Here is a 72,089-nt window from a genome sequence, read left to right as displayed (position 1 = left end):
TCCACTGCTCCGCTCCCTCCACTGGCTCCCGATACCGGCACGCATTCAGTTCAAGACATTGACACTCACCTACCGCTGTCTCGACCACACTGCACCAAGCTACCTTCAGTCACTCGTCTCTCCATACATCCCCTCCAGACCACTGCGTTCATCCAGTGCCAGAAGACTAACTCTACCTCCTCTCCACTCCACTCTCCTTCCTCCAGAGCCCGCTCCTTCTCATCCCTGGTCCCTAAATGGTGGAACAACCTGCCCACCGAAGTCAAAACAGCAGAGTCCTTGACCTCATTCTGGCGCTTACTCAAGACACATCTTTTCCGACAGTACTTGTAATATTAGTCCTCTATCCCTGCTAGATAGCACTTCACAGTTTTTATTATGCTTCTTGCGTTCTTGATTGTTTTCCTCCTTGCTCCCTTTCCCGTAGCCCTTGACTGTGACCCTACATCTTGACAGCACTTAGCTTTCACCGTCCAGGATGTAGGACCTCACTTACTGTACTTGTGTAAATTATAAATTTGGAATTTGTAAAATGTATTATTTTTAATTGCTGTTTTAGCTAAATTGAATTTGTAATGATTGATGCCTTGTACTTGTACTGTATTTTTGCACTTTGTTTGCACTTATGTTGTAAGTCACCCTGGATAAGGGCGTCTGCCAAGAAATAAAAATAATAATAATAATAACTGAACCTTTTCACCCTGGGACAGAGGAGACTACATGGGGACTTGATCCAAGTCTTCAAAATCATGAAAGGCATCGACCACATCAAACCAGAGGAGCTTTTCCAGATCAGCAGGGACACACACACCCGGGGACACAAATGGAAATTGGGCTTCAAGGCATTCAAAACTGAAAACAGGAGACACTTCTTCACACAGAGAGTAGTCACAATCTGGAATAAACTCCCCAGCGATGTGGTAGAAGCTCAACGTTTGGGAACATTTAAAAATAGACTGGATAGGATCCTTGGATCACTTAGATATTAATGGACACCAAACGAGCATGATGGGTTGAATGGCCTCCTCTCGTTTGTAAACTTTCTTATGTTCTTAATGATTAAGGATAGGCAGGGCCACCTATAATCTAGTGTCTAGTAATGCGTGTCAATTTCAGATTAAACAGTTAAACAGGAATGAGAAGATATTTCTTGGCGTGGACAGATTTTATTTCTAAAATTGTCAAACAAAACTGTTTAATGCAGCACTCATTTATATTTAAGAAAATACTAAATAATATTACACATTCTAAAGTTTATGACTCAGAGAATAACATTTCTAATTGATTTCTCAAATGTCATGAATAATAAACTCCAAACTGTTAAACTTATCTGAACTTCGTCGCAGAGAGGCAGGCGCAGGTTCTAAAGTTCTTTACTTAGTAAAGTTCTTTAAAGAATTCTTCGTACGGCTCAATCTCCTTCTCCCAGTTAAACTCTTCTGTTGCCGGCAAATACAGTGAGGGAAAAAAGTATTTGATCCCCTGCTGATTTTGTACATTTGCCAACTGACAAAGAAATTATCAGTCTATAATTTTAATGGTAGGTGTATTTTAACAGTGAGAGAGGATCCACATTTGTTGTGCCCATTAATCCAGTTATGGATTTGCCAAGTTTTAAGGAGAACGTCTTGTCAAACACGTCAACATTAGGCAGCTCGGAAACTAAAAGATAAGGATTACACACAGTAACCAACTTTTGGAACAACTCATTCATCCCCTATGTGGCAAACATGGTCAAGATCTTCTTCTGCCCATGAAAAACATGAATTTGATTTAATATCACTGCAACTAAACTGTTGGCCACACATTGTCTACAACTATTTTCTAAAAATAAAAACTCAAAAATATCAAAAATATGTATTTTTTTCCATATGGCAACCATCACAGTAAATTGCCTTTTTGTTTGATAAATATTGACCCAATTCTTTTACACTTTCTACATACACAAGTTTCCTATTAACAGATACAATTTATATAGAGTGTGGAGTAGTCATTTTAGGGGGTTTCCAGACCAGTGCTGGGCACTCGCAGTCCTGGAGGGCCTGTATCCGTCCTGGCTTCTGTTCCAACTGTTACCTAAATTACTGAATTAGACCAATGATTGGTAATAACTGGTCCACCAAAGACATTCAGGGCGAAATGTGAACAAAAGCCAGGAGGGACACAGGCCCTGATGGACCAGCAGTGCCCACACCTCGTCTGCACTTTTGACCACAGCGTCACAAGTTCAGTCCCAGGTGTGAGGCATGCTGCTACTCTACATTTTTCCAGTAAAAACCCAACTGTATCAAATCAGTAACTGTATAAAAAACAATGTGGTATATTGTACAGATTGTAAGTAACCCTGGATGAGGCTATCTGCTAACAAAAAAAAAAATCAAATTACTAAAAATCAAACAATTTTAAATATAATGAACTATTACAATAGTTTAAAACACTTTACTAGTAGTGTCATACACATTAATAATTATAATTATATATAATTGTTTTTTTAGTTATAGTTTGCGATTAACCAATGTACTACCAATAAGTAACTGCTTTACACAGTATTTATATCATTGTTTAATATTGTTTTAATAAATGGTTAAATGATTACATGTTAGAGTTTGAAACTAAAATTACAAGAAAAAGTTGTGCTGTGGGTGTCCTTGTTTTGCACAGGAATTTCAATTTAAACATCTTGGGATCACAAAAAATAAATATATATATATACACTCACCCAAAGGATTATTAGGAACACCTGTTCAATTTCTCATTAATGCAATTATCTAACCAACCAATCACATGGCAGTTGCTTCAATGCATTTAGGGGTGTGGTCCTGGTCAAGACAATCTCCTGAACTCCATACTGAATGTCTGAATGGGAAAGAAAGGTGATTTAAGCAATTTTGAGCGTGGCATGGGTGTTGGTGCCAGACGGGCCGGTCTGAGTATTTCACAATCTGCTCAGTTAAATGGGATTTTCACGCACAACCATTTCTAGGGTTTACAAAGAATGGTGTGAAAAGGGAAAAACATCCAGTATGCGGCAGTCCTGTGGGCGAAAATGCCTTGTTGATGCTAGAGGTCAGAGGAGAATGGGCCAACTGATTCAAGCTGATAGAAGAGCAACTTTGACTGAAATAACCACTCGTTACAACCGAGGTATGCAGCAAAGCATTTGTGAAGCCACAACACGTACAACCTTGAGGCGGATGGGCTACAACAGCAGAAGACCCCACCGGGTACCACTCATCTCCACTACAAATAGGAAAAAGAGGCTACAATTTGCACAAGCTCACCAAAATTGGACGGTTGAAGACTGGAAAAATGTTGCCTGGTCTGATGAGTCTCGATTTCTGTTGAGACATTCAGATGGTAGAGTCAGAATTTGGCGTAAACAGAATGAGAACATGGATCCATCATGCCTTGTTACCACTGTGCAGGCTGGTGGTGGTGGTGTAATGGTGTGGAGGATGTTTTCTTGGCACACTTTAGGCCCCTTAGTGCCAATTGGGCATCGTTTAAATGCCACGGCCTACCTGAGCATTGTTTCTGACCATGTCCATCCCTTTATGACCACCATGTACCCATCCTCTGATGGCTACTTCCAGCAGGATAATGCACCATGTCACAAAGGGCGAATCATTTCAAATTGGTTTCTTGAACATGACAATGAGTTCACTGTACTAAACTGGCCCCCACAGTCACCAGATCTCAACCCAATAGAGCATCTTTGGGATGTGGTGGAACGGGAGCTTCGTGCCCTGGATGTGCATCCCACAAATCTCCATCAACTGCAAGATGCTATCCTACCAATATGGGCCAACATTTCTAAAGAATGCTTTCAGCACCTTGTTGAATCAATGCCACGTAGAATTAAGGCAGTTCTGAAGGCGAAAGGGGGTCAAACACAGTATTAGTATGGTGTTCCTAATAATCCTTTAGGTGAGTGTATATATATATATATATATATATATATATATATATATTAATAATAATTTTTTGGAGCGTTCCCAAGATGTTCAATCAGGATAACTTCGATTAATCGGGTCTATTAATCAACTAATGAATTGACGATCAATATTTTCTCAATTTAATTTTTATTCCTTCATTATGACTGGCAATGATACGGTTAACACTATAAAGCGCCGATAGCTCTTTCAACGCTGTGGCATAATGGATGGCAAACAATCACAAATGTAGTATTTAAATAGAATATTGACATCAAACATTAAAACGATTGGTATAAATAACAAAGCGCTTTTCTATAATTGAACACGTCACTGCACAGTCAAAACAGTAAGACAAGTGTTTATTTACTGCGTAATCACTGAGTGTTCACTCAATCTGACTACAGTTGTAAGAAGACACTTGCTATGCTAATGTTATGCAATACGTCTGTTTTTCACGCACATGAAGGATTGTAGACTGTAGGTGGGGTAAAGATTGCGACTTGAACTTGATTTGCGTTTATGCAGCTAACGCTGTAGGCGTGTTTTACACTAGATTGTTTCTTAAATATATGTGTATTAAGATACACAGAGTAATTCAAATGAAATCGTTCATCCCTGCGCTTCTATAGTGTTACATTATAAAGGCGAGTCACGCAAGAGATCACAAGAGTACAGTACAATATCTGCGCACAAACTGCAGGGTTACAGCCGCTAATAGGAAAACTACAGTCTAGCTTTGGATTCAGAAGGAAATATTGAAGACAAAGTAAAGGTAAACACATTGGTTTTCTGTTTCATTTGAAATAAATGCTTTTCTTAAAAGGGCAGTGTGCGCAGTTCACAGTATCATTTGCGAGCAAACACCATTTGGGGGAAGGAGAATCCTCTGCCGTGTTTCGGCTCAACAGTATTTATTTTTGGATTATAATTATTTAACATAACTCTCAAACGTTAAGACCCCATGTCAAACTGAATAATTATTGCTAAAATCACACGCATTGGGCGGGCGATAAATAATCTGTGTGCCCCCCACTGTCACGCATTTTCGATAAAAATTTCTATGATTAAAAGAAAAAAATAAGAATAATATACATTTCGATTTTATTTTTCTTACCATTGCGTTGAGCATTGTTATAGGCTACTGTAATATCAATGACTAGTATTTACTACAGTATAACCCTGCAGCACAACCACTTAAAGACCATGAAACTTATTTTAATAAATGCCCGATTAATCGACCGATTAATCAAAAAATGGCTATCGATTAACCGATCTTTTTTTTTTCATGGTGCTGCAGTAACGTGGTATTCCCATATCCCTAACAAACACAAATCCAGTTTCACATATTTACATGGGAAAGTAGCTCTCAAATCGGGAAATAGGCTACACATATTGTGATGAAGCCGCTTTGCCTCTCATCCCTTAAGCAGGAAATGTCCGTGCATACTATTATTGCTATTGTTTTCATTTGTCATTTGTTTTACTGTTGTTTTTGATTTGTTTGATTGTTCAATCTAATGAAAGTGTTCGTTAGCATTATACATAACTATGATAGCGGTATGGCATTTACATAATCAATACTTATCTGGTTTGGTTACGTGCGAGAGGGGTTTTCCTGCCCGGAAACCATAGGAGGATCACGTCTTAAACAGCATTTTCTTTTCTTGCAGCGTTGAATCTGGTAGGGCATTTGTTTGGTTTGTTTTTCTTTACTGGTATGTGTAATTTCTTTTGTTTGTTAATGTTTCCTCTTGGTTATTTCTTTATCATTTTGTTGCGGTGAAGGGCTTCTAGTGTCCTTTGATACGAGGGCAATTTGCATCTCGCGCGAGGACTATTTCCTGTTTAAATGCCTTGCTCCACTTCCATATGTGTGTGTGTGTGTGTGGGGGGGGGGGGTATCGTGTTGATGTGTGTTTTATATAATATAATCGTACCCAACTCTCATTAATGGGAATAATTATGCTAGTTTTATGTATGTAGGTTGTAATTCTACAGTTTAACCCGGTGTATTTGATATAATGTGGGTTATTTATTTATTGCCTTGTTGTTAATAGCAACTGGGTTCTCCTTACTATGGATTGATTGGTTTAATCCAAAGCTATAAAGGTGTGGTTATTACTTTAGACTGATCACTAGGGGGTGGATTTGAGCTCACAAGCAAATTGGATATGTTTTTCTATGTGTATGGGTGACTTGATTGATATACATGGATTACAAATACAATTTGTGTTTTTTGTTTTCATTAGCTTTTAGCCATGTTTTGTTTTGTTGTGAACTGAACTTGCCACCTAATTACACCTGGGCTGCTCGTCCCGATTATTATAGGGGATAACTTCCTCATATATATATATATATATATATATATATATATATCTATATATATCTATATATCTATATATCTATATATCACACTCACACTCTTTGATTTAGTGATAACATTCTTACCAAAAAAACTTTCCCATGCAAATATGTGAAACTGGATCAGTGTTTGGCAAGGATATAGTAATATAGTACCAGGTAGCCTACATACATACAGTACTGTGCAAAAGTTTTAGGCAACTGTGAAAAAATGCTGTAAAGTAAGAATGCTTTTGTGGCAGGTGGGACCCTTTAAATGAGTGTGCTGACCGGTCCCCTGATCCATGAGCCGGGTTTGAATGCCTCTAGCGCTTAATGCGCATGACCTTGTTTAAACACTAAGGTAGCCAGGTGGGGTGCAGATGCGCAGAGAGAACTGCATGGAGAGACGTGGCAGGAGACATTATATAATCTGCACATCTAAACAAAGGTAGCAAAGGCGAAAACAGTGTTTTATGTGTTTGTGTTTTTATCTTTTATATCTTTAATTAATTCGTCTATTGTATACATTTGCAGGACGGAGTCGGAGCGTGTTAATGGCCAGTGTTGAGACGGTAAAACCTCCTTTTTGGATGATTGAATGGGAGTGTTTAGGTGGTTGTCACTGTATATGAGGGGATATTGATTACAGTGGTTTTCGAAGTGTTGCACTCACTGTTTCTCCCATATAACGTGTTTTACTGTTTTAATCTATTTTATCGATGGAATCGTTATTTGCACATTAACTTTACATACACACATGAGCGCTGGATACTAGCGGTACTGTAGACCCGTGTTGTATTGAGAGTAAAGTTGTGATCTGTCTCAGTAACGGGTCGGACGGAGCCGCACTAATCAGTTTTAAAGTCACAGTTCATTGTCTGTATGGTCGTAGCTGTGTCTAACAGCTGAGCTGGGACAGCTGTCTTTGGGGAAGCATTACTTGGTGTGTTTTTAGTTTAGATTTTTAGTTTTTTTTTTTTTTAAGGTTTTGGTGTTTTTTGTCAGTAGTTCTTTGGTAACACGGTTCGTGGTTTGATTCACTTGTTTTCAATATTATTATTGTTAGTTTTAATTTTGCACTATGGTAGCTGTTCTTCCTCAGCTTCAGTTTTGAAGAGACGTTTAAGTAATAACGGGAAAGTTCAACTTTTACTGACCAGGCTAAACTGGAGTATTAACTGGTTTTTATTTGTATGGTTTTAGTCTTGTCTTTGTAGTTTGTTTAAATAAGTATTTGTGTATAGGTACCATTTTACAGTGCGCCTACTCCTGGTTTATTCTTTTAATTGAAGTATACTTGTTGTGGGGAATCTTGGTTATTAATCTGAAACGAGAGGTCCCTCTCTTGCCACACTTTCAAAAATAGACATGTTAATAGATTATATTTATCAATTAACTAAATGCAAAGTGAGTGAACAGATGAAAAATAAAATCAATATTTGTTGTGACTACCCTTTGCCTTCAAAACAGCATCAATTCACGGTCAAGTGAGTTCTGACTTATAACACAGTTCGTTGCTCAGACCTGTTGTATGAGTCGGTTTTCAGCGTAGATCGTAATTGTGTTACTGTCTTAAGTCATGCTCAATTCTAAAAGTTGTAACCATAAGTTAGGCTATATTTAAACCCATATTCTATACAGTACATACAAGAAAAATCTATGGAAGAAAAAAAAAGATCTCATTCAGGCATCTCTATTTTATCATATGCAAATAAATGGACAATTTATCTTTATGATGTTTTGAATGACTTTGATATGGCAGATGGTAAGGTTGGGGCACTGTGGCACCAGAGACCTGGGCTCGATCCTCACTGTGAATAGAACCTCAAATTATAACGCAACGTGACATATTCACACAGATGTGCTTGGCTGCCCGCTGCTATATTGGATCTTATCGTTATGTACTAGCACTATCATATTGTAGTCACTCTCCGTAAGAGGCCGTGGCCATTTGGTGTTGTGGTAAGCCTACTGCAATGTGGCGTGGGAGACCCTCACATTATCTTGCCATATCCATACAGATATGTTTGGCTGCTGGTAGCTGTGTTGGTTTTATATGTATGTATGTACTGAACTGTTTAGTGTTGTGGTAAGGTTGCTGCACTTGCCATAGCATGACCATAGTCCTAAAGTATGTTAAATATGCCATATCCCTACACATATGCTTGGCCCCCTACATTGCTGCTTGCAGCTATATTTATTATTATGACCAACACCCCCACCCCCATTAGGACACTGTCCTCCACATGCAAAATACAGGCTACATGTCTGTCCAGCTCAGTATTGTGTACCTCTTGTGCTAGTTTGTGCTCTGGGCGTATTGGGGCCTCAGTTGATGAGAATCAATACTCCAGACTGTTCACATCAGGAAGGAGCAGTTCTGTTGGTTCCATGGTAAAAGGATCACCCCAATCTGAAGCTGAACTTTCATCACTGTAATCATTGTGGGAAGGAAAGAATGCACCCAGCATTATCTGGCCAAGGGAGGCATAAACAGATGATGGGTGAATGGTTTTGAGGCCGGCCTTATAATTGGTTGAAAGTCCTGAAGGAGCGCTATCAGTTACAATGTGCATCCAAGTCAAGTGAAACACGTCCTTGAGGGGAAAGAGCGTCACAGGTCTCAGAATTGGATTCCTCCATATCGTACATGTCAGCGCGTAGATTGGTGACCGGAGAGAAATCAGGAGGAGGGTCGCTGAAGCAGATGGCCTAGAGCAGGGGTTCCCAAAGTGCAGCCCGGGGGCCAAATGCGGCACTCGAGGATGTTTGGTGCCAACCTTCAACCACCCCTTTTCTGAACCTTTACTATATTTTTACAATTCATGAACATTTTCTGTTACAAATTGTAAATAATAAAACAACAATTAAAGTTCATAAATGTTCCCTTACAGAGATACAAATAAAAAGGTTTGATTTGGGAAATATTTTTCTACTGTGGCCCCCCCATCCCATGCAACCTCCAGAAATTTGCCCTCCATCACCAGACATTGGGAACCCCTGGCCTAGAGGCTCTCTTCTGGGTGGTATTGCCATTGTTTCCTGTCACTTCAGACTGCAAAGTAGCACCTGGAGCAGTTAGCACAGATCTCAGGAAGGTGCTTCCTTGGGGTTCAGTGGGGTAAGACGATAAGGCAGTGTGTGAGTCTTCTGTTCTTCCTGAAGTGTCTTCTTGAATCCTTTTTGTGGAGATGATGTATGAAAGTAAAGGTCCATCTAAAAAGCATAACAAAATGCAAAATGCAAAATGTTCAAGGAAATTCCAAAAGTCAAAGTTTACAAAGCTCAAGTAGATACAGTTTTGTAAATGAGCATCAAATCGTTAAAAACAGAGCTTTTACATTTGCTAGGTATAAAGACGAAGCACTTTTATTATTGGTTAATAAACAGTCTACAGCTTGTGAGGGACTTGGTCAGTAAAGCCCTCCAATCAGAGAGCAGATCGAGGAGGAACATTTCCTCTATGCTATTGCCACCAAAAAAAGCAAAAGTTACATTTTAGAATTAAAAAAAAAAGTCTGGTAAATGAATGTAATAATGGAACGTATACCGCAGACTGACTCTGCATCCGTAAGACACAATAACACGGACACTGGATAGAGAAAAGCCCTTCTGTTCAACTGAAACCTATTCCATTTCAGGGATAACTAACAAAATAACATTTTAAATGCAGTAACATTTTAAATAGCTGATCTTCCATTTGTTAAAATACTTCAGCTAAAGCTGTTAAGTTGTAAAAGTATATTCCAGGTGAAAACTCCCACCAAAGCTTGTGTTATACCCATGCTTGATATTATAATAACCAATCATCCTGCACACATACCAAATCTACGGATGCTTCCTCACACACACGGTCACTGAAGTCTCACTCTACTCTTTCAGTGGTGTACTCTTACACTTCAGAACATTGTTTTCTGTAAAGTTAAAGCTTGATCATAGCTACTGGTCTGCTTTCAGTGTGTTAAATATCATCTTATTCTTCTCTTCCAACAGAGTGGCAACCGCTGCATGTAGTCTATAGTATGTCCATGTTGCTGATGTCTTGACAGCATAGGCCTTCATATTCAAACATCTGTCCTCATCTACCCAACGTTAGCATGAGGGTCATTAGTGGTGAGTTGCACTGTTTAATGAAGGGCAAATTACCATCAAAAGAGCACTGGGTACTCAAAGAGAATGTCGATTTGTGATTCCAGATCTATACATACAAACACCAATGTGTGTGTGTGTGTATGTGTGTGTGAGAATGTACTGTATGTTCAGGTTTTGTCAACACTGATAACGGTGTGGAAAGACTGCTTTTGACTTGGCTTTTTAAATTAGAAATAATATCCAAACTTTGAAGATGTTTTGTTAATTTAGTTTGAACATCTTTTCCATGAATTTAGTTACAGTGCCTATATTCAAAGTTTACACTTTTTTTCAAACTCTTCACCTTTTGTTGCCTGGAATTAAAATGCAGGAAAAGATTCAACCATGAGCACCAAGAAGCTCTCAAAACAACTCTGGGACAAAGGTGTTGAAAGGCACAGATCAGGGATTGGCTATAAAAAAAATATGAAAGGCCTTAAACATGTCTCAAAAGCACAGGCAAGATGATTATTAAGAAGCGGAAGGTGTACGGCATCACCAAGACCCTGCCCAAATCAGGCCGTCCCTCCAACCTGGATGACTGAGCAATAAGGACTGATCAGAGAGCCTTTCAAGAGGCCAATGGCATCTTTCCAAGACTGGTCAAAGTGTGCATGTGACAGCATTATAACAAGCACTGTGGCCTATAGTACTCATGAAAGTCCACCTTCCACCATCATCCCTTTGTAAGAATAAAAAACACTAAGGAGATTGTGTAACCATTTGGCTAAACTAAAATGGAACTTTGTGGCCTAAATGTAAAGCGTTATGTTAGGCGCAAACCCAATACTGTGTATTTGGTGAATATTAACACAAAATTGTGTTGTGTTCAATGTAACACATTGTGTGTTTGTTCAAGAACATTAGTTCGAAGAGTGTACCTGCGTATGGTCTCGACTGGATGTTTCTCATCGGCAGGGACTGGGGTGATTGTGAGGACAGAAGGCAAAATAAAGGGAGCAAAGCACAGAAAAGTCTTTGAGGAAAAGCTGCTGCTCTCTGCAAGGAAGCTGAAACTGGGATGGGCATTCAGCTTTCAGCATGACAATCAGGGTTCTAAATTAACACCCGCCAACCCGCCAAATGCGGGTTAAAATTCATTTTGGCGGGTGTTAATAAAAACTTACTAGCCAGTTTGGCCGGTGATGCATGAGGCATTACATGCATGATACAAAAGTCTCTGTTCTCGGTCATTTATCCTCCTGGCAGTACTTCCTACATTTCCCATGAACACTGTGCCGTAATGCTACGTGATGACGTTTCATACGCCCCTTGGCTGCGCGCAGTTTGCAGTGAAACCAGCACGAGAAACCATGGAAACGAACGGAGCGTCCACCAGAAAACACAAGGAAGAATAAGAGCGAACGGAGCCAGAGCAGGGAGCATAGACTGAAAGAGGAGGGAGTTAGCTAGTAAAGTAAAGTAAAAATTTAAGATTAAACTAAATGCGGCGGTGGTTGGGACAGACTTCTGGGGGCGAGAAGAGGAACGAGCCACGGGATGAAGACAGAGAAATGAGGAAAAGAAAATGTAATGCCAAATGGCTGACGGGTCGTGAATGGCTTGTGTTTGATCATGAGTAAGTGAATTAACGTTACTATTTACATGTTTTAGAAACAGTGCATTTAATACGATTCAGGGTGCTTCCATAGAAACAGATGAAACTTTACGTTTGGGGGTTTAAAAAAAAAAAATCTCACTGAAATGTACTGTGTTGTAGCCGCTAACAGTGGCTTCATTTACACAAAAAATAATTTCAGGGTGGACAGGAAGAAAGGCTTGAAGATAGGAGAGACATACACAAATGACTACCAGGCAAAAGAGTTCATACACTACATAGCAGAGGATGAGAGAAGAAAGATGAGGGCAAGATTATCAAATGGCAAGTTCATCTCGGTCATGTCAGATGGATCCCTTGACAGTGCAGTGATGGAAGAAGAAATGGTCTACGTCAGCAGTGCCAGTGAGGGGAAGGTCAAAGTTGATTTTATCGGGGTAAAAGCTGTCTCAAAGCCTGATGCTACAAATATAGCTGAAACAGTGTGCAGTATACTGGAAAGTGGTGTCAGCACTGATTGGAAGAACAAGCTAGTGGCAATCACCACAGATGGAGCATCTGTAATGACAGGAGTAAACAATGGTGTAGTTACTGACATCAAAAACTTTGATCCAACCAAAGCCATTGACATCTGGCATGCTGACAGTTTGCGCACACACAGGCCTGACTTTGTGCGCAAACATGGAACAAAAGGAACAGAGGGTGGCTCAGATTCTGATGGCACCTCTGAAGAAGAAGAGCTCTGAAGACATGTGATTTAAATGATACATATATCCCAAACTTGAAATGAAATGTTTGCACTTTCTGTGTATATTTTGTTGTGTTTTTCATGCCAACAATGTTAATAAAATGATCAAATGCATTCAGTGGCACTCATAATTTCTCTTTATTTTCACCGGAAAAAAATGTGGCTAGTGGAAATTCTGATTGGCTGGTAACTTAAAAAAGTTACCAGCCACATTGGCTGGTGATCAAAAAAGTTAATTTAGAACCCTGATGACAATGACCCGAAGCACACAGCCAAACTGCACTGCAGTGGCTAAAGAACAAAAAGGTTAATGTCCCAATGAGAGCCCCGATTTCAATCCAGAATTTGTGTCATGACTGGAAGATTGCTGTCCATCAACGCTCCCCAAGGACCTTGACAGAGCTTGAACAGTTCTGTAAAGAAGAGTGGTCAAACATTGCCAAATCTAGGTGTGCAAAGAAATGTCATTCATTCAGTTGATTGCTCAGCAATATTGTTGATTGTTGTTTTTTTCATTGTTTTAAAGGGGGAAATAATTATCAGAAAGCAGAATGATTCAGATGTTTTTAAAACAGTTTTTGTAGAAATTAGGATTTTTTTCCCCAATTGTAATAAATGGGTTTTCCCCACTAGGTGTAACACTAGCCACCAAGCTTAAACCGAGCAGTGGAAGTACAATGCTAGTCTGCTAGTATGTAAAAAAAATTCATATACAGTTGTAGTCAAAAATAGGTGCAGCCCCCATTTCAGTGATGCATTCAATAGTTCACTTATAAAAATATTTGTTAATTGATAATTAAAATATTTCTCCATGATCTATTTTAACAGTTTGTACCTTAATTCACCTGTGACACACTCTGCGTAAGGATGCCTGCTAAGAAATAAACAGAAAACTGAAGATTCCAGTTGAATGAAAATAGTGAAGACAGTTCAGGGTGTGCAAACTCTCGACTGGCATTCTATTGATTTCTAACAGCAGTTCAATGAAAGGAAGGATTGGGAATTCAATCTAGGTGTTCAAAAGTCTGTTTCAGAAGAGATGTGACAATGTGACTAAAAGGAAGAGAATTAATCCCTATAGCCCGTCAAATGAATAAGCCCCCCCCCCCCCTCCGCATCTCCTTTCAGAGTCACCAATTCCACTTTTTTAGAGACTTGACACCCACAGATGATATTGTCGGTAAGTTCCTGTAGAGCCTCATCAAATTCACTTTGCAGTTAGTATTTGTTCTTTTTCTTGTTTTTAAACTAAACTATAATCCACTTCACTATACATCATACTGACTTCATACAGGCCGACAATAGGCAAAGCTGAGGGGTTTATCAGTCATTTGAACCCTAAGATGCAATTGTAGCACCAGCAATAAAGGGGCAGCAACAATGTGGTTGCCAAGAGCACCTATGTTACCTCCCAGCACACTTGAACAAACCATTAGAGTTTGGTGGAAACATCTTGTAATAATGAATGAGCGCCATCACTTTCAAACCCCAGCCACACCTGATCCAGCAGATAATATAACATTTATTGTTGCATCACTAAAGCAATTAGAGGTATCAGACCAGTTGCACAGATTATTTTCCTATTCAGTATGGATGTTGTTGACAATGTATTCATTAATTAGCAAAACATAAGTAACAAAATAGATCTACAATTAATTAAAGCAACATTAATAATAGGATAGACTGTATTTAGACTAATGTTTTATTTTGTTCATGAAAATACACTGCTTGAGCTACAGCAGCAAAGGCATTGTCACTATAGAAGCTGAAGGATTACACTTGTGTTTATCAGGTAGGTGCAAAACTAGAAAACTAGCATTTCAGCAATAGAGCCCGTCGATGCCGGCTCTAACGTTTGATAAATGACCGTGACTGGAGTTATGTATCCCAAGCTGAAGGTTTTCGACTTCTGAATCCTGCTGAAGTTATGAAACGGTGGACTAATTGCGTCTGTGCTGTGGATTTGCTGTCCAGTAGCTGTGAAATGAGTATTCATTCCAGACCAGCGTCAGAAAGTAGCTAAACAGTTGTTGCGCTTATACAGCGGTTGGTGTGTCTTTTGCTCAAGGTAGCTATTAAACTGCCAGATGTATTCTTCCCCTGTGGTTTGTAGGTGTACTAAATATTTTCTTTTCAGGGTCACCAGCTGGATCGCTTCTAGTAGGCGAGGATGGGGAAGTTACCCCTCCACTATTGGTCTGTCCCCAAGAGCATGTCAGTGAGGACTTTTGGGGTGGAAAGTAACCCAAGACTGAATACAAATAAAAATGGTGATTTCCCCAAAGTAAATCTATTTATCATGTTTGCAAAAACATGTCTGTGCACTTTTTTGTTTAAAATGAAAATTACATTGAAAGACATTCATAGCCAGATTTTTCTAATAGTGATACTGCTGAAAATGAAAATCTTTTTCTTTTCATTTTCATGCATCATTGCACTGCACTCCAGAACACAATATTAAAAATGATCATGAAAACAAAAGGGACAAATCTATTTGTATTCATTTTTGTATTGTTCCATTAAATAGAACAAAGTAATAAATAAATACATAAATTTAATAAATACCAGGACTACAGTATTTAAGAGAGGATTAATTAATATCTCAATTATTAAAATAGACTTTCAAGGAACAGGGAAGATGAGCGGCTTCCTTTTCAAGCTCACCCATACCCAGCAGTGCTTAACCCACTGTGCCATACTTCATGGTGAATCCTTGTCACGGTCAGATCTGTCCTTGCCCAAATGCAAATCAGTCTTGACATTCAGGATGAAGCAGATCTTATTTAAACCCAAATGTCGCTATCAGAAAACTAAGGTTAAATGTTACTGGGCTTGTATTTATGATGTTGAACTGGTTGAGTGGAAGTAAACTCCTTTTCTATAGTTCATATATTTTTTGTTTTATCTTTATTGAAAAAACAACAACACAGGAAGTCGTCCACAAAAACAAGGCTTACTTTTATCTGTTTTTCTACTTCTATTTACAGACGCTAGGTCACGTTGACATGTGCTGTTCTGAGAGAATAGTTTGCCTTTAGAATATTTCTAGGAATGTGTCTGAGATATGAGGCAGTGACAATGTAATATAGCCAATTGTTATTAATGAAATATACCGGCATGCCGAATTTCATAGCAACACGTCAAATAGTGCAAAAACAGAAAATGTGTTTTATGTTGGGTAGCTTATACACAAATAGCCTATGGGTTTATATAGTAAAGCTCATTACTAGATCAACTTCTTCCAAATAATACTCAGTGTGTAAGCCGTGTGTGATTTGATTTTGTGGAAGACGCATTACACTGTAATTTGGTGAGGTTTCTTTGTTTGTGTGCACTTTTCCCTTTAACATTTACAGGTACCTACCACATAATAATAAAGGCATTCAAAAGCTAAAATAACAGAACAAAACACCAAGCACAAAACAGAGCTGAAACTGGTGCACCAGAAAGCACTAATATTTATACAATGGGCGCTGTTTGTTTCTTAATGACAAGGCTTTGAAATATCTCCCTGCTCTAAACACAGTAATTAGCATTGAGACCTTCTTTAACATTTACTTGCTATTAGAACAGCTTTTCAAATGCCGTTTACAATAGCAGGTTCTTTTCATTATTTCAAATGAACTGAACATGTTTTATTGCGTATGGAAACAGGTATTTTGCCTTTTGCCTCCAGCTGCAGTTTGTACCTAGTGACAGCAATAGATTCACTACCCACTTACTGTAAGCAATATATATATGTGTGTGTGTGTATATATATATATATATATATACACACACACACACACATATATATGCAATCACATCTACATTATATTACACATACATTACAAGTTCTGAACTGCACAGTCTACATGCTGAAAATTCAGAATTTCAGTTGCAATTGCTATGCATTTCACCACAAAACCACACACACCAAAATAGAAAGATTGACTTAATGAATTATAAAAATACATATTGAGTCTTCATGTTTGTGGCTTTAAACCCAAGTACCTTAGTCAGTCTATACCTACAGTTCTTACATGCATGAGACGCAGCTGACCTACTTTCATATCTTGACTCCCTGCAAACTGCTCCTCTGGGCAGAAATGTATGTGTGACTAGACAGGAGCCAGTATCCATGTCTGCATGTCTGTGTGTACAAACATGCGACTCAGTCCTTCAACCAGAGAGAGAGAGAGAGAGGTAAGAAAATAAATAAACACCCCACCAAATAAGTACACCCCCCACCCCCCAATAATTTATGCACAGCTCAAATAAAATAATAGTCACATGTAACACCCATGCATGCGGTTACACCCAGTGCTCAAATACTTTTTCCCCTTCCTCCTTATTTTTTGTCTAATAATGTCTTTAGAGACTGTTTGGCCGGTTTTATCAAAGGGGTCATGTAGGAGAACGTGTCAATCAAAATTAGAATAGAGTATTCTCATTGGCTCCTGATGGAACACAAGATCAAACGTTCACTTTAATTTTTTTATTATCTTTATTTTGAACATCTGGCATATGAAGAAACGTGGGGTATTAGAGAGAGGGGCAAATTTCACTCTGCTGATTGATTATTATTGTTGGTCAAAATTGCACCATAGTGATTCCTTAGATAAAGGAGGGTTTCCAGTTCTGCCTTTGTTATATAATGAGAATGTTTCTTTTGCAATTGAACGGTGTATAGCTCATTCATACAGTATTTTACTGCAGAGCAAGAGGTCTATGCTTCAATTCCAGGTGCCACCTACGAAAACATGCTGTTATGAGTAAAATGAGGTTCTTCAATCAGTAAGTTGCCTTCTCGTAAGATGGAATTGAATGGTGTTAGTAATGATGGTTCTTCACGCAGGGCTTTTGATATTTGTCTGCATTATTACATGTGTGATTATATTGTGCAACTGAAGGGGGTATAGCTCAGTGGTAAAGCATTTGACTGCAGATCAAGAGGTCTCTGGTTTAAATCCAGGTGTCCTCTATAATATGACACAGGATATTTATAGGTTGTTTGTTCTCATCTGCAGCTATACACACATGGAATGAGTCTGGAGAAGGGTTGAGATTAAATACTAAGGGGAAAGTGTAGCTATAACAGCAAGGATTCTATACAGACCCTGTATTACTTCCGTTTAGAAATACTTTTTTTCTTTTCTGCATTCACCCTGAAAGCAAAGTGTATTTAAATGTAGTGGTTGCTAACGGGACAAGACTGGACCCGTCCTATGAGCTGTGTTTGAAAACCGTCGGACTCGAGTTGCTGAGAACTGCAGAATCCCACCGACCCACTGGAGCCGCTGTCTGGAGGCGAGTCAGCACTGATCAATAGGATCTCTGTGTTTAACGTTGTGTGGGAATTGTAAATGAATATATGATTTCAGAGTGAAATAAATCAAATCATGAGATCTAATTGCCAGGCAAGGGAATTTTGCGAGCACGCGGTTGTTTGAAACCCACTCTCACCTGGTGGATCGCCGTTTTGGCTTACGCATTTTTTGTATTTTATTTATTTAATTGAACTAATGTCTAACAAATTATTCGACTTTTTTCTTCCTGTAGAAAATCACTACAATCACAATACCTCAGGCAGGGCTGGCACTACCTATAGGCAGAGTAGGCAATTGCCTAGGGCCTCGGGCTTGGAGGCAGGGCCTCCATAACCCTAACATCCCTATACGTGAGTCCAGGGTTTCCCAAACTTTATGGGGGGCGCGGGGAAAGAGCTGAACAGGTAAAAAGTCAAGACGAGACACAAGAAATCCCTGAGGGCATCTGACAACTGTTGATTGCCGCCCAGCATAAATCGCACTGATAAACTGATATATTTTTCTACACTTACATGCATTAAAGACAAGCTGTACTGTCACGACTCACAGGAGTGGAAACTGGGTCTCGGTTATTGGATTCTTCCATATCCAGTCCTGGCCAATCAGAATAGAGGATTGTCAGGCAGCAGCGTCTGTGAAACCGCTGATTGGTAGTTTCACATCAAAATACACAGCAGTTTATATGAGGTGATAATTACAGTAAAATAAATACATAAGACTAACTTGCAGCTCCAAAATGTCATCAAGTGGAAACGAGCTCGCCAGGACTCTGCTGCAATATTTTGGAAACACATTAACAAAAAATACATTAAAGGCGAAATAATGCAATGTGACAATTTTTGCAATTGCAAGAAGTTCTGAACTTTATTTTAAAATACTCATCTAACACAACAACTTTATTAAATAAATTCAGAAACATACCTGTGCGTTCAAGTTCCAGTGAAAACAAATTATATAGCAATAGCTGGCTGTGTGTGTTTTAATAATATTAGTTTGTTTGTTGCTCTTCTTTCCTTTCTGCGTAGATCTGCAGAATTCCACTGATCCCATTGGCGGAGTCGCGCAGATCTGTCATTGTCAGCCAATCACAGACAAGAAATAACAAATCCCACCCTCCCGTCAGTCTTCATTACAGCTACATAGAGAGGCAATCAGCCGTACAGGGTTTAAAATACAATTATTATTATTATTATTATTATTTTTTTTATTATTATTTTTTTTTTAACTATCGAATGTTAGATTCACTTGACGATAGTGCCCATCTTTAATGAATAGTTGAAATTTTGAATATTCGGTATCATCCTATATATTACATAACTAGTAAAATTTTATAAAATGTCAAGAACCGGCCCTGACCTCAGGTGAACTGCAGGTTTGTGTAAAAGCTTACAAATACGTTGCTAAAAATAAAAATCTCAGTTCACCCTACAAATATGCTTAACATTTCTAATGACCTGGGGTCCTCATTCAGCGTGCATTTCCTCCGTCTACTGCTGAATTAAATAAATAAGTATACCTGTCTTACCTCAGTGTGCCAGGCCCAGCACCCACACCCCGCCATCGTGATCTGCTTCACAGAGTCGTCTTTGCCGCTTTCTTGTCGAGTCCGCGGCTTCATTATCCACCCAGTGGTGCAGCGCTGGTAGGGCGGGAGCTCTGAGGATTTTGCTCATGTAATGGTGATCGATATAAGCCTATGTGTTTACAAATAAGGAAACAACAACGTGAGATATCCCTTGATAGAATAATGAATTAAACATGAACCGCATACACAGCATGTACAGTGCAATACAGCTGCTTGTAAACTAAACCATTCAATACACGGGACTAGGGGGACGCATATGATTAATAACAATGAAAAATACATTCAATGTTATGTTATTTGAATCACGTAGCCATTTTATATTTATTTACAGTAATGATGAAGATCGTGTATTATTGTATAAGTGATGTTATTTATCTTTGATTGTTAAATCGGGAGTCTCGGTGTGGACCGGCCTGGACCACTGTCTCTCCCGGGAGCGCCCGAACTACAGAGTCTGGGGAGACAAGGGCCCAGCGCTGCGGCAGGAGAGCGGAGCGGCACAGTGTGGAGTGGGACATTGTACTGCACAGAGTATTGTGGGGACACAAGAAAAAGGAAGTATTGGGTTTGTAGATATTATGGACCCTCCTTGCCCTGTTGTATCTCTTGTCTGTGAAATGTGTGCATACAACTGTGGTGGTCCAGAGCTGTATGTTACCTGTGGGGGAAGGGCTAATTGATGCTAATTGAACATTTATGGTCATTTGAGATCGCGATTGACATATTTCGATGTCTGTACCTCATTTTGGGTCTTGTACTTATTGAGCTTTTATTGAGATATTAAGCAGGTTATGGGTGATATCATCTTGGGTGCTACTGGGTGCCACTATACGATCAATTATGATCAGTGCAATAATAATGGATGTTTTAATTGATACTATACATTTTGCTTCCATGGGCTTTCTCTTGGCTGAGGGTAGGTCATTAGGATAATGACACTGGGGATCCCTTCCATTCAATATAATATTAGGCATAAGAATAATGAAATACATTAATATGGCAAGGATATGCAGGTTGATTGGGAATGAATAGTGCTGCTTTATATGACCATATCTTAAAATATAACAATTTGCAATCATTTGTTACTTTGAATCAGGTTCATAACATCCTATTGGTATGGGGTAGAATCCCTGTATGACATTTGGTTTCTCCAACTCTAAAAATGCTGTCCATGATGGTTCCAGTTCGTGTTTCATAGGAAGACATAGGATTCTGCTGCTGTCAAGGTGAAGAGAGCAGCCAGCCGTGTCTACCTCAACATTATGGAGATGTTGGTGATGGACTGCCGGCACTGTCTCTGGAAAGATTGGCCACATCCGTGAGATCCCCAAGGTGGTGGTGAGGGAAGTCCTCAAAATGTATGGCTTTGGGAGCTTCAGACCATCTGCCAGTGAGGTACGGACATTACCGATCGCTGCGCACAGTATTTATTTATTTCATGGCAGACACCCTTATCCAAGTGCAGTAATATAAATCAATACAGATTTGAAATTAAAAATGATCTATTCAAAGTTGATACCTGCCCAAACAGAGATCTTGTGTTCTTCTGCGTCAGGAGAAGCTGTCTTGTTTGTAATGCAGTGCTCTTGCTTCACATTCACAGGAATTGGAGACAGCAGACAAATCAACTGAGACAGCTGACAAGAATGAGTGTCTGGCCATGCTTATAGGTAAGATCTAAAGAGAATAAAGTGCTATAGCTGAGGGTGGGGGGGTAGATTCATAGAAAATTCTGAGATCATTGTTATGGTTTATATGGGGGGGAAATTGGATTTATGCACTGGATGGGCCTACCTACCCCCAACACTGTCACAATATCAATCAGCTTTGCATGAGTTTTGTTTTCCTTGACAGCACCTGTAATCTTAATTCTCCTCTTTCCAGGGTTGCAACCCTTTAAAACAAATCTTATCAGGACCTTTTCAGGACATTTCAGCCATGTTCCATGATGTTATTGCCATTTCTACCTACCATATCCTAACGCCTTGAACATGTATTTGAATTTAATTAACCACAATTTAACAACGTTAGTTATTTAATGTAATGATATTACTTCTGAGATAATACCTTTCAGAAACTTTCATGGGACAAGGCTATTGATTTTTACAATGCGTTCATAGACTACTGAACATTGTTACAGTAACCTTATACAGTGTTTTCAGATCACAGTTTAGCCTTAAGCTAATGTACCAGTCTGACAACAGGAATCCAATGTTTACTCAGCGTTCAATAACATACCACAGATGCAAAATAATAAAATTGCACCAATTGCACTGCACATAGCTCTGATGTGACTATTACCTATATTCTGCTCTTACTTGAACTACTTCAAACTGTCCCTCAATAGAATTATGCATTTTATTGTCTACTGGCTCTTCAGTTATCATGCTTTAATTAGGGCTGTTGTATAGTGTAAATTCTTGCTCTTACGGCACGGTTTTCGTAAAACACGCACATACATATATTACCTATATGGTGACTAAGAAACAAAAAGGTAAATGTGCTAGAGTTGCCCAGTCAGAGCCCCAACCTAAATCCAATCGAAATTTGTGACATGACTAGAAGATTGCTGTCCATCAACGCTCCCCAAGAAACTTGACAAAGCCTGGACTGTTTTGTAAAGAAGAATGATCAAATATTGCCAAATCTACTTGTGCAGAGACCGATCCCAACAGACTGTAATTGCTGACAGAGTATTAACTCAGGGGGGTGGAGACTTAACCAATTATGATGTTTCATTTTTGTATTTTTAATAGTAATTTTAGGTAAAACTCTGGAGTATGCAGCATTGATGAGGAATAAAATCCTAAATCAAATGCATGAGACTGAGCAAAATGTGAAAAAAAAAAAATAGTACTGTAAATATATATATATATATTTACAGTACTGTGCAAACGTTTTAGGCAGGTGTGAAAAAATTCTGTAAAGTAAGAATGCTTTCAAAAATAGACATGTTAATAGATTATATTTATCAATTAACTGAATGAACCAAATCCATATTTGGTGTGACCACCCTTTGTCTTCAAAACAAGTCGGAGGTATGGTTTTTTGGCTGCAAGTCTACCATGAAGGCCACTTCTGACCAGACTTCTCAAGACACTAGATGGATGTACCAGGGTCCCACTGTTTTCTGCCAATTCTGAGCTGATGGCACTGCTGGACATCTTCTGATTGTGAAGGGAAGTAAGCATGATGTGTCTTTCATCTGCTGCAGTAAGTTTCCTTGGCCGACCACTGCGTGTACGGTCCTCAGCGTTGTCCGTTGCATTGTGCTTCTTCAAAAGAGCTTGGACAGCACATCTGGAAACCCCTGTCTGCCTGGGAGAGACCTTGCTGATGCAGTATAACTACCTTGTGTCTTGTTGCTGTGCTCAGTCTTGCCATGATGTATGACTTTTGACAGTAAACGGTCTTCAGCAACCTCACATTGTTACCTGAGTTTGGCTTTTTTTTGTATTCCTCCTACACAGCTGTTTCTGTTTCAGTTAATGATTGTGTTTCAACCTACATATTGAATTGATGATCATTAGCACCTGTTTGCTATAATTGTTTAATCATACACCTGGCTATATGCCTACAAAATCCCTGACTTTGTGCAAGTGTACCTAGAAGAATTGACGCTGTCTTGAAGGCAAAGCATGGTCACACCAAATATGGATTTGATATAGATTTTTCTTCTGTTCACTCACTTTGCATGTTGTTAATTGATAAATATAATATATTAACATGTTTATTTTTGAAAGCATTTTTTCACACCTGCCTAAAATTTTTGCACAGTACTGTATATTGAACATATCTGTTAAATAAAGCATTCATCTGTGGAACTGTGAGTTGGCCATCAAATCACCATATATTTTCAAAGTCTGTTCTGTTCCAATCTCTGGTTCCTCCATCAAAACATTTTCAGATTCACAAAAGGAAACCCATCACTTCATTCCACTTCAAGTGTTCCAAGTGTTCAAGGACGTATCATAGAAAGTTCAGCAATTATTCTCCTTCCACAGAAGCAAGTTCCTAAAAGCTTTGAAACAGTATTTCTTCGTCATTGTTGGTATTTAGCTTTAAATGTATCAAAGTACACCAGTCATTTTGATTTCTCTTACTGCTCTCAGTCCAGCACTTGTCATTTATTTGAAACATCACCCACCAGTAGCACTAAACCACATCGCTGGGGAGTTTGTTCCAGATTGTGATGCCTCTCTGTGTGAAGTAGTGTCTCCTGTTTTCCATCTTGAATGCCTTGAAGCCCAATTTCCATTTGTGTCCCCGGGTCCATGTGTCCCTGCAGATCTGGAAAAGCTCCTCTGGTTTGATGTGGTCGATGCCTTTCATGACCTTGAAGACTTGGATCAAGTCCCCATATAGTCTCCTTCTGTTCCAGGTTCAGTTCCCTCAGTGTCTCAGTAGGACATTCCCTTCAGACCTGGAATAAGTGTGGTTGCTCTCCTCTGAACTGCCTCTAGAGCAGCGATATCTTTCTTGAAGTGTGGAGCCCAGAACTGTACACAGTATTCCAGATGAGCTCAAACTAGTGCATTGTACAGACTGAACATTACTGCCCTTGTTCTCAGTTCAACACTTTTGACAATATACCCTAACATTGTGTTTGCCTTTTGTATTGCTTCCTCACATTGTTTAGAAGAAGCTGTTCTTCTGGCTCATGGTGCCCAACACCTTACTGAGACACTTTATGTTGTTTTTTCCATTGTCACCCATCTGTATAATTATACACACATACACACTAATAGTCCTATACTATAATATATACTTATAATACCATTAGAAAATAGTTATAGTAAAATATTAAAGTAAATGCAGGGGGTGGAATAAAAAACAATTTTGTCACATCTTTAGAAAGCTTAGAGTCTCATCTTTCATGGGATACCAAACACTTGGCGAACAACACAACAATGAAGAGATTAAGAGAACATGGGATTAAAGAGAAGCACATGGATTTGGTGCCCTTTTAAGGTCACAATGCAACATCTTTCTGAATATCTGAGATGTAAGGGGCTAAATTTTGTTTAACAAAACAATTCCATGATTTCTTCTTTTATCTCCAATTGTTTATTTGCTCTATGCTTTAATTTAGTACATTGAGACATTAAACTGCAAAAATGTCTATAACAAATTGACGTGTTCATACAATTTTGACTGGTAGTGTACATTTTTTACACTTGGGACATATTTTAAGTCATGAGGCAGTGGATAAGCATCCCTAATGTGTGCCTGTTCAACTCACGACAATCAGTACAGACATGTAGATCCCCAGATTTGTTCCATACAAGCACTAAAGGCGAAGCCCACTCACTGTTTGACTTCCTAATAATGCCCTTTTCTCCATTTCATCAAGTACTTGTTTCTCTTCTGTTTCGCATTCTGTGAACAGAGCCTCTAGCTTCACTACAATCTAGTTTGTTCCTTGAAAAGATCTCTTCCTATTTATCTACTAGGTCTTCAAGTTTGTCTTCCACTGATCACTCACTTCACAAGAATGAATGAATTTCTCGGAGACTAAACACCTCCATATGAAAGTTGGAGAATATGACAAAATACAAAAGTTGACATTCTGTAATTTACAGTTTTATTTACAGTCAGCAAAGTTCACTTTCTTGTGGCCCACGTGGTGAGCTGACAACTGCCCATAGTGCCTGGGGTGGGGGGGATGGGTCTCCTGGTCCGTGTGGTGACCCGAGCCCTGCCCATAGTGCCCAGGGCGGGGGGGATGGGTCTCCTGGCCCGTGTGGTGACCCGAGCCCTGCCCATTGTGCCCAGGGCGGGGGGGATGGGTCTCCTGGCCCGCGTGGTGACCCGAGCCCTGCCCATAGTGCCCAGCCTGGGGGGGTTGTAGAGGTGGACATCCGCTGCCGGCGCCTGTGCGTTGGAGGGGGTGATGTTGTCCGACTGCCTGTTGTTCTCCTCTGCTGCCACAAGTTGCTGCGCCTGTGCAAAGTCACGAAAAAGAGTCTGAGAGCGCCTGTCTGCAGAGTTGACACGAAACCAAACCCGACCGACAGCAGTCCATCCATCTCCACATGTCTGAGGGTGTTGGATTCAAGCAGAGCTAATTATTTGACTGCAGTAGCATTGTCTGCCTTCCTTTCACCCTCCTAAATAATGACGCCCACACAGATCGACCCTTTTCACTCCTGAACGGAGAGGGAACAATACATATCTATCTCTCTCTCCATACCACCTCCTTTATAACTCCAGCAATACTCAGTGCCAGTTGCAATACTGAGGGCCGTACCAAAGAGCTGACATGGTCACTAAAGTGAGAGATGTGGCCCTAGCTCTGAGGGGTCTGCATGAGACCAGGAGTCAATCCTTCTGGATGACGGAATCAGCTCTGAATATATAGCTTTTGAGATGTGTTATAGAGTGGCAGTCAGTGAACTGAAATGCTAGAGACTAGTATATAATTATCGGTGCAGACTTTTATAGTGATATTGTGACTATACAACACTTTTTTTTAAATTAAAAGTCAAATTCAAAATGAGGATAAACAGTAACTGATTTAACAATTACACTAAAACATCATGGGTGAAATAAACACCTGTATTAACCAGTTTAATATTAGCTTCATCACTCAAATGGACTTCCTGGAGACACATGTTGCTCAGTCTCTCACACCTACATTATCACTCCTGCAGGACAGACAAAGGGGAAAACAAAGAAAAAAACTTTGGGACTCACCTTGGGTGCTTCGTTGACCTGGCTGTTGTAGGTCATGCTGGAGGCTGCGTTGACCTGTCTGTTGTAGGTCGTGCTGGTGGCTGTGTTGACCTGGCTGTTGTAGGTCGTGCTGGGGGATGTGTTGACCTGGCTGTTATAGGTCGTGCTGGTGGCTGTGTTGACCTGGCTGTTGTAGGTCGTGCTGGGGGATGTGTTGACCTGGCTGTTAAAGGTCGTGCTGAGGGCTGCGTGGAGCTGGCAATTGTAGGTCGTGCTGGTATCGACCCGACTATAGCACACCTCCATGTCTTGGGCACAAGACATGACACTAGGCGAGAGGAAGAGATGTGTTAATATAAGTATCTCCACGTTCTGAGCACTAGCTTTAAAATTAGTGTACGGTTGTTTTTAACAAGTACAATTCAGAAGCTTTCCTGGTATTGACGGATTGATATTCTTATTTTTCTTTCCCCACAAAAGACCCCATTGCCAAGATGCATATTCATCAAGTGAAAACACAGTGTCTCTGGAGATTCAGCTCCACAGCTATTCCCTGCCTATTACAGGAGACACAACACAAGGTGGCTTTTAAGAGCACACTCTTCAACGTTGGCAGTTTTTGTCTTTTGTTTTTATCCGCACCCCTATTAAAACATACTGTGTGCTGGGGAGGAACTCAAATAGATGAGTCATAGTGACGAAGGGATGGTTCTGGACTTGGACAGGGGTAATTCTGTCCTCTGGGTCCATCGACAGCATCCTCTTCAGCAGGTCAATGAACTGCAGCCGGTCTGCCAATTCTGCCATCAAGTCATTCCCATCCAGATCCATTGGCATATGGACCTGTGGAGTCAAATTAGAGGAGTTAAGATTTCTTCATAATGCCTGTTCTTTCCCAAGACAGTTATACCTCAGTAAGAGTGCAGTAAACTGTAGAGTGTTCAGTTAAAAGCCTTTCAATATCTGTGACTCAGTCTGTGACTCGTACCAATACAACTGGAGGTTTACTAGACCTTTGCGAAATGTGCCAACGAATACATAGGAATGTATAAGTGAAAATGAGATGCCTGCACTTCTCCAGGTGCTAACACAGTAAATATGACCCAGTGTTTGAGGGGCTCCATACCAGCGCCATGCCATCCAAACCACTGGACTTGTACAGCCGCTGCTCCTTTGACTGGATCCCCGTCTCTCCCTCATGCTCTTCTGGCGTCTGTGTGTTAATATACAGATAGGGACATTTACATTTTATTTTTTAAGTTTAGTTTATGTTTTAACAAGACCAAATGTGTCTCTTTGAATGCTATAGCCTGAATGTGTTATAAGGTCTGACCTTAAGTCTCCACAGGGAGTTGGCCGAGTCTCTCTTAAAGAACTCTCCTGTCTTCGTCCCAGCACTCAGCAGGTTCTCCGCAGGCAAACCCTGCATCTCAACTATGTACCGGATCTAGAAAAACAAAAATAAATCAATCAAAAGCCACTGAGAGTAATGCTGGAAAATCAAAAACCTGTTAAAAGTTCAATCCTTTCCATCTTCACCTGTGCTGAGCATAAATATAAATATATATATAAACACACATATCAGAGAATGTACTAGAGAATGTAAATTAAATTATTTGGACACACATATATCAGGCTTTTAAAAATCATGCCTACTGTTTTTGCAGGAAGAGAACAAATTTTGATCAAAAGCCTTTCGTTTGAACATCAGAAGAGAGACGAGGACTCTTGTCTTTACTGCTCAATACTCTTTCAGGTGCAAGTTCTGTTAGACGTTAGACAGGAAAGGCAGCTTCCAGCTCTTACTTGATCGTACACCGAAGCCCCGGGGTACAGAGGCCACCCCAGAAACAGCTCTGCAATGATGCAGCCCAGCGACCACATATCAATGGCTTGATTGTAGGGCAGGCCAAGGATGATCTCTGGAGCCCTGCAGAGACAGGACATATAGAAGCAGTGGGTCAGTGTGGACGAGGCAAGAAAGAATGTGATTTCAGACAGGGTGACTCTGTAACCAAGGCCTGCTTTAACAAAACCCACAGCGTGGAAAACATGAGGAATAATATGAATTTGATGTTCGATCTCACATTGTATTATTTGGCTTTACTTCTTGGCATATTTCCCTGGTTTCATTTGAAACACCCCTCTCTATAGTAATTGTATTGTATTCTGACTCTATATTAACTATATTTAGTATAAACATTTATAAATGTTGCATCTTTAGCTGCTAGGGTGTCGCTGAAGTTAAGGTCAGTACATGTTTTATTTCCGAGAATGCAGTTTTTTTTTCCTCTGGTCTCCTATAATTAAGTTCACTCCCATATTTTACAGACATTGGCCATATTGTGCTTAACAACTATACATCTTCATGTGTTCTGTGCAAAGCGCATTAGGTAAACACAACAGACTGAAGTATTTAGAAGGAGTATTTAGAAAACGCAATGCCACGTTGCCTTACCTGAAATATCTGGCCTGCATGCAGGCAGAGCGCACTGCCTCCGAGACATGGGTGGCCAGACCGAAGTCGATCACCTTGACTCTGAGGGGCTGCCTGGCCGCGTCCACCAGCATAATGTTGTCAGGCTTGAGGTCAGCGTGGATGATCCCCAGAGTCTCCAGCTTCAGCAGGGCAGTGGCGACCTGCTGCAGGATGGGCCTGATGTACTTGAGGGGCAGGGGCCCGAAGCTAAGGACGTCATACAGATTCTGATCTAGCATCTCAAACACCAGGCACAAGTGGCCCTTGTACCGGAAACACTCATTAGCCCGGACAAGGTTATATTGGTCGGGGTTCTCTCTGCTCAGCCTGGCCAGGATGGTGGCTTCAATCAGGCACTGCCGCTCATAGGCGGGTTTGTTCTTCAGGATCTTGATGGCCACGATCTCATCGGTACGGTGATTCCTGCACTTCACCACCTGGCCAAAGACGCCCCGGCCCAGGAACTCCAGGACTTCATACGGGTTTCTCTGGGAGCAGAGCATCTCATGATCCACCAGCTGGTACTCATCATTATCCTCGTCCGTGGCAACAGGCGCCCTGCTGCTGCTGGTCCCCATCTCCTCTCTCCTGCGCTTCAGCTCGCAGCTCTGGGAGGTCTCGGGCAATTTCACAGACATTCGTCACTATGTTAACGAAAGAAAGAATAAACTTGTAAATGTACAGTAAAAAATACTTCATCTAAGCCTTTACCCCTGACAAAGATGGATCTTACTCACCAAAGGGTTTCAAAACTCGGCTCAAGAACGAAATGTATAAATTACCACCGAAAGATAGATGTTTCACAGAAGGAGATCTTCACTGCTGTGTTGATCAGACTGGAATGGAGTCAAGTCAGTGGTGAGACACTAAAGCATACTCTGGAAGTAGAATGACATTATGATGTCATAAAATTGTACTACTGATGTAGTAGAATTGCAAGGCAGTCTGATGGTGGGGGTGATATTGTGATGTCATGGAATTCTACACTGTGAATTCTACATTCTACATTGCAATTAGGTTGATTGAAACCAGAGGCATGCTATTATGTATTGTCATAGTTTTTGGTCCAGTACAGTTTGTATATATACAACAAGAAATCCACAAACTTTAGAAAAGGAACACTCTTCAGCAGAAAAGTAAAATAAAATTAACAACTCACCCCCATTTTTTCCATTGGTTTGGTTTTACCTGCAAGCGTGCAGGAAACAGTATAGATTAACCTTATCAATGAAATATTAAGGAGGATTCTACCAGTATTTTAAAATGAAAATAATGTCATCCATTAAACTAAGTTTGATGAAACACACAATCATTTCAATTTAACCCTGTTACATTACTCAAAAATATCTGTGGAAAAGGATTGGCAGAAGTCACCTTCAAATCTGATTCAGGTGTCTGTTTCAGAGAGAAACGATATGTTGCAAATCCAACCCTGGTTATCTGAAAAAGGAAGCACTGCCCAAGGGGGAGGGGTTGCTGCGCACTTCCGTAGGAACCCGATCAAAAAACGTCACTCTATCAAAGCTGCCATTGGCCCCTCTGCACACGTCACTCAGAACTGGTCCCTTCCCACTTCCTGTTCTATAAAACGTGATGTCTGCACAAGTTCATCCTCGTTTGCCAGGAGCATGACTCCTGCACGACCTTGCAACCCTTGGGCAGTGCTTCCTTTCTCAGATAACCGGGGTTGCATTCGCAACCTATAATTATCTTTCAAGTCGGAAGCACTGCCCAAGGGGGAGGGGTTACTGTATAACAAAACCATCGCAAGGGAGGAGGCACCGAGTTGATAAGGGACCCTGCCCCGAGGTGACTGCTAGGGGGCCTCGGCAACACAACTCCAGACAGTAATCTCAGGGGCCCCACAGGGCTGCAGGACCGCAGTCATGTTCTTACCGGGAACTGTCTAGAATCAGCATATACAAAGTGAGGCTACAGAGGTTAACTCTTACACCCTCTGCTTACAATAGCAAGGCCGGCTGCTCTACTAGTGCAGGTAGGAGCGAGACCGTAATCTACTTGTACATATCTGGCGTGGGCAATCAAGCAACATGTGCGGCCTCCACGCATTATCATGGAACTGGACCCCTGATCTAATAGGTGCGGGGCCATAGACCCACTGAAACACAACACAACATAGTACACAGCCTGCACAGTACACAGTCACAGAGTAGCCGAGCTAAAAACGACAATATATATCGCGTGGCAGCAGGAGCATTCATGCTGCCTCCGCACAGCACAGAAGCATCCTACTCAACTGAACAGTACAGAGTGGAGAGTTCCATTGTGCTGACAACTTAAAATGTCATACAAACGAACTATACACACCACGGGGCGCAGGAACCAACTCATGTGCCTCCCACGGAACACAGGAGCAGTTGACGCCTGTTGATTAGACCAGCTAGCGCAGGGCAACATTAGCTCTACTGTGCTGACAAATTAACTATGTACACAGCGGAACACAAGAGCCCATTCAAGTGCTTACCACTGAGGACAGCAGCAGCGGACTCTATTGCACACAGCCAGAGCAGGCAACAGACCTGCTGACCAAGGAACTATATAGTGAGAACAACTCGAGCGCCATCAGCTGGGAACAGCGGCAGTGAGCTCCAGTCTACACAAGCTAGAGTGGAGCCACAGTCCTGATGTTTACACGTTATATATACAGAGTGGGATACAGACCAGATGAATGTACCACCGCAACAATGCAATAATGAACAAACTATATACAGGGCAGCCTCGTAAGGCAACATACCTGTAGGCCGCATGACAGACCCTTGGAACACATCGACAGGCTGTCAGCAAGTCCAGGAGCAGCTTGCGTGTGTGCTCGACTGGAAGGCATAGTCCGGTGGAAGGGAAGACATGGTTCAAATAGCTCTATCAGGATGTGCTTAACAGGGACAGACTGGGAGAGGAAATCAGGAGCCAGAGCCCGTGGGCTACTGGGGCTCAACTGCAGCCAACACCGGGTTCCCAATGGAAGGGACCGGTCCAGTCACATACAACCTGTGGAACCGGACCAATGTAAGCAGCGAAACCCTAGCTGCAGCCACAACAATGTTGTCCAAGGGCGCGCCTTGAAAAAGGGCCCAAGACGTGGCAACACCTCGAGTCAAGTGGGCCACCAGGAGTTCAGGGTCTGTAATGCTGCCGCTAGGAGGTCCAGCAGCCTCTGGCACGAGCTCTCAGTTGGAAGAGGGAGAGGCAACTCTCTCTGGTTCCAGCGTGGCGAGCATGGCAACAGAATCAAAGTGAAGTCCAAGGAACTGTGCATGCTGAGTTTTCGTCAGGCGGCTCTTTACTCGATTGACCCAGAAGCCCAATTCGGAGAGATGGCCTAGAATGAGGTTTGTTTAGCTATGAACCTGCTCCCTCGAGTGAGAACAAACCAGCCAGTCTGCTAGTAAATGAGGACGCAAACCCCATGGCAACGTAAGGGGGCTAACACGATGTCCATGCACTTGGAAAAAAGTGCGAGGGGCTAGCGACAGGCCGAAGGGCAGAACAGCAAACTCGAATGTTCGGCCCTCGAAGGCGGAGAAACTTCCTGTGCGCCTGCGCAATGGGGATGTGAAAGCAAGCATCTTTCAGATCCACCGTGGTGAACCATAGGAACCACATTGAACCACATGTTCCATCTGCTAAGGAGTTGCTTTCAGTTATTACTCACAATAATTTAGTAGATGTATGGAAAGCTTCTAACCTGCATCGTAGACAATACACTTGGGTAAAGAGTAGTAGTAGTTTTATTTCTTCGGCTCGACTGGATAGGCTTATATTTTTAATTATCAGCACAGTCTTTTTCTGAATTGTAGAATTGTTCCTACCTTTTTATCTGAACACAGATTATTGGCTGTTTCGATTTTGGATGCTGCTTTTAAAACACACAGCCCGTATTGGCATTTTAATAACAATCTGTTCGATAATGCACATTTTGTAGAGGTTTTTAAAGTTTTCTGGCAGCACTGGCATCAACAAAAGGGCGATTTTGTGTGATCTTATCTGTGAAACAGTGGTGGGATATTGGGAAAGTACAAATAAATGTAGTAATGTCACAATATGTGTCATCCTCACTCCACAATCCCACTGTTTACCACCAGAGGTCATCCCCTGAATTCTAACGTCTTTCTCAATCACCAGCAACAATTATTCAATTGACATTCCGCAGCACCTTGTGTTGTCATTTCTAAATGTTTCTCCTGTTGTTTTTTTTGCGTGCGTGTGCCTGTGTGCGTCTGTGCCGACAACTGTTTCTTGGATTCCCTCTTCTGCCTTGTTTGAACGATCTCCTGACCTCCTGCCTGCCCCCTTGACGGGTCTTTTGCTTTTTCCCACAGATCCTGTTTGCCGGCTCTCGACCCTTGCCTGTTTCAACTCTTCTTTGCCCCTCCGCACCTGGTTTCGTCCCTCTTGTGCCTAGTCTGTCATTACACAATAAGTGTGAAAGCAGCTCTGGCAAAATTGGAAGAGGACATTGAATCTCTGCAGAGAGCCATAGAGCTGGGTGCCGACAGTAGGCTCCTTATTGACCTGAATGAAAAGAGATCCCGTTTTCAGGGGTTGGCGGAGGCTCATGCACCAACAAGGTATTTTGTTTGGACTCGAAGAAAGTGGCGCAGCTGAAAATCATTTGATGCCTGCGGACGCCGCAGGGCATAGAGCAGTGTGCACCGGCGCAGGTGTGTCGGTATGCAGTGGGCTTCTATAGTGCTTTGTATGAGGCGCAGGCAGGATGGGATGGGCAGCAGTGCAGAGTTTCACACAGGGTCTTCCACAGCTCCCTGCAGCCTGTGTGGCCCAGCTGGAGCAGCCCATCTCACTGCAGGAGCTCAGTGCTGCCCTGCAGGGCCTGAACAATGGAAAAGTTCCAGCACTGTGTAAGGGCTTCTGGTGGGCATCGACCTGTTGGAGAGCCCTGACATTCTAGATTATTTGTCATTGTTTGAAAAGCAATGTCCCTCAGATCATTATACTGGGAAAGCAAATTGAAGTATCAGAAACTATAATGTGTAAGTTGATCTTAAAATGTATCTACCCCATCACACATGTATCCTATATGGCCCCCTCTCGTCTCCCCAGGATGACCAGTGCACTGGGCTCCAAGGCTCCCTCATCTTCCATAGCTTCGGTGGTGGTACCGGCTCCGGATTTACCTCCCTGCTGATGTAGCGTAATCATTTCAAGGAGACGAGAGGCTTAATGTAAAACAACCTTTCATCAATTCAATTCACATTATAGTGATGCATTTAAATTGAGAAAACAATCTGGACATAGATATGTTCACACCATTAGTTTTGTGTATTAGCCTACATACAAGCAGATTTTGCAGGCCATTGCATGTATATCTAATTTATTTGAACAAAAGGGAGGCAGGGTGGGGTGGAGTGTTATTCCTACATGTACAATCCATTATTATGGCTGCAGACACATGTGGAAATGATGGGTCAATTCTGTAATATGTTAATATAAAAGGTAATACAAGTACATTCATATTTGTACTTGTATTGACAACAGCTCAATACATACCACTGATTTACAAAGGTATAACTTTATGTATAACTTCAATTTTAAGTTAATTCGAGTATAATAAGAAGTCCATTAAATGTATGGGGAAACAAACACAATTTTACAAAAAGGTGTATTCGTTTTAAATATCATAATAGTCTCACATTTTAATCAGCATCCACTTAACCGCTGGGAAATATCGTATTTTACTGTAAAACGTAAATGCAGTCAAATCAAGGCAGGCACAGCAATGGCAAAGGCAACCCCACATCGCAACTTACATGACTTAAAGGATCTGCTGCTAACGTCTTGGTGCCAGATACCACAGCACACCTTCAGAGGTCTAGTGGAGTCCATGTCTCGATGGGTCAGGGCTGTTTTGGGACCTACACAATATTAGGCAGGTGGTCATAATGTTATGGCTGATTGGTGTATTTAGCATGTGGAATTGCAGAAGCACTAAACTCGCTCCTAGTGGCAGATAGCAAGGTTTGCATGGTGACAAGTACAGAGTAGCTAATCGGGAGAAACTGGAAGATTCACAGTGGGCCTTGCGGTTGTTGGGCCGCAAGGGCCGGTGACAGGGTCGGTAAACACAATAATTTTAAAATTAAATAAATCATGTACTCATGTAGGCTACACTTGCAGAAGCGTGGGCTCTGCGTCACACGCTCGCACACACTGCTACTGAAACACTTTTCCTCGAAAATTAGCTCAGAGGTCAGCTCAACAGAAACATCCAAACACTTGGATGCTGATTTGGGGGTGAGAGTGGCCCCTACCAAATCCCAAATTGGTCGATCCCTGCCCAGGTCCCCAGGAGGTTGTGATTGACCACCTGATTGACGTAATTACAAATTGGTAGAAGATGCGAGTAAGACTTACACTAAGACAAGATGGAGAATAGAAAGAGAAAGAGAAGAGAGCTGAAAAAGCCAGAATTAAAGAAAAAAAGATACAGCCAAATGTGCCAAACGCAGCGACTTGTTTAAGAGTAAAACAAGCTCGCAGCTTGAGACTGAGAGTGAAGGGACAGAACAAGAGCCAGAAGATGGTGATGATAAGACAGGTATGCTAGCCTAGGCTACAGTGCCAAGATGTCAGGCATGCAAAACAAAATATAACGTATAACGTTGCCTACAAACCACAATTCAATTTTATTGTCAAGGAATTGTGTGAGGTTATGGCATATAGCGGTTACGATACGAATAAGTATGGTATGTCGTGACGCGTTTGTGAGACTGTGAGAGTCTATTGTAGTCTCTAGTAAGCAGCAGCCAGTAGACCAGTTTGCTGCTGGCGGTGAGGAAGAGGCAGGACCAAGCGCCAGCCATGAGCCCATAACTCCAGAGTGGGCAGGTAGGATTGCTAAATGTTAAAAATGATCAGAATACTTTTCTTTTGTAGGGAGGGGGGGCTTGTGCTGAAAATTATAACAACTTAATTTTTTTAATTTGATTTAGTGTCAGAGACAGTGTCAGGACCCAGTAATGTGCCCAGAAGGATCCCTGCTGTGGAAGGCACAGGTAGAGCTGTTGTACCACAGTGTGTGAACATTGTTTACTGAACAATCTAACATGACTAGATATTAGTTCCAATGTCACCACTATTTATACCCACATATTTATGACCTATTATGCTTTTATCATTAACAGTATAGTAATAATAGAATAGTAAACATACAAAGACCACAATTGAAAGGGAATAGGATGAAAAGAATATGAAATAAGACTGAAACATGCAGTCAAAACATGTTTCCATGTCATAGCCTTACAGATTGCTTTTTATTGTGATTTAATCCAGGTACAGATGAGTCTCATAGGCCTACTGAAGGAAATGTAAAAGAGAGAGCAGAGTCTACTCAGGGACCCTGAACCACAAGCTAAGAAAAAGACACACGAAGATGAGGCTGTTGATTATTTTGATTACTTTGCTCGCCTTATGTTACAGGATATAGATATGTTTTTTGTTATCATCCTCTAACAAACACCAAAAGTTTTCAACTGCAAAGATGGAACCAACCGCAAGTTGTTGAAAAAATCTCTGTACTGTACTGTCTGTTTGACATTTGCACCTTTGGTTAGTGAAAGCCCCTTCATAAAGGGAGACATGAAAGCCTGGAAACATAATCACCTAAGAATAGTGGAACATGAAAAAATCCATAGAGATAGTACAGATGCTTACTTTGTAAATGTACAAAAGGCAGATGTGAAAAGCTTGTTGACTAGCAACCAAATGTCATTACATAGCGAGCAAGTGAAGAAGAAACGTCAGTTGATGGAGCGCATAGTGGATGTCATTAAAGGTATACACAAATGTGGCCTTAGCTACAGGGGAGATAAAGCAAAGACTGCTTATAGCTGGGAAAACATTGCTGTTAATCATGGAAATGTCCTAGAATTGATTCTACTCTCGAGCAAATATGATGTTTGCCTCCAACAGCATGTAAACAGTTGCATAGAGAATAGTAAGAAGCAGCATGAAACTGGCACAAAGGGCAGAGGATGTCTTGTTACCCTGCTGTCAAAAGACACTGTGTCTTTTTTGTTCATCACATCCTCTCTCAGTACAATCTCCTAACTGATGCCTACCATGTGATTGGACTGGCCTACAAGTTACTATAAACACTGTCCATCACACATGTAGCCTATGAGAGAAGCTTCTCAACAGTGAAATTAATAAAAAACAGACTCAGGAGCACTTTAACCCAGAAGCACCTGGAGGCATTCATGTCACTGTGAAAGACATTCTCATGTCTTCGGACAATGATACTGTAATAAACAAAGTTTCAGAGACCAATGCACTGCTCAGGCATTCATTCATGTTACACTCATGCACAGGGAAAAAGAGATTATGGTGTCTTTAGAAAGTAGTACTGTGAATAACAAAGAGAGAGAACAGAGCAATACTTTTATATTTATTCATGTTTGAGCGTTGTATATCTTTAGTAGTTCAATCATTTGCACTGAAAAATAGCTTTTGATGATCTACAAAACACATTGTGAGGTGGTAGAGAATAGTGCCATACATATCAATGTTTCAGGGTTGGGTATGGAAGTTTTATTTTATATTGCTCTTTTTTTTATCTATATACACCGATCGGCCATAACATTATGACCACTGACAGGTGAAGTGAATAACACTGATAATCTCGTTATCATGGCACCTGTCAGTGCGTGGGATATATTAGGCAGCAAGTGAACATTTTGGGCCAAAGTGTGATGGCTAGACGACTAGGTCAGAGCATCTCCAAAACTGCAGATCTTGTGGAGTGTTCCTGGTCTGCAGTGGTCAGTACCTATCAAAAGTGGTCCAAGGAAGGAAAAGCAGTGAACCGGCAACAGGGTCATGGGCAGCCAAGCCTCATCGACGCACGTGGGGAGCGAAGGCTGGCCCGTGCGGTCCGATCCAACAGACGAGGTACTGTAACTCAAATTGCTGAAAAAGTTAATGCTGGTTCTGATAGAAAGGTGTCAGAACACATAGCGCATCGCAGTTTGTTGCGTATGGGGCTGCGTAGCCGCAGACCACTCAGGGTGCGCATGCTGACCCCTATCCACTGCCGAAAGCGCCTACAATGGGCACGTGAGCATCAGAACTGGACCACGGAGCAATGGAAGAAAGTGGCCTGGTCTGACAAATCACGAGTTCAAGGTGTTGACTTGGCTTCCAAATTCCCCAGATCTCAATATAATCGAGCATCTGTGGGATGTGCTGGCCAAACAAGTCTGATCCATGGAGGCCCCACCTCGCAACTTACAGGACTTAAAGGATCTGCTGATCTAGTGGAGGTCTGCTCTCAGAGGTCTAGTGGAGTCCATGCCTTGACGGGTCAGGGCTGTTTTGGCGGCAAAAAGGGGACCTACGCAATATTAGGCAGGTGGTCATAATGTTATGGCTGATTGGTGTATGTATGTATGTATGTATGTATGTATGTATGTATGTGTATATATATATATATATATATATATATATATATATACACACACACACACACACACCAATGACATCACTAGAATTTTGCATACATAAATATAAATATATATTTTCACAAATATGAGAACACTGTAAAAGTGCACACACACACACACACACACACACACACACACACACACACACACATATATATATATATATATGTGTGCACTTTTACAGTGTTCTCATATTTGTGAAAATAAACACTTGTGTGAAGCTACACTTATTTGCACTGAATTGGAAATGATTTAGAAAAATACACTGTGAATAACAAGGTTGTAGAGAATAGTGCACTATAGCAGTCTTACATAGTAAAGCTATAATTATATATCTCCAGTATAGGCTAATAGGTTGTGAACTAAAGTGGGCTGGTCTGAGGCATGAAACTCCCGGGCTGAAAATGAGTCCCACTCCGGCCCTGCATGGTGACGTGATGAATCCTAGGGGCACTGAATACGTTTTAACAGCGGTAGTAAGTGTGAGCTGGACACATTGCCAAACCGATACAATCAAAATCGGGTAGATGATTAGTTTGTGGAGGCAATGCTAACAGTTGACATGAGGCCATTCTGTTACTTTGGATATCTTATGACATCACTAGAATTTTGCATACATAACAGTTGGCGTGAGGCGAATCAGTTCGCTATGGATATAGTTTATTTTATGGAATAGTGTGAAGAAGGAGCCAAACATGTAATTTGTGTCCGTTCTGACCAAATTGTTTCCAAAGAGAAAAGCTAAGGCTATTACTATTTAAAACAATGAAAACAATGGTGGAGCTGGAAGGATGCCTCAAGGCACAGCTCGAAACATTCTTCAAAGTGTAAGTTTGTTCATATTTATTAAACTTTCTTTGTTCTTAATCATTTTACTGATGTATTTTTTTACTTTTGTAAACATGGGCATAACAATAGTGTGATGAGAGAGCAGATCCACTTCACAATCCTCCCACACACAGACTAAAAACAACTATTCATATTTGTATTTGTCATATATAACCACATGTCCACCTCTGTGATGTTTCACAGGGACCTATTTCAATTAAAAAACACCAAGGACCACTATGACCAATTAAGTGTCAAGAAGGTGGCGCTGCAGGAGCCCGCCCAGGCCACACCAAACCATCGCTAAAAGGCCGAGAAAAGGCTCGGACGAGCTGCGCTTTGCTATGGCTATCAGGTGACCCCCAGTGCCTGGGAGCTGGGGATGCAGCTGGGATCAATGTCTTCCTCATACAAACCAAACCCAATCTGTTCTTTTCATTGGAAATATTGTCTCATAAAAGCTGAGCATAAAATCTGTTTAAGTCTTTGAAATATCTCTTTTTCTGGGCTTTGGTGTTTGCTTGAAATGTGCAATTTTATTGAACTAGCACTCCTGTTATACTGTGGGTTCAATTTTCTTCACAAAATAGCAAATCCTGTGGGAATATGTAGAGTACTCCTATAGCCAACACCGTGCCCTGTCATTTGTCATGCAAAATGCATTCTGTGATAGAAGCTTCAAATACAAGCTTGGGTATTTGGAAAAATCCAAATTAGTAAAAGTAAACACCTGCCTTTATCATCTGATTTATGATACTTTACCCACTGCCCATAACAAGACCAGTGTGCTGCTTTGCAGTAGTCTGGTACAAGTGTTTTCCTACTGACAGGCTCTTTCAGACATTTTGTAAAGGCTGGTGAAGAAAAAGGTTTCCTGTCAAAATTAAGCAATTACATTGACTTCCATTAGGAATTATACATTGTATTGTTTGCTCTTATGGCAATATCTTCTGTGAAATATGTATATTTTGTGGGAAAAAACATCTGCTAGTAAATAAATCCTATGGGAAACCACTGAAAAAAGAACCTTTCATTTAATTCCTTAGATTAATGTCCTGCAGGCCAGGAGATCGGAAATCCTGAGATCGGTGAGATTGCGAACTTAAAAAAAAAACTAAACTTACAACACTAAAATTAACATAAGAATTAACGATTGGTGCAAACAAAACAAATGTGCCTAAGTGTGAAGTTTTAATAGTGACCTGGGTTGATCTGTGTTGACGTCTTCCATTTCTGTAATGAGTCGGAGACTAACGGGTGGATTCAGGTGCGTACTCAACCAGAAGGCTGGCAAAGGTACAAAGGGGAGATCCAATAATCGTAGTTGAGGACAGTCAAGACGTAAATCGATTGGGCAGACAGGCAAAAGGGGAGGTTGTAAGGAGTAAGCAAGAGGTCAGGAACAATAAGAGACAGGCAATGTGGGGAATGCTTAGAAATGACTCTGGGAAGAAGACAAGACTTAGTAGTGGTTGAAGGGCAAACAGGGGTATAAGTGCAGGGCTGAGTGAAGTCAGTGGAGCTGGTTGGGAGAGGTAGAACCAATGAGTGCAGAGGGATGTTGGGACAAGTGCACATGGTGATGTGGAATGTTAGTTGGATGATTGGTAATTTGGAGAGGGAGACTGGCTAGTATTCAGCTGATGAGGATGACCTCAAGTGGTGAACAGGGGAAGTGCAGCGATCAGGCCTGACAATTTCTGTGTGTTTGAGTGTGTATACACCCATCAGCCATAACATTATGTCAGTGGGTGGGATATATTAGGCAGCAAGTGAACATTTTGTCCTCAAAGTTGATGTGTTAGAATCAAGAAAAATGGGCAAGCGTAAGGATCTGAGCGACTTTGACAAGGGCCAAATTGTGATGGCTAGACGACTGGGTCAGAGCATCTCCAAAACTGCAGCTCTTGTGGGGTGTTCCTGGTCTGCAGTGGTCAGTACCTATCAAAAGTGGTCCAAGGAAGGAAAAGAAGTGAACCGGGGACAGGGTCATGGGCGGCCAAGGCTCATCGACGCACGTGGGGAGCGAAGGCTGGCCCGTGCGGTCCGATCCAACAGACGAGCTACTGTAGCTCAAACTGCTGAAAAAGTTCATGCTGGTTCTGATAGAAAGGTGTCAGAACACACAGTGCATCACAGTTTGTTGTGTATGGGGCTGCATAGCCGCAGACCAGTCAGGGTGCCTATGCTGACCCCTGTCCACTGCCGAAAGCAGGACTTAAAGGATCTGCTGCTAACGTTTTGGTGCCAGATACCACAGCACACCTTCAGAGGTCTAGTGGAGTCCATGCCTCAATGGGTCAGGGCTGTTTAGGCAGCAAAAGGGGGACCTACACAAACAAACAATCACAGTTCAACTCCCATCACTTCTCCAACTTGTCTGTAAGAAGCTTCAACAGCCAGAAGAAGATGACAACCACAGAAACGACCATCAAACATCTAGCTGACAAAACTGCTAATCCACCACAGCACAACCAAATGCAAACACTAATTGGATCCATTCATCAAGCAAGATGAACCAGAAAATATTTCTGCTTCTGCAAAAAGCCTCTCCCAGCATTCAATACAACAGCAAAACCAGTGACATACATCCACATATTTCCACACAAATCACTTTCAAATCACTCAACAACACCTTGCAGATTACAGATACCATCCTCAGTTATTCAGTCAATTCTACCTCAACAGAATCTGCATAACACTGATGATATTGAAGAGCTACTTCAGTACTTCGTCACCATTTCTTTTGAAGTACAAAACTATTGTAGCGTAAGGTACACTTATAAATTTCAATTAAAGAAGTGAATTTATAGTATCACCTTGTCACGAATCCTGGAATCTTGTAGAACTCAATTTCTGTAATAATTGGACGCAGACAAATAAATAAATTGTCAAATGTATTCAAAAACAAAGACTAAATGTAGCACTACACTAATTATACAAAAGGGAAAAACTAATTAAAATTAAAACTCTAGATCAACAAATCAAAGACTAATCACTTCCGTGACCAAATCAAAGACCATGGGATCGCATATGATAACACACAAGTCATTAAACAAAAAAGGTTATAAACACATTGACTACAATACTGGTTAGTAAGACGAAGCTGAGTCTCTCTGTCACGGTCTCCCCTGTTTCTACCTTAGTTCACCACCAGAGGTCTCCCTCTCCCGAATACTAGTTTTAGTGCTTCTCCTTTCCTTTATCCAGTCAAACCAGTCTTTCCACATTCTTCCCTACCAGGTGCACCTGTTCTGTCCTCCTCTCCTATCATTGGTCAATCCTTCATTCACCTTGTTCAATCCCTCTCTCCTTCACAGTGCTTAAACCCCTCTGTTTCCTAGATTCATTGTGAAGTCTTGCATTCTCTCCTGGATCATTTCTAAGCCTTGTTTCTTGATTGCCTTCCTGTGTATTTTTGACCCCTTTCGGATCTCCCTACTAGCCTGTTCGCTTTATTGTTTGACCTGGACTGTCCCTGCTTATGCTCTCTCATTTTGCCCTTATTGGATTATCTGCTTCAACTCTAAAAGCCTGCACTTGGATCCTTTCCTTTGGTCCTAGAGGACGTCACACTCTCATTAGTATTGTTAGTCAGACATTAAATAACTACGCAGGTTAGTATTTAATGTCAGGTAACATCTCGTTACATATATATCAGTCTCATTTACGTTTAGGTGCCGAGAAAGATCCTATCATTACTTGTTACCACAATTTCCCTTAACTGATTATTATTCAATGATTAAGGATAGGCAGGGCCATCTATAATCTGGTGTCTATTAACTTGTGTCAATTTCAGACTAAACAGTTAAACAGGAATGAGAAGATATTTCTTGGCGTTGACAGGTTTTATTTCTAAAATTATCAACGAAACAGTTTAATGCAACACACATTTATATTTAAGAAAACTAAATGATATTACACATTCTAGAGTTATGAATCACAGATTAACATTTCTCAAATGTCATGAATCACAAACTCCAAACTGTTAAACTTATCTGAACTTCGTCGCAGAGAGGCCTCTCTGTCTTCGGGTTCAGATAACAGCACACGGCATTAGGTCTGTGTGGTTTGGAACAAAGGCAGTCCGGTTCGGCTTTGTCCAAGAACTTCCACTCAGTCGATGCACTTGGAAGTTGGGGTTTCGCGAAAGTAGAGTCTTTTCCAAACAGATTTTCCACTGGTTTGAAGGCTCTAAGGTTGTGCACAAAATCTTCTTTATAAGCAGGATTTCCACCGTAGTTACTTGAAGACAAAGTCTTTGAGGAAAGCAGGGCCCTGTTCGTTCCAAGGGTCAAGTTTCTTAAGACTCAAATAGCTATTTAAATGACTGACACTTTCGTATACAGTCGACTTAGTCAATTGTCCAGCTGTAAAACTCCACTGATCAGGTGGGCACAGGCGGGCAGCGCAGTCTGTAAAGTTCTTTATTTAATAAAGTCCTTTAAAAGAATTCTTCGTACAGCTCAATCTCCTTCTCCCAGTTTAACTCTTCTGTTGCCGGCAAAGACTTGGTTGGTTTCTGGTTCCAGTTCGGGCAACAGAGCTACAGGTTGAGCTGTGGCAGCGAGTTTCTGGTTCAGGTGAGAGAGAGAGAGAGAGAGGCTGTGCGCTGTTCTTTATATGTCTGTCAGATCAATAGGTGATTGGTTTTTGAGATTGGATTTCGGTTTCAGCCCCCAGTGTCCTATTGGAGGGGGGCTTGATTTATGAATGATGTCAATCCATGCCATCTTTTGGAAATGCCAGTTGGCCCGGGTTCGTAGCTCTGCGTCTGGATTTCGGCTCTTGTCCATTTCAAAGAGTTTTTATTACCTACAGGCCCCCTTCCCCAGACATTTCACCGCAGGATTCCAAACTATTTGGCCTATTCTCGGTGCCATCCTCCCAGACTGTCACTTTGATGCAAACCAGTCCCACGTTTTAAGGAAATCTGATAACTTTGGGAGGAGAGGTCTTCTTTGGATCAGTGCTTCAGCTCAGAGCTAAAATGCTCTTATCAAAATAACCCATCATAACGCTACACTATAATGTAATTAAAGTACTGCACTCCAGCCCAACCACATCGAATGTAGCACCACCTTCAGCATCACTCAGACAACCTGCTCCCAACTTGTCTACGCTGCCTCTCTTGAGCAGTGCTTTACCCTCGCCCTCCTTGGATGACTTATTCGGTTCAATACCGGACTCCCCCTATAGTGAAACTATGGTCAACCCCTAATGTTTTTTTACACCCTGGACAAAACCTTTTTAAAGTAATGCGTAATTTCCATTGCCCACCAAGAAGACTGTGTTCCTGAACTCTTTGCAAACCAGGTCAATGTCAGAATCTCCTGTTGTAGGTGATCACCGAGGGATTTTGGAATAGATTATTTTTGTTTGTTTTCCTTTTTAAAAAGGAAGGACAGAATTCTGAACAATGCAAGTGTAAGCACAAATTACTTTTGTAGTCTTTCATCTTTTAAATGTACTTTACACAATTCCGAATTTATTAAAAAAATGTATCCGATCCAAAAACTATTCTACTAGTGATGTATGTGTTCATATAATGCAAGTGGTAAAATGTGCATTTACTTTCTATTCAGATAAGCAGTGCATTACCAGTAAGATGGGGAAAGTGATTCCATGTAGTGAAAAGTATTGATTGTTACTTTCAGATCCTTTTCTTGCCATTGATAAACTATTGTAATTCATTGCAATGTTTCCATTTCAGTTTTGTAACTAGCAGCTTATTTTCATCAATCAGCTACAATGTATATATCCTTTAATTGAAGTGTGGCTTTTCAAACATTTTTTGCATAGATGTTGACCCCGTTTATCACTCCATGCTGCTAATAAAACCTTTTTTGGTCACGATCCCAAATGTTGTACATCTCTATTCCTTGTCAGTCTACACATTCAAACACCCCTACTACTGAAAATATTGCATTTCTTTCATGGCCCATTTTGCCACTTCTGGGAACTGTTAACAAAGCAATTCTGCAAAGGAAAGAATGCACCCAGCATTGTCTGGCCAAGGGACGCATAAACAGATGATGAGTGAATGGTTTTGAGGCCGGCCTTATAATTGGTTGAAAGTCCTGAAGGAGCGCTATCAGTTACAATGTACATCCAAGTCAAGTGAAACACATCCTTGAGGGGAAAGAGGCGTCACAGGTCTCAGAATTGGATTCCTCCATATCGTACATGTCAGCGGGTAGACTGGTAATCGGAGAGAAATCAGGAGGAGTCACTGGAAGCAGATGTCCTAGAGGCTTGTGAAGGTGAGAGACTCCCTCCTCCAAGGACTGTCTTCTGGGTTTTATTGCCATTTTTTCCTGTCATTTCAGACTGCAAAGTAGCACCTGGAGCAGTTAGCACAGATCTCAGGAAGGTGCTTCCTTGAGGTTCATTGGGGTAAGACGATAAGGCAGTGTGTGAGTCTTCTGTTCTTTCTGAAGTGTGTTCTTGAATCCTTATTGTGGAGATTAATTAAATAAAGATCCATCTGAAAAGCATAACAAAATACAAAATGTTCAAGGAAATTCCAAAAGTCAACGTTTACAAAGCTCAAGTAGATACAGTTTTGTAAATGAGCATGAAATCGTTAAAAACGAGTAACGCTTTTACATTTGCAAGGTTTAAAGATGAAGCGCATTCATTATTGGTTACTACAGTCTACAGCTGGTGAGGGACTCAGTCAGTAAAGCCCTCCAATCAGAGAGCAGATTGAGGAGGAACATTTCCTCTATGGCAGGGGTTTTCAAACCGGTCCTGGAGTACCCCCTGCCCTGCTGATTTTTGTTCCAGCCTAGGTCTTAATTACTTAATTGAATGTTATATTGCTTTGTTAGGGCAATTAAGGATTCAATTAAGCAATTAAGACCTCAGTTGGAACAAAAACCAGCAGGGCAGGGGGTACTCCAGGACTGGTTTGAAAACCACTGCTCTATGCTATTGGCACCAAAAAGGGCAAAAGTTACGTTTTACAATTAAAAAAAAAAAAAAGTCTGGTAAATGAATGTAATAATGGAACGCACACCAAAGACTGACTCTGCATCTGTAAGACACAATAAAGAGAAAAGCCCTTCCGTTAAGGTAAAACGTATTCCATTTCAGGGTTAACAAACTAAATGACATTTGAAATGCAGTAACATTTTAAATAGCTCAACTTCCATTTGTTATAATACTTCAGCTAAAGCTGTTAAGTTGTAAAAGTATATTCCAGGTAGGGCTGGGCGATATTTTTAGACGTTTGGGCGATACACGATATATCTCGATATTTCTTGTTTTTATTCCAATCAAGCTAGAAAATATGACCAAAAACATTCAAACTACAAGTATTTCGTTAATCATTAAATATGCAAAACTAACAAATACTACATGCCGGCTGTCGTGGGACATACAGAATGCAAAATATTACAGGGCAAGTGTAGTGCGATTACTATTACTTGTGTTATGTTGTTATGGGATATATATATATATATATATATATATATATATATATATATATATATATATATATATATAAAACACACGTTATTATTTACTTTCACATAACAACAATAACACAAGTAATAGTAATCACGCAACACATGCCCTGTAAAATGCTATAGATTCAGGTAGATTTACCACAGCCAGGTTTATAGTGGCACATTTCTACTCTGACTGTCGCGTCTCGATTCTGCTGACCGGTACACCACGTGTTAATACAAAATAGTAACCACTTCACCATCTTAATAAAAAGAAAATGATATTTTCTGCATGTATTTGTATTGCTTTCCAATGTATTAAAATGCAATTAAACGTTATTATTAATTTTATACAAATGATATAATCTAAATTAGCGGGGGTGGGGGGAGCTTGCAGATCGGCGACAAGAACTGGGCGGAACGTGTGCGCTTGTGCATTACAGGATCTCTTGGTTATGTTGGTTATTGTGTGTCAGTTGTCTCTCCTCCATGTCTGTCCGTGTTTCTGATGCACATTTCTTCCCGCATCCGGCACGTGTGGAAGAACCGGGAAGAACGCAAAGCGTCCAAACGACGAAAAATACTGCCGTAAAGAGTGGGATTTGCGACACCACTATATAAACGATAGAGCATAATATGAAACGATAGACGTTTTTCTGTCGTCATATCGCACAGCCCTAATTCCAGGTATACTTTCGTATACAGTCGACTTAGTCAATTGTCCAGCTGTGAAACTCCACTGATCAGGTGGGCACAGGCGGGCAGCGCAGTCTGTAAAGTTCTTTATTTAATAAAGTCCTTTAAAAGAATTCTTTGTATGGCTCAATCTCCTGGAGTTTGTTCATTGTTTTTTTTTAAAATACGATTTATTTATTTATACAGTGCAAGCCTGCACGACCTGGGCATTTACTGTTATCATTATTATTAGTGTTTTGTTTGCAGATGGGGACAGCTAGGTTTTGTCTGGTTTTGTTTAGACACTTTGCCTGTCATTGTGGGAAGCAAAAAACCAACAGCAAGCCTGTTTTGTGCCCTCTGTCAGCCTCCCTACTGTGTGTTTCAAGACCAGACCCTGCCTACAAACAAGCCCTTTTTGTGAAAGGCCCCCCAGCCCGCTACAATGTAAATATAAATATATATAGTAGCAGGATGAGCAGGCGGGTCATAGATGATTGCTGTGTGCTGCTTGGTTCCTCTCCTTTCTGGCCAATAGGACCACGGACAGCAGCATGAGGCTGGCAGCACTTCCAGGATCAGGACCGAGGACAGGGATGTGGAAATCCCCAGAGTGCCGCAGAGCTGAAACACCCCATGGCTGATGAATCAACACAGGTGCAGCCCATCAGACCTGGGCTATATAATCAGGAGACCTTTCCACTTCTTTGTCTCAGTAGTTGGTTGGTGAAAGGACAAGGAGGGTGTGGTGGAGAGCAAGAGTGAGGAGAGAACCCGAAACCTACTACATCAAACTATATCCAGATAACAACAGACCGGATCCTACAATTATTAGAAATTAGCTTAGCAGGAAACGACTTCAAATTTAACAGTGAATATTTTCTGCAAACCAAAGGCACAGCTATTATTATTATTATTAATAATAATAATATTTCTTGGCAGACGCCCTTATCCAGGGCGACTTACAACATAATTGCATAAGCTATGGGCAAGAGGTTCGCACCAGCCTATGCCAATATCTATATGGAGGATTGGGAGCAGACCATGATGAAAGAATGCACTCAATTACCTACTCTCTATTTTAGATTTCTCGATGATATATGGGGAATCTGACCCCATTCACTAGTAGAGTTTGACACATTCATACATAAACTTCATCACCATCACCCTCACATTAAAGTAGCCAGCACCATTCACAAGACCCAAATAAACTTTCTAGACACTTGCACCTACAAAGGCCTGCAATTGTCAAGCACTAACATTTTAGACACAAAAGGTTTTTTCAAAGAAACAGACGCCCTTGCACATCAGCACAGTTTTCACCCCAAGCACACCTTAAGAGGCCTTATCAAATCACAATTGTTCAGATTCCATTGCATTTGCACAGAACACACAGAAATTATAAAAGCCACCACCACACTATTTCAAGCACTTACCCAGAGAGGTCATAACAGAACCTTTGTTAGGAATATCAAAAAACATTCTTGCAACGCAAAACTAAAGATAATAAAATTATTATACCCTTTTTTACTACCTACTCACAATACACAGTTAAAATCAATAACTTTATTAAACTAAACTTTCAAAAACAACAACTAGCAAACACTACGGAAGAGTATTAGGGCCACGAAAAAAAAAAAAAAGTACACGTGTTTCGAGCATAAACTCGGAATTCCAAAGTTTAAAGTAGAAATTTCGAGAATAAAGTCGAAATAACATTTTCGACTTTAAAGTCAGAATTCCGAGTTTATTGTCGGAATTAAGTTTTGAGAATAAAGTCGCAATTCTGAGATAAAAGTCAAAATACATTGTGAGGGAACACATACCATGACATGAGAGCAAGCCACATGCACGCTAGTACGTACTAAAGGTATGTTATATCAAGTTAAACGTTACGTATATTAACAAGACCATGTCAAAACGTAGTAGGCTATATGGCTGGATCGATAATGTGCAGAGACTCCAGAAAGTAGTAGGCTATAAACAGAACTGAACACGTCCATGGACAGTGTCCACAGCTGTCCGTGTACGCAACAGCACAAGTCCATACAATTAACTCTCTCCTTATTTACCACATGTAGCCTACTCCACATTACAAACACCACCAAAATCAATAGTCAATGCATTTTTAACATTTCAGATTTGTCACAGTTATGTTATGCTATTTTGCAGTTATGAATACATCCGTTATTGAGTTCCTCCGAGAGCGGGGAGTGCCAGAGGAAGCTCTCCAGCTCCTCGAAGAGCAAAAGGTAACACTCCCCATATGAAGACAGTACTTCATTCATGCACAGTTCTGTATCCCATAGCCTACATAGGTGGCCCTCTGGGTAGCCCCATTTGTGCCCCCACTCATACGTCATATACACGGAACGTAATACATTACGCCACCGCCGCAGTAGTTACGTTACTTATATAATGGAGCTCCGGGCCATATATGGGCTACCTATGTATGGGATACAGAACTGTGCATGTGAATGAAGTAGCCTACTGTGAAAATATCATAACCAACCAAAGTTGTTGTGCCTGGTTAGGTTGCTAGGGGCAGGACAGCAGTGTTGAATTGTGTTAAAACAAATGTAATAAAATAATAACACATACATTACATATTCACAAATGTGACCACATGTTAGTGAGTGTCACAATGTCAGGCTGGTATAATTACAATAATAACAGAAGACAGTGTTTTATCGCTGATCACCTGATTTAATATTATATGAAAGTACTGAAGTTATCCCAAATATATTACATTACTGTTATTGATGTATGTAGTAAAAGCTATTGATATCAGATATTGTATATATACCGTACAGGGACACACTATTGATTATATATATAAAATCAATAGTGTGTCCCTGTACTCATCAAGCATTTTCTTTACAGATAGACCAAGATGTCATCCTCCATAAGGAGGATGGAGCTTTGGCAAACTGCATTCCATCTTATGGAGACAGACTTGCACTCTACAATTTTTGTAGAACACAGAAGCCTGTTCCAAAACGAAAAATGGGTCTTCTAGAAAAACTTAGGGAGAAAATGAAATTAAGAAAGGAATCTAATGAAAGTGATGAGGATCCACTAGAAAAGTCAATATGGATATTCATTCTGGATTTAATGAGATCTTAAATGAAGATAAATCCCTCTTTTTCCCAAATGGTGCATCAAGCAAAGGTTCTGAGTCAGACTTCAAGCAAAACTCTCTCTCTCAGGATATGTCAATTGGCACAATATATGTCAAATTACCAATGTTGCATTTTTACCTTGCAACTGAGCAAAAACTACAGTCCTCAGACTCAGAAGATGGTGGTGACCTTTTCTCTCTTCATCACCCAGTGGCAGGTCAGTCAGTTTCTGAAAATCTGTTTGTCACCATAGGTCTGTCAGACCGCACAGCAATCCAAGAGGGAAGATTGGAAGATGATGGAATTGTGCAAATGCAACTTTTAGAGGTAGTAACAGATCACCCACATAATGTATTGGATCCCAAAATTACATTTGGCCCAATCGAAGAACCTGTACGTCATGTAAATGTCCTCAGTGACATGATAGAAGCATTTTCAGACCCAGAAACAATCACCAGACCACTGTTGGTGATGTGCATTCTCCCAGATAATTCTGTTGAACCAGGAGCTGGTTCGGGGGTTCTCAGAGATACCTACAGTGCTTTCTGGCAGGAGTTCTATGAACTCTGCACCCTAGGAACAACACTCACTGTGCCATTGGTCAGATTTTCTTGAGAGGGTATCAAGATGTCCACTACCTTCCCATCAAGCTTGCACCACCTTTTGTTGAGGAGATGCTATATGGAGTAGTGTACAGCAAACTTAATAGATAGCTTTCTTCATTTTGTAAGAACAAGAGATCCTGAAGCAAGCCTTACAAGACTTCACTTCTGTTGACTACGAGGACCTCATAGAGGTGCTTGACAACTATGAATGCAGAAAAAGAGTCACTGCTGATACACTTTCAGCAATTTTGATGGAACTTGCTCACAAAGAGCTTGTTCAAAAACCAATGTTTGTCATTGACTGTTGGAGGGACATCATAAAACCATGCATTGCAGTGGACTATGAAGAACTGAAAAGGCTCTATGATGACCTCCATCCAACATCAAAGAAGGTGTTGAGGCTGTTGGCGTTCCCAGCTGAGATGACAGGAAAACAAAAAGAAGTGGAGAATCACCTGAAAAAGTATATCCGGGAACTAGATGATGAAAAACTCCAGGCTCCAATCGTATTGTCTCACGCAGCATCAGCATCGAATTTGAGATGATGTCTGATTTCAGTCGATGGCCAGTTGGACGCACATGTGGCATGATACTGCAGCTGTGTGACCACTATGACAATTATCCACAGTTTCGTGCAGAGTTCAATATTGTTCTGGAGAGCAATATTTGGGTGATGGACATAGTCTAGTTTATGTAGCAATGTGAGGTTTTGAAAAATTGCAGGCTTTTACATTAGAGAGGAACACGAGCAGTCATCCCCTCCATCTACAGCCCTCTTAGACATGACGGTATCTTTTAGCTGGTCATTTTTCCATTATGTGCGTTATTTCAGACTACATCGACGCTACAGCTTATCCTATCCTTAGAACTTCTCCTGAACTATACCTATCTCTGGCCTAACAAAAACCAGAGGAAAAATACACCTCACCTCATCTGCTGTCCAAAAGAAACATTAGGAAGACAATGAAAACAATCAACTGTGTTGTCAGATACACAAACACAAAAATACACTGTAGTGCTTTTATGGTGTTAATTATGCAATATTCCTTCACATTTTATTTACATTTTGTAAATTTTACATTTACATTGTTGAACATTTCCAGTGTTTTATTACTACCTCTTGTGTTTTAAGGCTATACACTGCACATTTCAGATTAAAATGTTTATACTCCCCATGCACTTTTAGCTTATAGCTTTACCATGTTGTGCTATTCATCTCCAAATCATTTTGAAGGGAGTTTTACTTTTTTTTTTTCATTGCTGATGCTCTTAACACGTACATTTACTTTAACATGTCTGTTGGACATACAGGGTAATTAAGCAATACTTTGTTACTAAAACAACTTGTTTTTTGTATTTGAAATGTCCTTTCAAGTCTGGATGAGCCACAATGGTTTATTAAAAGAGGTTAATTAAACTAACAAACTTCAATTTCTTATAGTGTGCCCATAGAACTTAATTTAACCAATTAACACACACACACATTAACATAGCTAGGAATACATATACTCACATACACTTTAAATGTGTCCTCATGTCTAAAATCCATGAATGTTGTTGCGTATGTTTGCAAAGTTATTTTACTATTCAGTGTGCTTGCATGTTGCATTATTTGTTTGTAAGGATCAACTATTCAACTATTCACATACCATATGCGATTAACTCTATCCTCATTTTTTTCATAACTTAATACAGAAAGCAAATATGCAAAAAAACTGTAGTGCTGCTGTTCACAAGTGTACAAAGCCTGTTCAAACTACCAAAACTAAATATGTACACCTGGTAGAAGCTGAGTAATATTACAGTAACTCTAATATCCTAGATACTATTTATTATTTCCATTCTCTGCAAGGTGTACAATTCTGCTGCGGAAAATGCATCTTTAGGAGCATCCCATCCTTTTTCCTGCATTAGAAGACAGCATAACTCAAAAACAGTTTCATCACAGGGGTACTGACTTTTAGCTACACATTCCTCCTTACACACAGCCACTTCCTCTATGTCAACTGGCTTGAGTGTGTCTTCCGCACCATACATTTCTGGGAGTGTATACATCAAAACAGGACGGCCTGTAATCACACCATGACCCATTGGTCGGATTTTGTGAGAATTCCATGTTCTCACCACTTCATCAACTTCATCCTGCACAATAAACAAAGAAATGAGTAACCAAGGTTAGAACTGTGTCTCTCTGCTGTTATTCTCTATGGGACAATGGTCCTCTCTCTCTCTCTCATATATACACTCACCTAAAGGATTATTAGGAACACCATACTAATACTGTGTTTGACCCCCTTTCACCTTCAGAACTGCCTTAATTCTACATGGCATTGATTCAACAAGGTGCTGAAAGCATTCTTTAGAAATGTTGGCCCATATTGATAGGATAGCATCTTGCAGTTGATGGAGATTTGTGGGATGCACATCCAGGGCACGAAGCTCCCGTTCCACCACATCCCAAAGATGCTCTATTGGGTTGAGATCTGGTGACTGTGGGGGCCAGTTTAGTACAGTGAACTCATTGTCATGTTCAAGAAACCAATTTGAAATGATTCGACCTTTGTGACATGGTGCATTATCCTGCTGGAAGTAGCCATCAGAGGATGGGTACATGGTGGTCATAAAGGGATGGACATGGTCAGAAACAATGCTCAGGTAGGCCGTGGCATTTAAACGATGCCCAATTGGCACTAAGGGGCCTAAAGTGTGCCAAGAAAACATCCCCCACACCATTACACCACCACCACCAGCCTGCACAGTGGTAACAAGGCATGATGGATCCATGTTCTCATTCTGTTTACGCCAAATTCTGACTCTACCATCTGAATGTCTCAACAGAAATCGAGACTCATCAGACCAGGCAACATTTTTCCAGTCTTCAACTGTCCAATTTTGGTGAGCTTGTGCAAATTGTAGCCTCTTTTTCCTATTTGTAGTGGAGATGAGTGGTACCCGGTGGGGTCTTCTGCTGTTGTAGCCCATCCGCCTCAAGTTTGTACGTGTTGTGGCTTCACAAATGCTTTGCTGCATACCTCGGTTGTAACGAGTGCTTATTTCAGTCAAAGTTGCTCTTCTATCAGCTTGAATCAGTCGGCCCATTCTCCTCTGACCTCTAGCGTCAACAAGGCATTTTCGCCCACAGGACTGCCGCATACTGGATGTTTTTCCCTTTTCACACCATTCTTTGTAAACCCTAGAAATGGTTGTGCGTGAAAATCCCAGTAACTGAGCAGATTGTGAAATACTCAGACCGGCCCGTCTGGCACCAACACCCATGCCACACTCAAAATTGCTTAAATCACCTTTCTTTCCCATTCAGACATTCAGTTTGGAGTTCAGGAGATTGTCTTGACCAGGACCACACCCCTAAATGCATTGAAGCAACTGCTATGTGATTGGTTGGTTAGATAATTGCATTAATGACAAATTGAACAGGTGTTCCTAATAATCCTTTAGGTGAGTGTATATATATTTGGAGAGAGATAGAGAGCGCTATTCTCATAAGTAACCTATTACCCACGTAAGCACATATGCGTACTATTACGCACATAGGCACATATACAGCACGGACGAAAACAATTAGGGTGTGCATTGCTCACCGACACATGAGGATGATGATTTGTATATTATGAAAGCTAAAATGAAAGGTATGTTTACCTGAATAAGGTTGAGGAAACAGAACTGGATAAGACTTTTATCCAAGAAATCACCCGAGAAGTATCCGTCATGGTGGAGTCTTTGGAAAAGATTAATCCAAAACTGTGCACTTTGCTTCCTTAAGATGCCCCACCACGACTCAATCCTTTGATTTGCTGTGCTGCGTCCATACATGAAACTCGCCTGAGACGTCGCATCCGCCTTAGCTCCACGCCCTGAGGATCGATCAACTTGATAAGTTGTCTTATTGTGTCTTGAGATACAACATATCCTCTCTGTATCGCCCGCAGGTGTAGCCATCGATATCCTTGCATCTGGCCATCGTTCGCTAGTTCACCTTGCACGAATGAAGCCACCTCGTCCACATTTGATGCATTCTTCCTTCTAAACAAATTCAACTTTTGGCACAATCTTGTCAAAGTCCTAATGCTTATGATTACATGATGCCTATGTGCTAAAAGAGAGAGAATTTCCTTATTGTTAAATCCCATATTAAAGTAGGTTTTCACTACATCCTCTGTAGACGGCATTATGACAAGACTCAGATGCCATATGACGTTTTAGACCTTATTAAAGTGCTGACTTTATTCTCTAAATTTCTATTTTAATCTTGGAATTCCGACTTTATTCTCAAAACTTAATTCCGACAATAAACTCGGAATTCTGACTTTAAAGTAAAAATGCTGACTTTATTGTTGAAATGTTATTTCGACTTTATCCTCGAAATTTCTACTTTAAACTTGGAATTCCGAGTTTATGCTCGAAACACAGGGGTACTTTTTTTTTTTCCGTGGCCCTAATACTCTTCCGTACTACCCAGATACTTCCAAACCACAAAATAATACCTGCATATCGTAAAAACAAAAGTCTAGTTTCGTTCATAATAAATGTCAAAACACAAACCAAAAACCCAAGCCCAAACCTATCTACTTCCGTCAGCTGGCCTACATTACAAATACAATATATAAAAATACACACAACATTCCGCCAGGCATCTCACACACAACCAAAAATGTCATATCTTATTCAATGCAAAACTTGTAACTTAAGGTGTATAGGAGAAACAAAAAAAACAGATCACTACCAGAATTAGCCAACACATTTACAATAATAACAAACAAAAGGATACACACATATGCATAGTTCAACATTTCATACAACACCATATACAACAAATGACAGTCACAGGATTAGAAACCGATCATAACTTGAACACAACACAACAACAAACGAGAGAAAGACATTGGATTCATAAATTAAACACAATCTATCCCCAGGGACTTAATGAAAGATTCTAAAACAAACCTTCTTTATTATTCATTCATCCTTAAGCATATTCAGAATTGACCAAATCCTAACCCAAACCCCAAGCAATCACCTTAACCTTAACCCCAATTTACCCCATGTTAAACAGATCCCTCTATCTCAACCCTAACCCTAAATTCGGATGCACTAACCCTTATCCCAAACCCTGGCCCCAAAACCCTTATATTAAACCATAATTTCACAATATACCCACAAGCCCCAACCTAGGCCACAGACCCCAACAATCCTAAAATTAAACCCCTAAATCTAATGGCCCCAATACTTCTATACCTAACCCTAATTTCATCATAACAACCCAGATCTCCTAAACCTATGCCTCAGACTTTAAGACCCTATAACTGAAACCCTGAATCTAATGGATGGCCTTACCCCAATCCTAACCCTAACCCAAAATATAAATGCCACCCCTATTCCTATCGTTGACCTAGGGACTTGAACCCTAAGATTTAAAAACCACCAGGAACAAACCATCTGTTTTTGGAGGGGTCTCATGTGATGAAATTCAGATGTAACATTTAGTCCCGATATGTAAAATTAGGAATGGGATTAATTCATATGCAGCTCCTTACCTTTTTATTCTTAGAAACTGGTTATATAAGATATTTTATACACATGGTTATTAAGTGACCTGAAGGAGGGTGTAAAAAACACTTGAAATACTAGAGAATGTAAATTTAATTATTTAGGCACGTATATCAGGCTTTTAGGCTGTGTGTCTTGACCACACTGCACCAAGCTACCTTCAGTCACTTGTCTCTCCATACATCCCCTCCAGACCACTGCGCTCCTCCAGTGCCAGAAGGCTAACTCCTCTCCACTCTCCTTCCTCCAGAGCCCGCTCCTTCTCATCCCTGGCCCCTAAGTGGTGGAACGACCTGCCCACCGAAGTCAAAACAGCAGAGTCTTTGACCTCATTCTGGCGCTTACTCAAGACGCATCTCTTCCGACAGCACTTGTAATATTAGTCCTCTATCCCTGCTAGATAGCACTTCAGCTTATTATGCTCCTCGCATTCTTGATTGTTTTCCTCCTTGCTCCCTTTCCCGTAGCCCTCGTGTGTAACCCTACATCTTGACAGCACTTAGCTTTCACCGTCCAGGATGTAGGAAGTCTCTTACTGTACTTGTGTAAATTGTAAATTGGAATTTGTAAAATGTATTATTTTGAATTGCTATGTTTTAGCTAAGTTGAATTTGTAATGATTGATGCCTTGTACTTCTCTGTATTTTTGCACTTATGTTGTAAGTCGCCCTGGATAAGGGCGTCTGCCAAGAAATAAAAATAATAATAATAATAATAATAATAAAAATCATCCCCTACTGTTTTAGCAGGATGAGAACAAAATATGATTGAAAGCCTCTCATTTGAACATCAGAAGAGAGACAAGGACTTTGTCTTTACTGCTCAATACTCTTTCAGGTGCAAATTCTGTTAGACGTTAGACAGGAAAGGCAGCTTCCAGCTCTGACTTGATCGTACACCGAAGCCCCAGGGTACAGAGGCCACCCCAGAAATACCTCCGCAATGATGCAGCCCAGCAACCTATCGATGGCTTGATTGTAGGGCAGGCCAAGGATGATCTCTGGAGCCCTGCAGAGACAGGACATAAAGAAGCAGTGGGTCAGTGTGGATGAGGCAAGAAAGACGTGATTTCAGACAGGTTTTATTTCTGAGAATGCACAGTTTGCGCATTTTCATTAGTCGTCAATGTGCCTCTTTTAACTACGTTTAGTGAAACTATGGGAAACATACTTTCTGTTTGGAAAGATTAAAAATTTTGATTTGTCATCCACATTCTTTTTTCTTCCCCTGGTCTCCTATAATTAAGTTCACTCCCATATTTTACAGACACTGGCCATATTGTGCTTAACAACTATACATCTTCATGTGTTCCGTGCAAAGCACATTAAGTAAACACAACAGACTGAACACACAGGAGTATTTAGAAAACGCAATGCCGCGTGGCCTTACCTGAAATATCTGGTCTGCTTGCAGGCAGAGCGCACTGCCTCCGAGACATGGGTGGCCAGACCAAAGTCGATCACCTTGACTCTGAGGGGCTGCCTGGCCACGTCCACCAGCATAATGTTGTCAGGCTTGAGGTCAGTGTGGATGATCCCCAGAGTCTCCAGCTTCCTCAGGGCAGTGGTGACCTGCTGCAGGATGGGCCTGATGTACTTGAGGGGCAGGGGCCGGAAGCGGAGGACGTTGTACAGATTCTGATCTAACCATCTCAAACACCAGGCACAAGTGGCCCTTGTACCGGAAACACTCATTACCCCGGACAAGGTTGTATTGATCAACTCCTCAGTGGTAAATTACATTAAAGTAAAATAAAATTAACCATTTTATTCCCTTCCCCATTTTTACCACATATTAGCACATATTAGCATAAAATTGTCAATGAATCTGTTAACAGTTCAATTAAGTATCCATTTAAAAACAACGTGAAATGACAGATTCAAACAAACCAATCTTTTAGCATTTGTACTAAATGTTGTGAATCTGAAATTGAGCCTGAGTGTGCATGTCTTTTCAGAGGACAGGAGCGATTTTCTTTTCTTTGGATTGGGTTGTAATGTTCTCTAGGCTTTTCTTACTGGAGCTCATGACCAACGCATGTTATATTAAAGGCGATAGTGTTGTGTGTCAGCTGAAAGCCTTTATTGCCCAAACTAACAGAAAACAATTAGACAAAATAAATTCACATTGGAAAATATCTATTATCCTGTACTCAAATGAAAGGCTCAGTGAGCGTGCTGTTGGCCTTCAGAACGTCAGCTAAAATTCAGCCAAAATGAAACTATCCTAAAGAGAGATTTAGGATATAGTGAATCCTGCAAATTTTGTGATGGGAATAGTTTAGATAAATTCAGGTAAGTATAAAAACAAGCAAGCAGAATATACCCGTGAGAGAGAGACATTTGAAGACTCCATACACAGGGCCATAGCCAGGGTCAAATTCTAACTGAAACCATGTGGGCAGGTCCAGGAACCAACCCCCCCCATTATTGATAAAACAATGTAGAAATTAGGAATTGCATATGATGTGAGCAGAGACAATCATTGTTATTCTCTTGAATATTCCTTTTTTGTTGGACACATTTGTAGGCATACATCACCATCCACTGAATGAGAATATAACACACAAAAACATCCAATAGATTTATTAGGTACATTATTTCCAACAGCAAAGGGAGCCCTATATTTCTAGGGTGTAGTGTCACAGTGTCACGGGTGGTAGTGGCACTACAGATAAAACCAACCGACCACGCCACCCCCCCCCCCATCAAGTTTACCTGAGGCGGGGGACCTCGACCACCCAATATTGCCCGCACAGGCAGACACGTAATTATACACACAGCACCGGAGGATAGCAGATACAATGTACACTTTATTTGTACAATAATAAGTTGAAGGTACAAACTCAACCAGGGATAAAAACCTATAGAGGGCAGGCACAGCCCAGCAGGCAAAATACATTAGAAACAATGTTGTTTCAACGTCATATTTCAACGTTGAATATACATTGAAAATTGATTGTATTTGCAAATGGAATCGATGATGATGATTCAACGACGGATCAACTTGGAATAATCTATGTAGATTCAAGGTTGGATAGGCAATGTTGAAATTTCATTGAAAATTGGTTGTATTTGCAAATGGAATCGACGTTGAATCATCAACGTTGATTCACCATTGAAAATTCAACGTCGATTCCATTTGCAAATCCAATCAATTTTCAATGTTTATTCAAGGTTGAAATATGACGTGTTGTTTCTAATGTAATCTAATGTATACAACATTGAAATTTAGTTGCAAATTGGTTGCATTTGCAAACGGAATCAATGTCGAATTGTCAACATTCCTTCAACATCAATTTAATCAGCAAATACAAACAACCACAGAAAGAGAGAGAGTGAGAGATAACGGATAACATGATTAATCTGGGGGGAGAAGAATAGAAAACAACTTCTTGGTGTTAAATATACAAAAACGGCAGAGGAAAAAAACACAGGATGAACGTAGAATGAAAACTCCAAACATTGTTTGTTTGGCTGAAATTACTTTATTGTCATGTGTTAGAAGAAAGACAGTTCCCTGCACATATTGTGTAGAAAATAACACAAAACGTGTTATATGCCCCGTTTCCACTGGCGGACACGTCCTTGTTCTCCGGGTTCCTTGTTCTGTCTCTCGCTCGCTCAGTCCTGTGTCTCTCTTGACCTCCTTGATCTCGACCATAGCCTGTGACTGTCCCGTGGATGCATATGTAGAGGACTTTTGCGTGCTGGCAGCCGAGGTGGACTTTAACGAGGTTTGCCTAAAGGACCTTTTTCGTCGGGGGCTGAGCGAGCCCATAGCCTTCTTGCTGCCAGCAGGTATATGTGACTTGACCCTGGTCACGTACATTGACGTGGCGCTGTGGTTGTGTAGCTCGGCCTTTACTGTTGGAGTTGTAGAGGAAACCCTGTCCGTCCAGCCAGAGGTCCCGAAGAAAAGAAAAGAAAAAGGTACCTGCCCCAGTCCCGGCCGCGCCCGCCGCGGACCCAGAGGTCCCGACCCCAGCTGCGCCTGCCGCCGACCCAGAGGTTCAGTGACTCAAGATTCAGTGGATCAGGGTTCAGGGGTCTGCGTGCAGAGAAAGATCCTGGCTTGGTTTGACAAGTGTGACTCCGCTGGGCTCTCGGAGCCTGCAACCCCGCAACCCATCTGACTGATTGTTCATCCATAGATGCATTTGAGTGCTCAGAGGTCAGCGCCCTGTGCTCCATGGGGAGTGAGGACACAGAAATCGTCGGCAGTGCCCACCTCTCATCTGACAGCGCCGAGCAGGAGAGCCATCTGATGCAGGGCTGGAGAGAGGGCTACAGTACACTGCTCTCAATGCACCACAGGAGAGGCCAGCAGCACAGGGGTCCCCAGGGGTCCAGGGCTCCCAGCAGCTCCCAGGCTGCAGTCCACATGGCACAGGGTAGGACTGGCAGGAAGTGCAGGGCAGAAGAGCAGGGGTACCTATGCTCTGACTACGCCCAGCAGCAGAGCCCACATTGTGGCCCTGCAGAGCTCCCGGCCGCCAGCCAAGATGAGAGCGGGCTCAGCAAGGCCGGCTCCTCGGTCAGCAGTGTGGGGCTGGTTATCAATAATAGTGCTTACATGGACCTCAATCAGAGAGAGGGTGGGCAATGTGCCGCGGTACAAGTGTGCTGGCTGTCTGCGGTACTACTACAGTATAGCCTAACTGCAGGTCCATATAAACCTGGGTTGGATAGATGGCTACAGTTGCAGGGTTTTCTATCGCACACTGCTTTCAGTCCACCAGAGCAGAGGCCAACAGCACACAGGGCACTTCCAGCTTTTCAGAAGCCGGCTTCAAGCCTTTTTCAGGCGCTTTCGAGGTGCTTTGACAAGGCTTTTGCTGCGCTTTTAAGGTTCATTGTCAAGGCTTTATAATTACCTTGTAGCTTTAGGTCAATTAAACCGTCTTTTTTTATTTAACCTCAATCAAAATACAGCAGCCATACCATTCAGCACCAATAAATAACCCAAATAAATACAGCTACAATGAAGAAAAGAAACAATTTTAAAAACACTGGCAGCAGCCACTGGAATATGCTTTTTTATTTTTTATTGTTTCCCCTTTGACATCTTCCTTGACTGACAGCTAACAGTGTCATGATTCCCAAGCACTTACACTCTATCCCCGCTAGAGGCTGCCATTACCCTGCCTTTTCTATCACTTCTCCCTGCTCTCATCTTTCTATTATCCTATCAACACCCTTGTGCACTCTTGTTATCACCCTCTGCTCCCATTCACCCTGCACCTCCCAACCTTGTTTACTGTGCCCGTTATAATCCCCTCACTTCCCTCAGTCTGGGTGAAGTTTTGAGGGTCCCGAGCATTCTCCCCGAGCACGACACTGTCTCTCACTTGCTTGCTCTGTTTACCTAATCCTGACCCTCGTCTGTGACCACGACTATGTCTGTGCCTAGCCCTTGATTGCCCTGATCTACCACCTGCAGTTGGGTCCCCTGTTCCTGTGCCCCACGGTTCGTGACACCGTGACAATATTTCACAGAAACAGAACTGACCCTTAATTTAATACCAATTATTTTCAAAATCTCAGAAAATTCACAAATAAGCTATGCAGCATGTATAAACAACAGTTTAATTATTAATTTCAAAGGCCAACCTTCATCCCTAAGTGCTAAACCTATACCTTCATAGACACATGACTTTCTGATCATCAGGGAGAGATTATAAAACTTTAATGAGCTATCTGAAATAAACCAAGCAACGGAGATTTATGTATTATGATTTTTGTTAAAATAGCATATTTAGATTAATATGCATTGTCTTTTAAACCTCAATATCTGTTTACAGTACTTTGAAACTTAATGGTCTAATTGCTCAATCTTTCTGAAATAAACTTGCTTTTTGGTACCTTTATGTTTGAAGATATGCCAAGATAAATGTCCAACAACCCCCTTGTAATAGCAATCCCAAATGAGCTCAGGTGTAACCAATCACCTTCAATCACACACCAAGTTAAGTGGCCTCCACCTGTGTTAAACTGTAGTGATTCACACAATTTCAGGATAAACTCAGCAGTTCCTGTAGGTTCTCTCTGCTGGGTAGTGCAAAGCAAAGACTCACCCATGCGAACCAAGGAACTTTCAAAAGAACTCCAAGACAAACTTGTGAAAAGGCACAGATTAGGCCTTGATCAGAGAGGATAACAAGAGGCCAATGGCAACTCTGCAAGAGCTACAGGCTTTATGGCTAAGACTGGTCAAAGTGTGGATGTGACAACAATATCCCGAGAGCTGCACAAATCTATCCTGTTTGGTACCACTTTGAATCCTGTTTCAAGTATGCAAAAAAACAAGGAGAATATCAGGAGATTCTGAAAACATGTGGCAAAACGTATTTTGGTCTGATGAAGCTATAACAACACAATTCCTGTGAAGCACGGTGGTGCAGCATCATGTTATGGGGATGTTTCTCATGGGACTGGGGCATTTGTCAGAATTGAAGGGAACTCCCTCAGCCGTGCTCGGGCGGCCTCCCTCTCCTCAGTCATCATCCTCCTTGACCTCTCTGCAGCATTTGATACTGTTGATCACTCCATCCTCCTCTCCTGCCTCGCTGACCTTGGGGTCTCTGGGACTGCTCTCACCTGGTTCTCTTCCAACCTCAATGACCGGTCCTACCAAGTGACATGGCGAGGCTCCTCATCCACCCCCCATCCTCTCCTCACAGGCGTTCCCCAAGGCTCCGTCCTGGGCCCGCTCCTGTTCTCTCTCTACACTCGCTCCCTGGGTCCCCTCATCGCTTCCCATGGTTTCTCCTCCCACTTCTACACTGATGATGCCCAGATCTTCCTGTCTTTTCCCTCTTCTGACCCTCTCATCCCCTCTCGCATCCCTTCCTGCTTGTCTGCTATTTCCGCCTGGATGCACTCAAGCTCAATCTCACCAAATTGGATCTCCCATTTTTCCCCCACTCTTCCTCACCTTCTGCTGACTTCCCCATCTCAATCCCCTTGGAATCCACCACACTCTCTCCTTCTTCTTCCGCTAAAAATCTAGGAGGCACCCTCGATCCTACACCCAGCACATCACCACGCTGACACACACCTGTAGATTCTTCCTGAGCAACATAGGCTGGATCCGTCCCTTCCTCTCCGACTACTCGACCCAGCTACTCGTCCAGTCACTGGTCCTCTCCCGCCTGGACTACTGCAACCCCCTCCTGGCTGGCCTGCCTGCAACTACTACCCGCCCACTCCAGCTCATCCAGAAATCTGCGGCTCATCTGGTATTCTCTCTGCCACGGTTTGCACACGCTACTCCACTGCTCCGCTCCCTCCACTGGCTCCCGATACCGGCACGCATTCAGTTCAAGACATTGACACTCACCTACCGCTGTCTCGACCACACTGCACCAAGCTACCTTCAGTCACTCGTCTCTCCATACATCCCCTCCAGACCACTGCGTTCATCCAGTGCCAGAAGACTAACTCTACCTCCTCTCCACTCCACTCTCCTTCCTCCAGAGCCCGCTCCTTCTCATCCCTGGTCCCTAAATGGTGGAACAACCTGCCCACCGAAGTCAAAACAGCAGAGTCCTTGACCTCATTCTGGCGCTTACTCAAGACACATCTTTTCCGACAGTACTTGTAATATTAGTCCTCTATCCCTGCTAGATAGCACTTCACAGTTTTTATTATGCTTCTTGCGTTCTTGATTGTTTTCCTCCTTGCTCCCTTTCCCGTAGCCCTTGACTGTGACCCTACATCTTGACAGCACTTAGCTTTCACCGTCCAGGATGTAGGACCTCACTTACTGTACTTGTGTAAATTATAAATTTGGAATTTGTAAAATGTATTATTTTTAATTGCTGTTTTAGCTAAATTGAATTTGTAATGATTGATGCCTTGTACTTGTACTGTATTTTTGCACTTTGTTTGCACTTATGTTGTAAGTCACCCTGGATAAGGGCGTCTGCCAAGAAATAAAAATAATAATAATAATAACTGAACCTTTTCACCCTGGGACAGAGGAGACTACATGGGGACTTGATCCAAGTCTTCAAAATCATGAAAGGCATCGACCACATCAAACCAGAGGAGCTTTTCCAGATCAGCAGGGACACACACACCCGGGGACACAAATGGAAATTGGGCTTCAAGGCATTCAAAACTGAAAACAGGAGACACTTCTTCACACAGAGAGTAGTCACAATCTGGAATAAACTCCCCAGCGATGTGGTAGAAGCTCAACGTTTGGGAACATTTAAAAATAGACTGGATAGGATCCTTGGATCACTTAGATATTAATGGACACCAAACGAGCATGATGGGTTGAATGGCCTCCTCTCGTTTGTAAACTTTCTTATGTTCTTAATGATTAAGGATAGGCAGGGCCACCTATAATCTAGTGTCTAGTAATGCGTGTCAATTTCAGATTAAACAGTTAAACAGGAATGAGAAGATATTTCTTGGCGTGGACAGATTTTATTTCTAAAATTGTCAAACAAAACTGTTTAATGCAGCACTCATTTATATTTAAGAAAATACTAAATAATATTACACATTCTAAAGTTTATGACTCAGAGAATAACATTTCTAATTGATTTCTCAAATGTCATGAATAATAAACTCCAAACTGTTAAACTTATCTGAACTTCGTCGCAGAGAGGCAGGCGCAGGTTCTAAAGTTCTTTACTTAGTAAAGTTCTTTAAAGAATTCTTCGTACGGCTCAATCTCCTTCTCCCAGTTAAACTCTTCTGTTGCCGGCAAATACAGTGAGGGAAAAAAGTATTTGATCCCCTGCTGATTTTGTACATTTGCCAACTGACAAAGAAATTATCAGTCTATAATTTTAATGGTAGGTGTATTTTAACAGTGAGAGAGGATCCACATTTGTTGTGCCCATTAATCCAGTTATGGATTTGCCAAGTTTTAAGGAGAACGTCTTGTCAAACACGTCAACATTAGGCAGCTCGGAAACTAAAAGATAAGGATTACACACAGTAACCAACTTTTGGAACAACTCATTCATCCCCTATGTGGCAAACATGGTCAAGATCTTCTTCTGCCCATGAAAAACATGAATTTGATTTAATATCACTGCAACTAAACTGTTGGCCACACATTGTCTACAACTATTTTCTAAAAATAAAAACTCAAAAATATCAAAAATATGTATTTTTTTCCATATGGCAACCATCACAGTAAATTGCCTTTTTGTTTGATAAATATTGACCCAATTCTTTTACACTTTCTACATACACAAGTTTCCTATTAACAGATACAATTTATATAGAGTGTGGAGTAGTCATTTTAGGGGGTTTCCAGACCAGTGCTGGGCACTCGCAGTCCTGGAGGGCCTGTATCCGTCCTGGCTTCTGTTCCAACTGTTACCTAAATTACTGAATTAGACCAATGATTGGTAATAACTGGTCCACCAAAGACATTCAGGGCGAAATGTGAACAAAAGCCAGGAGGGACACAGGCCCTGATGGACCAGCAGTGCCCACACCTCGTCTGCACTTTTGACCACAGCGTCACAAGTTCAGTCCCAGGTGTGAGGCATGCTGCTACTCTACATTTTTCCAGTAAAAACCCAACTGTATCAAATCAGTAACTGTATAAAAAACAATGTGGTATATTGTACAGATTGTAAGTAACCCTGGATGAGGCTATCTGCTAACAAAAAAAAAAATCAAATTACTAAAAATCAAACAATTTTAAATATAATGAACTATTACAATAGTTTAAAACACTTTACTAGTAGTGTCATACACATTAATAATTATAATTATATATAATTGTTTTTTTAGTTATAGTTTGCGATTAACCAATGTACTACCAATAAGTAACTGCTTTACACAGTATTTATATCATTGTTTAATATTGTTTTAATAAATGGTTAAATGATTACATGTTAGAGTTTGAAACTAAAATTACAAGAAAAAGTTGTGCTGTGGGTGTCCTTGTTTTGCACAGGAATTTCAATTTAAACATCTTGGGATCACAAAAAATAAATATATATATATACACTCACCCAAAGGATTATTAGGAACACCTGTTCAATTTCTCATTAATGCAATTATCTAACCAACCAATCACATGGCAGTTGCTTCAATGCATTTAGGGGTGTGGTCCTGGTCAAGACAATCTCCTGAACTCCATACTGAATGTCTGAATGGGAAAGAAAGGTGATTTAAGCAATTTTGAGCGTGGCATGGGTGTTGGTGCCAGACGGGCCGGTCTGAGTATTTCACAATCTGCTCAGTTAAATGGGATTTTCACGCACAACCATTTCTAGGGTTTACAAAGAATGGTGTGAAAAGGGAAAAACATCCAGTATGCGGCAGTCCTGTGGGCGAAAATGCCTTGTTGATGCTAGAGGTCAGAGGAGAATGGGCCAACTGATTCAAGCTGATAGAAGAGCAACTTTGACTGAAATAACCACTCGTTACAACCGAGGTATGCAGCAAAGCATTTGTGAAGCCACAACACGTACAACCTTGAGGCGGATGGGCTACAACAGCAGAAGACCCCACCGGGTACCACTCATCTCCACTACAAATAGGAAAAAGAGGCTACAATTTGCACAAGCTCACCAAAATTGGACGGTTGAAGACTGGAAAAATGTTGCCTGGTCTGATGAGTCTCGATTTCTGTTGAGACATTCAGATGGTAGAGTCAGAATTTGGCGTAAACAGAATGAGAACATGGATCCATCATGCCTTGTTACCACTGTGCAGGCTGGTGGTGGTGGTGTAATGGTGTGGAGGATGTTTTCTTGGCACACTTTAGGCCCCTTAGTGCCAATTGGGCATCGTTTAAATGCCACGGCCTACCTGAGCATTGTTTCTGACCATGTCCATCCCTTTATGACCACCATGTACCCATCCTCTGATGGCTACTTCCAGCAGGATAATGCACCATGTCACAAAGGGCGAATCATTTCAAATTGGTTTCTTGAACATGACAATGAGTTCACTGTACTAAACTGGCCCCCACAGTCACCAGATCTCAACCCAATAGAGCATCTTTGGGATGTGGTGGAACGGGAGCTTCGTGCCCTGGATGTGCATCCCACAAATCTCCATCAACTGCAAGATGCTATCCTACCAATATGGGCCAACATTTCTAAAGAATGCTTTCAGCACCTTGTTGAATCAATGCCACGTAGAATTAAGGCAGTTCTGAAGGCGAAAGGGGGTCAAACACAGTATTAGTATGGTGTTCCTAATAATCCTTTAGGTGAGTGTATATATATATATATATATATATATATATATATATATTAATAATAATTTTTTGGAGCGTTCCCAAGATGTTCAATCAGGATAACTTCGATTAATCGGGTCTATTAATCAACTAATGAATTGACGATCAATATTTTCTCAATTTAATTTTTATTCCTTCATTATGACTGGCAATGATACGGTTAACACTATAAAGCGCCGATAGCTCTTTCAACGCTGTGGCATAATGGATGGCAAACAATCACAAATGTAGTATTTAAATAGAATATTGACATCAAACATTAAAACGATTGGTATAAATAACAAAGCGCTTTTCTATAATTGAACACGTCACTGCACAGTCAAAACAGTAAGACAAGTGTTTATTTACTGCGTAATCACTGAGTGTTCACTCAATCTGACTACAGTTGTAAGAAGACACTTGCTATGCTAATGTTATGCAATACGTCTGTTTTTCACGCACATGAAGGATTGTAGACTGTAGGTGGGGTAAAGATTGCGACTTGAACTTGATTTGCGTTTATGCAGCTAACGCTGTAGGCGTGTTTTACACTAGATTGTTTCTTAAATATATGTGTATTAAGATACACAGAGTAATTCAAATGAAATCGTTCATCCCTGCGCTTCTATAGTGTTACATTATAAAGGCGAGTCACGCAAGAGATCACAAGAGTACAGTACAATATCTGCGCACAAACTGCAGGGTTACAGCCGCTAATAGGAAAACTACAGTCTAGCTTTGGATTCAGAAGGAAATATTGAAGACAAAGTAAAGGTAAACACATTGGTTTTCTGTTTCATTTGAAATAAATGCTTTTCTTAAAAGGGCAGTGTGCGCAGTTCACAGTATCATTTGCGAGCAAACACCATTTGGGGGAAGGAGAATCCTCTGCCGTGTTTCGGCTCAACAGTATTTATTTTTGGATTATAATTATTTAACATAACTCTCAAACGTTAAGACCCCATGTCAAACTGAATAATTATTGCTAAAATCACACGCATTGGGCGGGCGATAAATAATCTGTGTGCCCCCCACTGTCACGCATTTTCGATAAAAATTTCTATGATTAAAAGAAAAAAATAAGAATAATATACATTTCGATTTTATTTTTCTTACCATTGCGTTGAGCATTGTTATAGGCTACTGTAATATCAATGACTAGTATTTACTACAGTATAACCCTGCAGCACAACCACTTAAAGACCATGAAACTTATTTTAATAAATGCCCGATTAATCGACCGATTAATCAAAAAATGGCTATCGATTAACCGATCTTTTTTTTTTCATGGTGCTGCAGTAACGTGGTATTCCCATATCCCTAACAAACACAAATCCAGTTTCACATATTTACATGGGAAAGTAGCTCTCAAATCGGGAAATAGGCTACACATATTGTGATGAAGCCGCTTTGCCTCTCATCCCTTAAGCAGGAAATGTCCGTGCATACTATTATTGCTATTGTTTTCATTTGTCATTTGTTTTACTGTTGTTTTTGATTTGTTTGATTGTTCAATCTAATGAAAGTGTTCGTTAGCATTATACATAACTATGATAGCGGTATGGCATTTACATAATCAATACTTATCTGGTTTGGTTACGTGCGAGAGGGGTTTTCCTGCCCGGAAACCATAGGAGGATCACGTCTTAAACAGCATTTTCTTTTCTTGCAGCGTTGAATCTGGTAGGGCATTTGTTTGGTTTGTTTTTCTTTACTGGTATGTGTAATTTCTTTTGTTTGTTAATGTTTCCTCTTGGTTATTTCTTTATCATTTTGTTGCGGTGAAGGGCTTCTAGTGTCCTTTGATACGAGGGCAATTTGCATCTCGCGCGAGGACTATTTCCTGTTTAAATGCCTTGCTCCACTTCCATATGTGTGTGTGTGTGTGGGGGGGGGGGGGGGTATCGTGTTGATGTGTGTTTTATATAATATAATCGTACCCAACTCTCATTAATGGGAATAATTATGCTAGTTTTATGTATGTAGGTTGTAATTCTACAGTTTAACCCGGTGTATTTGATATAATGTGGGTTATTTATTTATTGCCTTGTTGTTAATAGCAACTGGGTTCTCCTTACTATGGATTGATTGGTTTAATCCAAAGCTATAAAGGTGTGGTTATTACTTTAGACTGATCACTAGGGGGTGGATTTGAGCTCACAAGCAAATTGGATATGTTTTTCTATGTGTATGGGTGACTTGATTGATATACATGGATTACAAATACAATTTGTGTTTTTTGTTTTCATTAGCTTTTAGCCATGTTTTGTTTTGTTGTGAACTGAACTTGCCACCTAATTACACCTGGGCTGCTCGTCCCGATTATTATAGGGGATAACTTCCTCATATATATATATATATATATATCTATATATATATCTATATATCTATATATCACACTCACACTCTTTGATTTAGTGATAACATTCTTACCAAAAAAACTTTCCCATGCAAATATGTGAAACTGGATCAGTGTTTGGCAAGGATATAGTAATATAGTACCAGGTAGCCTACATACATACAGTACTGTGCAAAAGTTTTAGGCAACTGTGAAAAAATGCTGTAAAGTAAGAATGCTTTTGTGGCAGGTGGGACCCTTTAAATGAGTGTGCTGACCGGTCCCCTGATCCATGAGCCGGGTTTGAATGCCTCTAGCGCTTAATGCGCATGACCTTGTTTAAACACTAAGGTAGCCAGGTGGGGTGCAGATGCGCAGAGAGAACTGCATGGAGAGACGTGGCAGGAGACATTATATAATCTGCACATCTAAACAAAGGTAGCAAAGGCGAAAACAGTGTTTTATGTGTTTGTGTTTTTATCTTTTATATCTTTAATTAATTCGTCTATTGTATACATTTGCAGGACGGAGTCGGAGCGTGTTAATGGCCAGTGTTGAGACGGTAAAACCTCCTTTTTGGATGATTGAATGGGAGTGTTTAGGTGGTTGTCACTGTATATGAGGGGATATTGATTACAGTGGTTTTCGAAGTGTTGCACTCACTGTTTCTCCCATATAACGTGTTTTACTGTTTTAATCTATTTTATCGATGGAATCGTTATTTGCACATTAACTTTACATACACACATGAGCGCTGGATACTAGCGGTACTGTAGACCCGTGTTGTATTGAGAGTAAAGTTGTGATCTGTCTCAGTAACGGGTCGGACGGAGCCGCACTAATCAGTTTTAAAGTCACAGTTCATTGTCTGTATGGTCGTAGCTGTGTCTAACAGCTGAGCTGGGACAGCTGTCTTTGGGGAAGCATTACTTGGTGTGTTTTTAGTTTAGATTTTTAGTTTTTTTTTTTTTTAAGGTTTTGGTGTTTTTTGTCAGTAGTTCTTTGGTAACACGGTTCGTGGTTTGATTCACTTGTTTTCAATATTATTATTGTTAGTTTTAATTTTGCACTATGGTAGCTGTTCTTCCTCAGCTTCAGTTTTGAAGAGACGTTTAAGTAATAACGGGAAAGTTCAACTTTTACTGACCAGGCTAAACTGGAGTATTAACTGGTTTTTATTTGTATGGTTTTAGTCTTGTCTTTGTAGTTTGTTTAAATAAGTATTTGTGTATAGGTACCATTTTACAGTGCGCCTACTCCTGGTTTATTCTTTTAATTGAAGTATACTTGTTGTGGGGAATCTTGGTTATTAATCTGAAACGAGAGGTCCCTCTCTTGCCACACTTTCAAAAATAGACATGTTAATAGATTATATTTATCAATTAACTAAATGCAAAGTGAGTGAACAGATGAAAAATAAAATCAATATTTGTTGTGACTACCCTTTGCCTTCAAAACAGCATCAATTCACGGTCAAGTGAGTTCTGACTTATAACACAGTTCGTTGCTCAGACCTGTTGTATGAGTCGGTTTTCAGCGTAGATCGTAATTGTGTTACTGTCTTAAGTCATGCTCAATTCTAAAAGTTGTAACCATAAGTTAGGCTATATTTAAACCCATATTCTATACAGTACATACAAGAAAAATCTATGGAAGAAAAAAAAAGATCTCATTCAGGCATCTCTATTTTATCATATGCAAATAAATGGACAATTTATCTTTATGATGTTTTGAATGACTTTGATATGGCAGATGGTAAGGTTGGGGCACTGTGGCACCAGAGACCTGGGCTCGATCCTCACTGTGAATAGAACCTCAAATTATAACGCAACGTGACATATTCACACAGATGTGCTTGGCTGCCCGCTGCTATATTGGATCTTATCGTTATGTACTAGCACTATCATATTGTAGTCACTCTCCGTAAGAGGCCGTGGCCATTTGGTGTTGTGGTAAGCCTACTGCAATGTGGCGTGGGAGACCCTCACATTATCTTGCCATATCCATACAGATATGTTTGGCTGCTGGTAGCTGTGTTGGTTTTATATGTATGTATGT

General features: G+C 40.9%; 1 protein-coding gene, 1 non-coding gene and 1 pseudogene across 2 annotated transcripts; 1 reads left to right on the top strand and 2 right to left on the bottom strand.

The window, feature by feature from the left end:
- Nucleotides 1-17,606: 17,606 nt before the first annotated feature.
- On the top strand, nucleotides 17,607-17,678 carry trnac-gca (transfer RNA cysteine (anticodon GCA)). Its single transcript has one exon. It is a non-coding gene; the product is annotated as a tRNA-Cys (tRNA).
- Nucleotides 17,679-25,213: 7,535 nt separating this feature from the next.
- On the bottom strand, nucleotides 25,214-30,193 carry LOC136717381 (homeodomain-interacting protein kinase 2-like). Its single transcript, XM_066695001.1, has 7 exons — nucleotides 28,743-30,193; nucleotides 28,091-28,214; nucleotides 27,618-27,731; nucleotides 27,411-27,497; nucleotides 26,943-27,127; nucleotides 26,306-26,612; nucleotides 25,214-25,552 (listed from the first exon to the last, which is right to left on the bottom strand). The coding sequence occupies exons 1-7, from the start codon at nucleotides 29,399-29,401 to the stop codon at nucleotides 25,214-25,216; spliced, it is 1,815 nt and encodes a 604-aa protein (XP_066551098.1). The 5' UTR covers nucleotides 29,402-30,193.
- A 17,490-nt stretch (nucleotides 30,194-47,683) lies between these two features.
- LOC136717380 (homeodomain-interacting protein kinase 2-like) lies at nucleotides 47,684-58,516 on the bottom strand (annotated as a pseudogene).
- Nucleotides 58,517-72,089: the final 13,573 nt, after the last annotated feature.

Source organism: Amia ocellicauda, chromosome 21 (genome assembly GCF_036373705.1).
Source record: "Amia ocellicauda isolate fAmiCal2 chromosome 21, fAmiCal2.hap1, whole genome shotgun sequence".
Taxonomy (NCBI): Eukaryota; Metazoa; Chordata; class Actinopteri; order Amiiformes; family Amiidae; genus Amia; species Amia ocellicauda.
Note: the sequence above shows the minus strand (reverse complement) of the source record. Positions and strands in the feature narration are given on the sequence as shown.

Excerpts from the sequence above, each read along its gene's own strand:
- LOC136717381 (XM_066695001.1), bottom strand. The coding sequence starts at position 29,401 with ATGTCTGTGAAATTGCCCGAGACCTCCCAGAGCTGCGAGCTGAAGCGC. Across the intron at positions 26,613-26,942 it reads GAGTTCCTCCCCAGCACACA|TGTCATGTCTTGTGCCCAAG; the intron begins GTATGTTTTAAT and ends CCTCTCGCCTAG. Across the intron at positions 25,553-26,305 it reads AGGTCAACGAAGCACCCAAG|GCGCAGCAACTTGTGGCAGC; the intron begins GTGAGTCCCAAA and ends GACTTTGCACAG.